The sequence below is a fragment of the Arachis ipaensis genome, chromosome B5 (assembly GCF_059453495.1).
Source record: "Arachis ipaensis isolate K30076 ecotype BB chromosome B5, ASM5945349v1, whole genome shotgun sequence".
Taxonomy (NCBI): domain Eukaryota; kingdom Viridiplantae; phylum Streptophyta; class Magnoliopsida; order Fabales; family Fabaceae; genus Arachis; species Arachis ipaensis.
Genome location: NC_142440.1, coordinates 12,374,981 through 12,446,804, shown reverse-complemented (window position 1 = coordinate 12,446,804; position 71,824 = coordinate 12,374,981). Strand labels below are relative to the sequence as shown.

Here is a 71,824-nt window from a genome sequence, read left to right as displayed (position 1 = left end):
GCCAGAATGCAACATGGAACTGGCGTTGAACGCCAGTTTACGTCATTTATCTTTGAGCAAAGTATGGACTATTATATATTTCTGGAAAGCCCTAAATGTCTACTTTCCAACGCAATTGAGAGCGTGCCATTTGGATTTCTGTAGCTCTAGAAAATCCACTGTGAGTGCAGGGAGGTCAGAATTCAACAGCATCTGCAGTCCTTTTTCAGCCTGAATCAGATTTTTGCTCAGCTCCCTTAATTTCAGCCAAAAATTACCTGAAATCACAGAAAAACACACAAACTCATAGTAAAGTCCAGAAATGTGATTTTTATTTAAAAACTAATAAAAATATAATAAAAAGTGACTAAAACATATTAAAAACTACCTAGAAACAATGCCAAAAAGCGTATAAATTATCCGCTCATCAGTAGCCGATGTTCCGAACTCTTCGTGTGGAGAAGGGGGTGTCACCTGCAAAGACACTCCAATGCTCTAGTCAGTCAAGTGTGTAGGCGAAAGATGTGAGGATGGTATGTGACGTACCTTGGGGGAGGGGTAGGACCCTCCCCATATATACCGTGTCAGAAGCGGATCCCACAAGGACAGAACCCACCTTCCTCAAAGCTTCCTTACACAGCTGTAGTAGAGAGCTGTCCAGGACGCGTGTCCTGGTCGGTAATTGAACGCCTCACACCCGACCGTTCGGGTCGGGTGGTTCGTGGGTCGAGTCAGCCCATGTTATATGTGGGCTAGGTTGTAACAAACATAAAATTAAATTTTAATAAAATATCAACTTACTAATAAAATTAGAATTGAATATAAACTCTATTTTATTCTATCTATTACCATCCCTAACTATTAATGAGTTACATTAAGAATATTCTGTTCCTAACATAAAAAGAAAAAGATCGAGTCATTTATATTGAATTTTAAATGTTGTGAAATGATACTATAAAATAAAAAGTTAAACTTTCGTGTAATTAGATTTCCATGCTTGTAAGGATTTTAAACTAGTGAAAAATTATGTTAATTCTTTTTATTGATATCACAATACGTAGTGAAATTATATAGAGAAAGAGACAAAATCAATTTTCTCAATTTTTTTTTCAATTGAAACTTAAAAGTATAAAATGTAATATTTAATTTTTTTATTTTTTTCATATTTTTTTTATCTTACTTATAAAATATATAATAAAAAATTATATTTTATCCTTTTAAATAAAAAAATAAAAAAATTTAATTCACTGTATTGTTAACTTTTATATATATATATATATATATATATATATATAAAAGAAGTAGTGCCCAAAAGAAAATTAAGTACAAACTATTATGGAAATAGACATTTCTTGTTTATCATTAGCTAAAAGACTCATCATTTCTGCAGGAAATGTATCCCAAAAATAAATATTTTAATCAAAATCTAAACTTTTACAGGCAAAACAATCAGCACACATATTATCTTCTCTATATATGTTAACAAAAAGTATTTTTCAGATTCTATTTTTCCAGTGATTAATATTTTTGATCGAGACATTTGGATGGTTGCTGATATTTTTTTTGCCATTAATAATGCAAATAATAGCTTGAGATCACTTTTCACCACCAGTCTTCTAATTTTCATAATCCAGACGATTTTCAATTCTTTTATTACTCTCCACAACTTAACTTTGAATACTGAGCAGTCACCAATAGAGAAGGAAAAGCCCGCTATCCAACTCCCTCTTCTATCTTTTAATAAGCCTCCACATCCAACTCTCTTCAATCTCCCATTTGCTGACCCATCAATATTTAGAGTTATTCAATTAGGAGAAGGGGGTTCCATCTAATTACAATAACCTCCTTCCAGGGCATTACCAAAAGTCTCTTTCTCTCGGGGAACGCTTCCTTCGTCTCCCTGGCTTTCTTTCAAATTTCTTTGTGAGCTCCTAGTGGTCTTTGATATCCCTTTTCATGAAGCTCTCTATTTTTCCATATCCAGAAGTTTCAGCAGACAAGGATAAAAATATCTTTTCATTTGTGATCTCGATTGGTACCGATTTATTTGGAGAGATTCAGGGTTATCCATTCCTCATGTGTGGTAGCAAAAAATCTCTGTTTCTTCTGGTTTGATGAGGTGCATCCACATTCTGGAGACTATGGGGCAGTTGTGAATGGCATATATGGTGTCTTCTTCCTGGGAATTACAAAGTCGGCATGTTCCATCTCCGCCGAACATCTTGGCCTTTCTCTTGTTGGTGAGTAATCTACCATGCATCATTTGCCACATAAAAGTTTTTACTTTTTATGGCCCTTTCCATTTCTATATTTTTATCTAGATATTTTACTTGGATTTTGACCAATTTTTCAGGGCTTTGTATGTTGCTTTGATAGAAAAATCACCGTCTTTGGAGTGCTTTCAACTAGTTTTATCTTCACCGTACTCAACCGCTAGAGGAGATAAGGCTGTTATGCTCTGTATAATATCCTCAGGTAAGCACATTCTTAGTTTTTCTTTGTCCCAATTTCCTTCTTGGTCTGTCCATTCCAGAACATTGCTCTCCACATCAATGATGTTGTGTGTTACTTTCTTTAGTAGACTGTTGATACCTTCTACCCAGGCATCTTACCAGAAGTTAGTGGATATTCTGTTTCCAATGAGGCATATGGTGTTATCTTTAAAGATTGGCCATATTTTGATGAGTTCCTTCTAAAGAGGTGAATTTGTCTTTCTTGCTATTGGTTGATATGTCTGAATGTTGCCCCTGCAATTTGTTTATGAATACTTTAGAGTAGAGGTTGTTTGGGTTTTCTATTATTTTTCATAATATTTTCATGAGAAATGTGTTATTTATGGGTTGAAGTCTCCTTAGCCCTAGGCCTCCTTCATGTTTCGGAGAGCACAGAGTCTTCCAATTGATGGCATGCATCTTTTTTCGATTTTCATTATTCCCCCAAATGAATCCCCTTTGTAGCTTTTCTATCTCTTGGCACACGCCTTTAGAGACTCTTCCATGTTGCATTTCGAAGCTAACACTAGGACTGACCATCGCTTGAGCTAAAGTGATCCTTCCTATTAGAGATAGGCATTTTGCTTTCCAGCCTTTGAGTTTGTTCTGGACTCTCTCCACCACCGTTCTAAGATTTTCCTTTCCTCTTCTATTGTTATTTATTAGTGTACCTAGATATCTTCCAAGCGCATTGTTCTCCTTAAACTCCGAACATCTTAGAATGTCCTATTTTGATTCTGTCGAGACATTTTTGGAGAAGACTATGGAGGATTTAGCTTGATTGACTTTAATTCCAACTGCTTGGTAGAAATCCTCCAAAATGACCTTAATCTTTGACATTTGGTGAGGCAAAGCTTTCGCAAAAAGAAGTAAGTCGTCTGCGAACATGAGGTGTGAGATTTTCAAACCATTCCTTCCCATTTTGATGGGCTTTCAATTTTGCTTTTGTACCTCTTGTTCTTTGTATTGGGATAGCTTATCCATACATATCACAAAAAGGTAAGAAAAATGAGGTCTCTTTGTCTAACCCCTCTAGAAGGGATAAAACTTTCTATCTTGTTTCCATTCTAAAGAACTTTGTAGCTGACCGATTTGACTCCTTGAATAATAATGTTTGTAAATTTAGTTGGTAGCTTGAGCTCCTGAAGCCTTGTGTTGATAAAATCCTAGTTGATTCTATTGTAAGCCTTTTCAAAATCTATCTTTATGGCCATGTACCCTTTCTTCACTCTCATTTTTTCATTGAGTGCATTAGCTCTTTTGATATCACAATGTTGTCTTGAATGTTTTTGCCTGGGATGAAGCTTGATTGGTGTGGTGAGATCATGTCGTTGAGGAGAGGTTTGAGCATTTGGACAAGGATTTTTGTGAGAATCTTGTATTGAACGTTACATAGGGCTATTGGTCTGAATTGTGATATGAATTTAGGGTGTTGAATCTTAGGAATTAGAGCCAATAGAGTGGAATTTGATTCTCTGATGTGTTCTAGGTTGTTCCAGCAAAACTTTATGTATTCACAAAGTCTTCTTCTTCAAAAGGTTCCAGTTGTTCTTGTAGAATGCCCCTGAAAAACCATCTTTCCCATGAGCTTTCAAGGACCCAATGCTGTGGAGCACTTTTTTTATCTCTGAATACGTGGGTGTATTCTCAAGGAGCATGCAAGCAGTAAGGTCCAAATTAGGTAAAGAAGGGTTATTTAAAGTAATAGGAGAGCTAGTTACCTCTTCTTTATAGAGATTGATGAAGTAGTCCGATATGTGTTTCTCAAGTTGGTCTTCTTCCTCAATCAAATTTTCTTGTTGGTTTCGGAGCTTTAAGATCTTATTCTTTCTTCTTCTGATAAGGGTTTTTTAGAATTTGGTGTTTCTATCTCCTTCAGTAATCCATTGCTTTCTAGATTTTTGTAGCCAATTTTTTTTTCTTTGTCTAGCAACTCATTTAGGTCTTTTTGGAGGGTACTTTCAAGCTGTTCCAGGAAGGGGTTGTTGCCATAGGAAGGGGTTGTTCTAGGATAATTCTTTTTTCTTTAAAAAGGTTTTTGAACACTTCTTTGTTCCACATAATGAGGTCCTTGCTGATATTATTAAGGCTATTTGGGAACGAGTTTTCTTTCTCTTAATGTTGATGGTGCGCGAATTGTGAACTCGCACAACTTAATAGGTAAGTGCACCGAGTCATTCAAGTAATACCCGGTGCGGGAAATCAAATTTCCCACAGCTTAACTGGCAAGTGCGGGTCATCCAAGTAATACCTCAGGTGAGTGAGGGTCGATCCCACAAGGATTGTCGGACTGAGCAAGCAATGGTTGTCAAGTTGGACTTAGTTAGGCGAATCAGAAAAGGGTTTGGTGAGTTGAAATCGCATAGAACAATAAACAAGCAATTAAAGAAAGCAAATAAGAATTAGTGTGAAAACAATATGAGAAAACAGTTAAGGTTTTGGAGATGTTTACTTTTCCAGATTAAAATTCTTACCAACTATTTTAACAATGAATGATTCATTATATGACTAACCATAAATGTCTAAAACCTAATCTCTTAGTGATTTAACCTCCTCTAACCTTCATCATCCACCACTCTCATGATCACTTAATTCCGATTAGAGGATGAAGTTCAGAAAACTAGTTTAGCGCCACGAAAACCTTAATTACCCATGACTAACAAGATTATATGTCACATATCCAAATTAGTTCATGCAATTAGCGATTTAAGAGGAATTTGTTTCAAGTGAGATAATTCTCTCGAGAATCACAAGAACTCATACAGAAAAAGGGTCATACTCTCGTTCCACCCAGTTCATAAGATTAAGAATGAAAACAATCCTTAGAATTGAATCAAAACATTAATTAAAATAGAAGAATAATAATTCTAATCCATAGAAATAAACAGAGCTTCTAACCTTAACCAGGAGATTTAGTTGCTCATGACTTACAGAGAAAATAGGGTTCTGAAAAGTGCAGAAGGAAGAAGATCCTAAACCTAAGTGATCTTTTTTCTTTAAATACTAACCTAATTTGAAACGAAAATAAAATAAAATAATAAATTCTAAAACTAAAAGATATTGTTTGAAAATAAAAAATTACAAAAAAAAAAAAACTAAGGAGTGCTAAATCCACTTGGAAGCCCAAAGAGAATGTGACTTCGGCCTGCTTCTGGCATGAAATGCCCTAGGGGGAGTAAACTCATGCACACCTTGATCCCTTGCTGGCGCTAAATGCCAGCTGGCCGTTTAGCGCCCAAGGGGTTGCTGCATGCTTTCTTCCTTTTTGCTCCAAACTCTGCCAAATTGCTCCGAAATTCACCTGAAATCATAAAAACACTAAAACAACTTAAAGTAGCATCCAAAAAAATTTTTGCACTAAAATCAAGTAAAACTAAGTAAAATCTAACTGAAAATAACTAAAAAATACTAGTAAAAAGGGTATAAGATGGTCACGCATTAATACCTCGGGTGAGTGAGGGTCGATCCCACGAGGATTGATGAACTGAGCAACAATGGTTATCCAAATGGCTTAGTTAGGCGAACAGAAAAGGTTATTTGATGGTGTAATTCACATAAAACAATAAACAAGAGAATAAAGAAAACAATTAAAAGGTTTAGTGTAAAATAGTGAGAGAAAATAGTTAAGGCTTCGGAGATGTTTACTTTTCTGGATTAAAAGTTCTTACCAACTATTTTAACAATGCATGATTCATTCCATGGCAAACTGTAAATGACTAAACCCTAATCTGTTAGTGATTTAGTCTCCTCTAACCTTCATCAACCGCCACTCTTGTGGTCACTTAATTCCGATTAGAGGGTTAAGTTCAAAACCTAATTTATGACCACAAAAACCCTAAGTACCCAAAGCTAATAGGATTATATGTCACATATCTCAATTAGTTCATGTAATTAGCAATTTAAGAGGAATTTGTTTTCAAGCTGTTGTTCAGGTGAGATAACTCTCTCGAGAATCTCAAGAACTCATGTAAAATAAGGGTCATACTCTCGTTCCACCCAGATTCATAAGATTAAGAATGAAAACAATCCTTGAAACTGAATCAATACATTAATTAAAATAGAAAATTAATAATCTTAATCCATAGAAATAAACAGAGCTCCTAACCTTAATCGAGGAGGTTTAGTTGCTCATGACTTGTAGAGAAACTAGGGTTCTAAGAAACGTGCGCGTCCGTCCGAGATTAGATCTAAGATGAATCTTTTCCCTTTTATATCTAACCTAATTTGATTCAAATATTAAAAAAAATAAATCCTAAAACTAAAAGATATTATTTTTAAATAAAAATTACAAAAAGAAAATAAAATATAACTAATAGTAAATGCTAAATCCACTATAAATGCTCCAAGAGTGGGCCTTCAAATTTGAATCAAGCTTGCATGCGCTAAATGCCATATTGAGCGTTTAACGCCCTAGAGGGAGCAGAGACGTGCATGCTGCTGGCGCTAAATGCCAGCAAGAGGAGTACGCTAACTTCTCTGTTTAGCTCCAAACTCTGTCAAACTGCTTCTTTCACTAAAGTCAAGTAAAACTAACTAAAAATAACTGAAAAATGATAGGAAAAATGGTACAAGATGCTCACGCATCACAATGCAAAACTTAGACTATTACTTGTCCTCAAGCAACCAAAACAATATAGGACTGAGAAAGAAAATGCTTAAGACGTGAGTTATCATTTAAGCTCAGGTCTAGTTACTGAGTGGGGCTAATAACACTCTATCTCTGAATAGTTTCGGCATCTCACTATCCTTTGAAGCTCAGAAATATTGGTATTCTTCAAAACTAGAACACGGATGGTATTATAGATTCTCTTCTTTAGGCTCTAATTGATTCTTGAACACATCTTTTTCTTTCTTTTCTTTGGTGCTTTGCACGTTGAGCCTAGTCGTGACTCTAAGTGTTTTGTCCTCAAACTTAACTTGATACAAGAACACCATAAGCACGAGTTCTGAATTTTCTTTTTATTTCTCCCAGATAGTGGTGCTCAGAGCTTTTGGCCTATTCTGTAAGAGCAATTGGCCACGACTTTAAGTGTTTAGTATCAAGGGTTACTTGACACTTTCACACCATAAGTATATAGTTAGGAAAAACCTATCTTTTGAGCTTTAGATCAATTTTGACCCTCCTAACCATTGATGCTCAAAGCCTTGGACCTTTGTCTTTTGATTTTTCTTTTCTTTTCAATTCTTTTTGTTGTTTGTTTTGCTTCAAGAATCAGTCTTTTTCTTAATTCAGAGAATCAATAATACTTTTCTAAGGTCCTATTCCTCAAGAACCAATATTCTCAACTCCAATATTAAATATGCACAGTTTATTCATACATTCAGAAATAAGGATAGTGCCACCACATAAAAAAATAACTAGAAAACTCAATATATAACCCAAAATCTCATGCATTTTGCTACTCTTTTTTCTTTTGATATTTCTTTATAAGTTCAGTGAGCAATACATGAGACATCTTTTAAAAATAAGCATAAAGTACTAAAATAAACAACTAACTAGAAAGCAAGAAAATCCTACTAGTGATCATGCAACTCAGAATAGAAAACAGAAAATAGAATAAAATACTGAAAAATAGAAATAAGATAAAGAAAGGGAGAATGAAACTCAACCACCTCAATCATGGTGGCTGCTGCTCCCTCTAGGGAATCCTTTCCGGCGTTTCAGCTCCTCTATGTCGCGCCTTTGCCTCCTCTGCTCCTCCATCAGCTGGTGGAGGAGAGCAGAATGATCCTTATGCTCTATCCTCAACTGATCAACAGATGATGTCAGCTCCCCTATGGATGTGGTCAACTGGTCCCAATAATCACGGAGAGGAAAATAGACTTCCTGGGGCATCTTCAATAGATCCTGTGGAGGCGGTGGAACTGGCTCCTGCTGTGGTCCACGCCCGACCTCTCTAGCTTGAACATGCTCCATACCCTTCCTAGTGATCGACCTATCAATGTCAATTGGAGTATCTCCATCAATGTGAGCTCTAGCTACTGCACATAGACAGTGGATGAGATGAGGGAAAGCCAGTCTCACTGAGGTGGAGGCCTTGTCAGCTATCCTGTAGAACTCCTGAGGGATTACCTCGTTGCCGAGCATGATACAATGAATTATCACTGCTCGCTTGACTGTAACCTCAGAATGGTTACTCGTAGGGATGATGGAACGTTGCATGAACTCCAACCATCCTTGAGCAACTGGCTTGAGGTCATGCCTACCTAGCTGGTATGGCTGACCTCTAGAATTCCTTCTCCACTGAGCTCCGGGGAGGAAAATGTTAGCAAAAATATGATCCAACCTCTGGTCAGTGTTGACCCTTCGAGTGTATGAATGAGGGTCCTCTCCGGATGGTGGTAACTGTAGTATCACCCTCACACTCTTCGGGCTGAAATCCATGATATGCCATCTGACCATGGTACGCCAGTTCTTCGGCTTTGGGTTCACGTCTCTGGCATGCTTGTACGTCACCCAAGCATTAGCGTAGAACTCTCGCACCATCAATGCTCCAACCTCAGTTACGGGGTTGGCCAGAACTTCCCAACCCCGTCTCAAAATCTGATACTTGATCTCTGGGTACTCATCCCGCTTCAGATCAAAGCGGACCTCAGGAATCACCTTCTTCTTGTGCACTACCTCATAAAAGTGTTCCTCATATGTCTTAGATGAGAACCGGGTGAAGTCCCATAGGTCAGAGATAGGAGCCTTCTCTTTCCTCTTTCTTGAGGAGGATTCTCCGATCTTAGATGCCATGGAGATAGTAAAATGAAGAAAAAACGGAGCGCCCAAAACCAAACCGAAAAGGTTTGCTCGTCCCTGAGCAAAGTAAAAAGGAAAAAAAGGAAAAGTAAATATAAAAATAAAAGAGATAGAAGAGAATGGAGGGAAAGGCTTCGGCCTTGGTTAGGATGGAAGAGGAAAAGGAAAGGGGTGAATGTATAAAGGGAAAGAGTAAGTAAGGAAGGAGAGAGTAGTTTGAGGTATGGTAAAAGTAGAAGAGGAGTAGGGTATGTATAGGTGGGGAAGGGGGATTCGGTTATGGGGTATGGGTGGAGGGGATTGAATTTGAATTTTGGGTTGTTGGGAGGAGAAATTGATGGGATAGATGAGAGTGGATTGGGTGGAGTGGAAGGTGAGTTGAGAGAATCAAGAAAAGTGATGGGTGATGGGATGAATGAATGTGGATGGAAAAATGGGTAGGGAGGAGAGAGAATGGATAAGTTTGAATGATAAAAGTAGGTGGGAGTTGGTGTTTAACCAATGGCCAAAACACCTCCTTCATTCTCAAAACCTGAACGCTAGGCGCTAAACGCCGGTTCTGGCGTTTAGCGCCAGCAAGGGATTAAGTTTTTTTTTTTTTTTTTTTGAAAAGAGGGACGAGCACCCTAGCGTTTGGTGCCCCAAAGGGGGTGCTAAAAGTTGAAGGAAATGCCCATTTTGGGAGTTAAACGACCACATTACTATTCCCCCTTCTGGAGCTAAACGCCCTCCCTGGTGTTTAGCGCCCAAGCTTGTTTTGCTCCAGGGCGTTTTGTTCTTCTGTCTGAGTCTTCCTGTCCCTATTCTAAGCGTTGTACATGATCACAAACATTAGAAAACCTAGAAAAACTCTAAAGATCAATGAAAAATAAAATAAAATAAAATAAAACTAAAATAAATCGAAATAAACTTAAGGATACTTATGGTTGGGTTGCCTCCGAACAAGCACTTCTTTATTATCACTAGCTTGACGGTCAGCTCCTCTAATGAAGAGGATCATAGGGACTCAAATTTTTACCCCTCATTGTGAACTTCTTTTCTGTGCCATCATGGATCAGCTCTACATGCTCTAAGGACAGGATTCTGTTTACTATGTGAGGTATGATTGGACTTCTAGCGAACACCACCTTCATGCCAAGTGAGAAGTCTTTAGTAGGGATTTTCTTGTACCTCCAGCCTTTGGGTACCTTCTTCTTAGGGTCTCCTTCCTTGGTGGATAAAGCACACCCAACACCAAACTTAGGTTTGATGTTAGGGGGAATAGTATTGGTTCCTACCAACGGAAGAGACTTGTGCAATAAGCTCTGCATGCAAGTACCTCTTTTGTCAGAGAGTGGTGGATGTTTAAAAACCTTGAAAACCATCCAATTTTCATGTAACCTCGGCACCAATTTACCTCTCTCAACATCAATTAGGGCTCTTCCAGTGGTTAGGAATGGCCTTCCTAGGATGATGGAGTCATCTGTATCCTTTCCCATGTCAAGTATTACAAAATCTGACGGGAGAAATAGCTCTCCAACCTTGACAAGTACGTTTTCCGCTAGCCCATATACCTTCCTCAAAGACTTGTCAGCCATTTGCAGGGTTATCCTTGTTGTCTGTGCTTCTTGGATTCCCAACTTTTTCATCACAGACAGAGGCATCAGATTTATGCTTGAACCAAGATCACATAGTGCTTTCTTAAAAGTAATATTCTCAATGGTACAGGAAATTAGGAAGCTTCCTGGATCAAGCATCTTCTTGGGTAGCTTCCTATGAATCAATGCATTGTACTCTTTGGTCAAGATCATAGTTTCATTTCCCTTCAAGGCTTTCTTCTCAGAGAGTAGGTTTTTTATGAAGGCCATATAGGGAGGCATCTTCTCCAACACCTCAGCAAAAAGAATATTGATGTGTAATCTTTTAAAGATTTTCAAGAACTGAGTGAACTGTTCATCCTTGGTCTCCTCTTGAAGTTTCTGAGGGTGTGGTACTTCAGGCTCCTACACCAATGGGACGTGTAACAATGTGTTTCCAGCCTCTTCTTGAGCCTTTTCTTTCTTCAGTTCCTCAGCAACATGCACCTCCTTAGGCTCGGCCTCTTTAGCCATGACGAGGGCCTTACACTCTTCTCTTGGAATTATCTCTATATCACCGAGAAGAGTGTTAGGAGGTCTCTCAGGTATCCTCTTACTCAACTAACCCACTTGTACTTCCAAGTTTCGGATTGAAGCTCTTGTCTCTTGCATAAAGCTGTGAGTTATCTTGAAAAGTTCAGCAACTAGTTCGGCCAAGTCAGGAGTGTTTTGGGTCTGAGAGGGAGATTGTTACTATTGAGAGGGCTGGAACTGTCGGTTGTTGAACCTGTTCTGATTAGGGCCACCCTGATTGTTGTTGAAGTTTTGTTGGGGCTTCTGTTACTGCTCCCTCCACCCAAAGTTAGGGTGATTCCTCCATCCCTGATTAAAAGAATTCGAATATGGATCATTGTTGGAATTTTTGAAGGAGTTGCCCATGTAATTAACTTGCTCAGTAGTGGGTTGAGCATAAACATAAGCGTCCCCTTGGTTGTAGCTTCCAATCATGTCATAGGATGCATCTTGAGTGTTAACAGCTGAGACTTTCATCCTAGTCAAGTGTTGAGAGATCATACTAATCTGCTGGGACATGATCCTGTTTTGAGCCAAAATGGCGTCCAGAGTGTCCACCTCCAAGACTCATTTCTTCTGAGTAGTCCTAGAGTTCACATGGTTCTTCTCAGAAGTGTATAGATATTGGTTGTTGACAACCATGTCAATAAGCTCATTAACCTCTTCAGGCATCTTCTTCATGTGCAAGGAACCACCTACAGAGTTGTCCAGTGACATCTTGGCCATCTCAGAGAGGCCATCATAAAAGATCTGTAGCCTGGTCCATTCAGAAAACATGTCAGGAGGACACCTCCTAATCATCTGCTTGTATCTCTCCCAAACTTCATAGAGGAACTCTCCATCTTTTTGCCTGAATGTCTGAACATCCACCCTCAGCTTGGTCAGTTTCTGAGATGGAAAAAATTTGGTCAGAAATCCAGTGACCACTTTGTCCCACGTGTCCAGGCTCTCCTTGGACTGAGAATCAAGCCACTACTTTGCTTTGTCCCTTACAGCAAATGGGAAAAGTATAAGCTTGTAGACCTCAAGATTCACTCCATTCATCTTTATAGTGTCACAGATTTGTAGGAAGTTGGAGATGAATAGATTTGAATCTTCTTGTGGGAGTCTCTGAAACTGGCAATTCTGCTGTACCAGAGTGATCAGCTGCGACTTAAGCTCAAAATTATTGGCACCAATAGAAGGTACAGCTATACTGCGGCCATAAAATTCAGGAGTGGATGCAGTGTATGAGCCAAGCGTCCTCCTTGCATGCTCATTAGCATTCGGGTTTCCACCATTAGCGTCCATAGCTTCCTTCTCAAAATTTTTCCTGAGGTTCTCTTCGGCTTTGTAAGCTTTAGCTTCTTGCAAACGCCGCCTCAAGGTCCTCTCAGGTTCAAAATCAAACTCAAGAAGGGGTTCTTTATCCCTGTTCCTGCTCATAAACAAACAAGAGATAAAAAAAAGTGAGAGTCTTTATATTAAAGTATAGAGAGTTTCCAGTGAGATATCATGTGTAAAAGGCAATAAAAATAAATTAAAGCAAGCAATTAAGCTAAAAATTTTGAAAATAAGAATGAGAAAGTAACCTAAAATTTTCAAAAACTAAAATGAGAAAAACTAAAAGTTTAAAAAATAAAAAAAGAGAAATACTAAAATGACACCAAACTTTAAGTCAAAAGTGAAGTGAAAATAATTAAAACTAAAATAAAAAATTAAAAGAAAAATTAAATAAAAAAATTAAGAAAAATACCTAATTTAAGCAACCAGACAACTAGTAGTTGTCAATTACAAACAATCCCCGGCAACGGCACCAAAAACTTGGTGTGCGAATTGTGAACTCACATAACTTAACCGGTAAGTGCACCGGGTCATCCAAATAATACCTCAGGTGAGTGAGGGTCGATCCCACGAAAATTGATGAACTGAGCAACAATGGTTATCCAATTGGCTTAGTTAGGGGAACATAAAAGGTTGTTTGATGGTGTAATTCGCATAAAATAATAAATAAGGGAATAAAGAAAGCAATTAAAAGGTTTGGTGTAAAACAGTGAGAGAAAATAGTTAATATTTTGAAGATATTTACTTTTTCAGATTAAAAGTTCTTACTAACTATTTTAACAATGCATGATTCATTCCATGGTAAACTGTAAATGACTAAACCCTAATCTCTTAGTGATTTAGTCTCTTTTAACCTTTATCAACCACCACTCTCGTGGCTACTTAATTTCGATTAGAGGGTTAAGTTCAAAACCTAGTTTATGGCCACAAAAACCCTAATTACCCAAAACTAACAGGATTATATTCAACATATCCCAATTAGTTCATGTAAGTAGCAATTCATTGTTTTCAAGCTATTGTTCAGACAAGATAACTCTCTCGAGAATCTCAAGAACTCATGTAGAATAAGGATCATACTCTCGTTTCACCCAAATTCATAAGATTAAGAATGAAAACAATCCTTGAAACTGAATCAACATATTAATTAAAATAGAAAAGCAATAATCTTAATCCATAAAAATAAACAGAACTCCTAACCTTAACCGATGAGGTTTTGTTGCTTATGGTTTACAGAGAAACTAGGATTCTGAAAAACGTGCACGTCCGTCCGAGATTAGATCCAAGATGAATCTTTTTCCTTTTATATCTAACCTAATTTTATTCGGAAATAAAAATAAAATAATAAATCCTAAAACTAAAAGATATTGTTTGTAAATAAAAATTACAAAAAAAATATAAAATATAACTAATAATAAATGCTAAATCAACTAGAAATGCTTCAAAAGTAAATATGACAATCCCACCCGATCCCGCTGATACCCACCCCGCCCCTACCCGTCCCCGGTGAAAATCCAAGCTTCATTCATGTTATTAGCTATGTTTTGGATAAGGGGTCAAAGGGTTCTTCTATTTTGTTGCTGGGGCTAGCATAAACTACCGTCATGAACCAATTCTCTTTGTTAGGTACTTCAACTCTGGTGTGGATATATTCCAACGTGGTAATTTTTATGTTTCGTCATTATTCCAGCAAATCCAGATGCCTCCAGCAAAGCCTTGTGCCTCTTCTATAATAGCGTGATTAAAACCCAGGTTTTTAATGGTGTTATTGGTAGCACCCCTTACATTCCAACTAAGAATTATCATCAGAACTAAAAAGATAAAAGAGAAAAGAAGAGGGGGGGGGGGGGTTTGGCTAGTGCAATTGCATGTCGACAACCTCGTTATCCTTTAGAGCACTGATAGTTGGTGTTTCGAAGTCCACACCTTCTACCAGGTTTGTTATTTCCACATCATGTCTGAATTATTCTTTGGCATATCTGGGTCTGGTGGTTTCTCTTCCTCCATGTTTTGTTGAGTTGCATTTGTTGGTTGGTTTTGTTCTTTGGTAGTTTCCTGGGTTTCATCATCAATGTTGTTCCAATTTTCTCTGTGTGTTTCTTGTATAGTGCTTTTTTGGTTTTTAGTTAGGGCTTTCTTGTGACTACTGTGTGGATCCTTTTGGTGCTCCTTTTGTTTGCTTACTGAATGCTAATTCTGGTTGTTGATCTCTCTGGTATTGATTTTCTTTGGTGTTTGCTGATTGTTTTGCTATTGATTTTTGCCTTTCAGTTTCTGGTTATGTGTCGTCTCATTTGTGGTGGTCTGGTGGTTGTTGCTGTGGTTGTGCTTGTTGTTCCTCATGTTCCTTGTGAGTGTCATCAATCTCTAGGATATTGAATCTTGATGAGTTATCTCTGCTTTTTCCTTTTTCTGCCGTTTTGCTTGTGCCTGCTCCATCTTCTCTAGTTTCTTTTCTAGATCTTCTCTGTTTTTGAACTACCATCCAAGGACCAAAGTTGGCAATTGTGTTTTGCTTTACTTCCTTTTCTTTCACTTTCCTACTGGCTTCTTCCTTTTTCTTATCCGCCACTTGGTTGGGTTGCTCCTTTAGTTCCTGGTTGTTACCATCTGTTTTTTAGCTTCATTCTCCTTTTCTTTTTCAGTGCCACTAGATATTTCTTTTTCTGGAGGCAATACTTTTGTTCATGATCTATTCAGCCACATATAAAACATATTTGGTGTATACTTTCGTATTCGATGTAGTAGAGTTTTCCATTAATCATGTACCTTCCTAGAAGAGCTTTGTTGAGGTCGACCTCTATACATAGTCTAGCAAATTTTCCTCTGCAGAGATGGGAGGTATTGTAGTCACCCCTATTTTTCTGAGTATCTTGTTGTTGTAGAGCTCAATAAGGAGTCCAGGCAATCTAATCTAAGCAGTTATTTTATCCATAGTTGTGCAAGAGGGGTTAAAGTTGGGCTCCCATAGTCTCATCGCTAGGTAGTGAACATAGAATTTGACTAGGAAAAAAATTTGTTTCCTAGGTCTATGACATCGATACTACCAAATCTGCTCCACATAGCTTCTAGCCTCCTCTTCATCATTGCATAGCCTATTTTCCTTCCAAGTAGTTTCCCTTTCAGTTTTTTCATTGATGATGATGTTGAAAAGTCCATCACCCATGTTTTCTACTGTAAGATTTGCCTTTTCAGTGTTGTTTTAACTATCTTTTGTTTTGACCTCTACAGATTCTGGGACCGCTTCAATATCGCTGTACATATCTTCATCGCTGCCATTCAGGGAGTCATCTTCCAATGGGTTCCCTTCCATTTCCATGTTGGGTCCTCGCACCATGCTGGCATATATGTCTTCATTCCCTTACCTGGTTCAGATGTTTCTTCTTGCATCCAATCTTCTACCCAGGGCACTAGTGCACTTGTCCCTGTGAATCCTTGTTCACCTTGTCGCACCTTCTTTACACTGCGTTGGAGGAGGTCACGCTCTTGGTCTGTCGGTTGATGGTCGGCCAGAGAAGACTCCGGCCTCCCTGAAACGGTCATGAGGCTGTTTGTGCTTGGGGGGGGGGGATATGGAGTTGTACGGAGAGCACGCTAACGGCTAGATTTTTTCACTGTATTGCGAACTTTAATGTCAATGATTTAATTCCCAAAATATAAATTGGGTTATCCACTATATTGTGGACTTCAAGATTCGGCAGATTAGTTTGGATCAAAATACTAGAACTATGACTATAGGCTTAGAGGTTAGAAAATTCATTCCAGTTTACCTGAAACAAAGAAAAGTACATTCCCACTCCTTACTAAAATATGTACCCTCGAAAGGAGACAATTATCTAACATTATATAGAAGAAAGACAAAGGGTAACCATATTCCTAAACCCTAATCAAGATGAAAATTTTATCTCAATTCTCAAGTTAGTACTAAGATAATTGGTGTATTAAGTTTATAAAATTGGATATCAATACGTAACCTAATAAACAAACTTGATTACTTGAAAGTTGAAATACATTTCAATTTAGAAAATCGAATTCAACCTCAAAAGCAAAAACTAATTTAGGGCATAAATATTACCAAATAACCAATATATATAATTTTAATGCACTAACATAGTAAATTTTACACAATCCTCTAATTGCATCCATTCTTTTAAATAACTATTCACCAATCAATAACTATTCTTTTAAATGTTTGCTAACATGACTACATGCATGTGTAACTGCATCAAAATTCAATTATATATATTATGGAACACAATTACGGCCTTCATTCTTCATTATCATTCTTTTGCCTCTGCACAAAAGGAAACAACTGGGGCTACAACATACAAAAATCACACACCTGCATATACTTGATGACAAATATGGTAACATAGTGCATACATGTCGGGGTGTTTTCAAAATAAAGATCAGTAATGCATATTGTCAATTGAGAGATATATAGGATTTGTATTGCTTACGAACGAAAAGCACTAAAGTTCGGGGTAATCAGATAATCTATATCCACATCCGAATACCTCTGAGAACCACACTGTTAATGAGTTTTGTTTGCTCATTGAAGAAGTTACAGGTAATGCCAATTTACAGGAGAGAGTTATTATGCATTTAATTTGAAGGAAGGGACCCTGCTTTCTCAAAATACTCCTTCCCCTCAATCGTCCTCTTACTCTTTCAAAAGCATAATCCTCTACCCTAACCTTTGTGGACTTATTGCAAATAAAACTAGTTACTATACTTTGTCATCATGGAACCACCACCTCGTCTCCTTCGGCGATCTCCCGTTTCTGCAGTTCTTTACATAGCGATCATTATCTTCCGGGCGTTGCTGTCAAAGAGATCATGCTAGACTTGTTAAAATCAAAACTATGGCAATTTGGTTATGGATTACCAGCTATTTATAACATTATTTTGGATTCAGAGCAATTATGATAAAGAAATTTTTTTCTCAGATAACTTTTAAAAATGTGCCTGTATCATTTGCATTCCCCCCCCCCCTTTTTTTCTCTCTTCTTTTTCTTGTATATAAGAAAAAATAGCTAATAAAAGCAGCATCTTGGTGACCTAAATTACCAGCATCCTATTCCTAGGAGACCCAGGATGGAAGAATATGGAAAACAGAAGATTCACAGTAACTAAATTCACACCTTTACAGTTGAGCTTGAAAGCATTGAGAGAATGCTGATGCAGATGGAACTAACTGTCATAGCTGGGGACCATGAATCATACAATATATCTGCATGGCATAGGGCATATTAAATGTCAGCAGATCACCAAAAAAGCAGAACTGAGTCTAGAAGAATCTAATCTTCTTCTGTTGAAATGGATGGGATTTCAAAGCTGGTCCCCTTACTTTACAATCAAATGTTGAAATATGAATAAGACTAACCATCAAGTATGGTGAAATAGATCTCATCAAACATCATTCTCAAAAGATAAAAGTAAAACCAAACTAATTTTTACATAATTCACACTTATGATATCAATAGTTTGAAGCAAAGCTCTACACACATCTAGACGGGCATGAATTGACAATGGAGGAAACAATCCATTGGTAACTTCAATTATTACCACTTTCAATGTTATTTGTTACTCTTCACAATGTACATCAAAATCATAGGAACAGAAAAATAAAGGACAGAGAATAGTAGCCTTCTAAGCATTTCAAACTTGTATGGACGCCCGGGCCCTATTAGAATCTTCAGACACAAATATCTAAGGTTATTAACTTCTAAAAAATTGATTTTAATTAGAGTAAAAATTTGCTTCCTCAGCTATCGGTGAAAACTTAAACAAGTAAACAAAGCATCTTTCCGAAGCATTAAGCAAGGAATTATAACTTGAATGCCAAGAAATAAAGGGAAAGTCCGAATCAATTTACAAGCGATGAATTATTTGACGGCAACACAAGTGTCTGAAGGAAAAGCTAACAGAAAAGCAAATAGCAAATAAACATAAACGTAAAACATACCAAAACCCTGCAAGAAAAAGGTAACCCATAACATAAGTAAAACCATTGACCAATGGAAAATGAAAATATAGTGATTACAAAGGCATAGCATACCTAAACAAATATGGCCGTTGCTGTAGATATGAGGGTGCAGTGGAGCAGGATGCAAAAATATGACCTGTTAAACAGTTAACAGCAGAAGTAGGAACATAATAGCATCGGTGAACAAAAGAAGTAGCTAAAAACTTGGTGAAATTTATGCAAGTGAGGGCCAAAAGAACCACCTGTGGAGCTTCCATGGGGTAATTCTCTGGAAAATCAACCTGAAGCTGGTAGGTCTCATTAGCGTAAAGTGTGCCAGGAGCTCCAGAGACTTCAATAACCCACCTTCCGAAAACAAACAAAAACACAAAGCAAAAGGGGCAAAAACAATGTAAAGGAACAATGGTGCATGCATAAAGGACTGATAAATTAACACAAAAACGGTGGAAATTAATAAAGGAAGCAGCTTTGAAAGGGCCATCAGGGGTCAGGAGAGGAAGGGGCCAAAAATTGAAACTTTAGGGTGTAGAAATGGAATTTAAAGGGAGAGAGGGGGGAAGAAATAGAATTGGATACCTTTGAAGATTGTCGGTGACTTTGTGCTTGAAACCAGTTGGGGGATTGACCTGCCACTCGACAAGCTCTTTCTGAAGCCTATTGCAGGCAATCTTACTCAGATTCTGAACCCCAAACCCAAACCCAACCCCCAACGAGATTAGAAAACAGAATTAAGAGCGAGTTAGAGAGAGATAGAGATAAAGGAATCTGAAGGAGAAGAAGAAGAAGAAAGGGGTTAAGAACCTTGCGAGCGGTAGCGGAGGAACTAGTCATGATTTGCGTTAAGATGATGCAAAAGCTGTTTGTGAGAAATTCAATTAAGAAGGAAGCAAAGAGAGAAACAAGAGAGAGAGTGAATAAATAGTGGGATGCGAGCTTTGACGAAGTGGACAATAGTACCGCTGACGACGCTTTGGGACTTTTTTTTTTTTTTTTTATGAGAAAGTACAGGGAGTTAATGGCCTAAGCGTACAATGCGGGTTTAGAAAGTATTAGAGATATGACCATTAGTATTACATTGTTCTATCGGGTTACGTTTTTGGAATGAGTGGTTTTATGACATGGTATTAGAGTTCTAGATCCGAAAGGTCAAGAATTTGATCCTTGATAAACCCCAAAATCAGCTTAAGCTTTTTGGATGAGTGGTTTTATGACATAAGATGTTTATTATCCCTGGATATCCAGATGGTTATTCTGGATAATATGGGTGATATTCATTTTATTCATGAATTAAAAATTTAACCCATTGTACATATTGTACGCTTAGGTCATTGGCTCCTTAATAGTACTTTTTTTTTATTTATTTAACTTCAATATTTTTCTACAATTGTCTTAATACTTTAGATGATAATTGAAAAATATTAAATAATAATTTAATTAAATTATTTAATAATTTTTTATTAATAATTTTACATAAAAATAATTGTATGTAAAATTTTTTATTTTAAATTAATATTTCTCCACACTCTTTTATTGAAATTTTAATTACAACGAGATTTATACTATTATCGATCATATATTCATATTTATATATTTAAATAAATTTTTTAATATAAAATTAATTATTTTACTTATATAATAATATGTCATTGATTATTTTGTATAAAACTAACAGTATATAAAAATATAATTTTAAATAAATAATTAAATTTAAATTATTTATATTTGGACGCTATTATGCAAACCTGATATATATATATATTGTATGCAAGAAAACTATATTTAATTATTACACATATTTCAAAAAAATTATATTTACGTTTATATTGTTCATGTTTTAAACGAGATATGTATATGTTTATATGGTTTACATTGATAATAAATTTACGATATTGAATAATTAAAAAAATATTTATAATATAATTTAAATTAATTTAAAAAATAAAATTAAAAAAAACAATTTATGATTTGAATTATATAATTTAGTTTCTATTTTTAATCTAATTTATTTTTTGTAAATGATTATAATTTACATTTATCGATTTAAATAATGAATCATAAAATTGATTATACATATTTATAATATCGTCAAAAAATTCTTCGAATCATTTTTTTGGGTACATCTTATCAAGTATATACTACCTTAAAGTCATATAGTTAATAATAATATTTTTTATTCATAATGTATCATTTTTTTTTTAAATATCAGATGGTATATAAACAAAGTAAATTTCAACCTTAAGATTACATAAAAATATCTAAAAGGAATCCTTTTTCACTTCACATGTTTAACCGCTTTAGAGGGAAGAGTACACTCTAATATGTAATTCCAATGAAAACATCCAATATTTTATCATAGCATGGTTGTTATTTTATTGTTGTCCTCGTTATTTTTCTATTTTATGATAAATTGTCACACTTTCATCCGATCATAGTTTTAAATATAATTTCATTAATATATATGATATCACAATCTTTTTCATCTTATGCTTTTATAGTTTATAAATAAATAAATAATACAAAAAAGAATTGAGTTATTCTCGTAGTTTCTTGAACACGACGTTAAAAAGTAAAAAGTAAAGTATCGTTTTTGTCCCCAACGTTTAGGGTAAATTCTATTTGTGTCTCTAACGTTTAAATCGTCCTATTTGTATCCTTAACGTTTGTAAAAGTGATTCAATATTATCTTGGCATCAATTACACATCATGAAGGCTTTAGTTTGAGTTTTAAAAATCTCTTCTTAAAGTTAGAATACAAATGTTTGGGATAAAATCGATAATCCATTCCAAAAAATAGCTCATCAAAAGTTGAAACTAATTCCTACAACATTTACATAATTCACTTTTCTAAGGACATAATTGAATCTAAACACAAATAGTGGGTATAATATTAAAATCGAACACATCCAAGTGAGACCTAATTGAGAATGAATACATCCAAGTGAGAATAATTGAAAAATATAATCTAATTTGTTAGTATAATTGATAGTAGGATAATATTGAATTACTTTTATAAACGTTAGAGATACAAATAAGACGATTTAAACGTTAGGGACACAAATAGGACTTACCCCCAAATGTTGGAGACAACAAAGATACTTTACTCAAAAGTAAGAAACTAACAAATGTGATACTCAAGTATCAATTTTATTGATATGAAAGGAGGTTGCGTGTCATTCCGGGATATGGCATGATGGGGTTCCATACCAATATGTGGGGCAGCCTTTTTTCTGGTGTCAGGTACAAGAAGTCGGACCCTGCGACATGCTTGTTTTCCAGCTTTGGACCAACAAATCGGTAGGTCCGATTTGAAGAAGATGAAATTTTGAATGCTATGATATTGGAACTCGGACGGTCCGAGTTGCTAGTAGAGGAAATTTTTTTTTTAATTCGTTAAATGAAATCGGAGGGTACGATTAGGTTATTTAAATAATTTTTTGAATGAAGTATACCTAATTGGAGGGTCCGACTTGTTGGTGACTGTAAACAAAAGTGTCTGAATGCTGGTGAGGACCTACTCGCGTCTTCTTCTTCTTCAACGTTTCTTTCCTCTGGTTTTTGTTTCTCTGTTTCTTCTTTACTTAAGATTATAGTTACAGATCTAGTTCTCAAATTTTTTATTTTGTTTAGGTGATTAAGAATAATGAGTGACAGAGTTTTATTGAAGGTGTATTATTTTGGTCAGATTTTATTACAAACATCTGAAGGAGCAAGATTTGTTTGTGAAAATCCGTTAGATGTTGTGATTCCTTTCACAATCTCATTTGAAGAGCTCAAAGGTGTGATCTGTGAAAAGATTCATTCTGAGATGGTAAGAAGAGTAGCCTGTATTCTATATAGATACCCTGTACAAGTGTTTGGTGGATTCGTCCAGTTTCAAACCAAATATGTAACGGACGAGGCGAGCATGCAAGAGATGTTTTCAATGTATATTGAAAATCAGAGTCAACTCGCGTTCATCGAGTTGTATGTTGAGTTCGAGCAATCTGAGGCCGACTGGAATATTCTACGAGAAGATTACAATAGCGACAGCGAAGAAGAGTTCGAAAGCAACTACGAAGTTGTTGGTCCAGATGGAGATGAAGATCAAGGTGACAGACCTATGGCTCCCGATGTGTCAGATGTGGCAAATGCATTGGCAAACGAAGTGCTATTTGAGGAGCCGTCATTTATGCGAGTTTTGGATTTGGAAGCCATGCATGTTCCGGAGTTTCCGGATTATACCGGTGCTGGTACGTAATTGTCTATATTTATAAAATGTATTAGTATTTTTTAGTAATTTATGTTGATAGTTGGAGCAACTAGCTAAGTAAGGTGTGAAAATATATTGGATTAGTATTTATTTTTGTTTACCTGTTTGTGTATTTAAGTTTAAGAAATTTATTTTTTTAGCAAGTGACTGAATTAGTTGAATATAAATTAGGAATTATATAGAAATTAGTAAATCAGTCAAATAGCAGTTAGGATTTATGTGTTATGTTAGAAAACTTCAGTAAATATATAAATTCGTATTTATTAATAAATTGGTAAATTAGTAAATTAGATTAATATAAATTAGTATTTATTAGTAAAATAGTAAAACAGTGAGGTAGTTAAATAGAAATTAATATCTGTTAGTAAATTAGTGGAAGATAAATTCGCAATCATTGTAAATAAGTCAACTAGTTAAATATAAAAAAATTGGAGTTATGTCATAAATGATGCAGTAACAACTTGTTTACGTTTATTTTCGATGTTACAATATTTGTGTTTTAAATATATTTTGTATGGCTGTTCTTGTGGCAGAAATTCCTTTTGTCGCAGATAGTAAATTTGCCGTTGGGATGGAATTCATTTTCAGGAAAGCTGTTATTAAGGCGATAAAAGAGTATACCATACGAAGAAGCGTAGACTACCGGGTGTATGAGTCTGAGCCGTTGACATTTTATGCTAAGTGTACACAGTATGGGTCAGGGTGTGATTGGCTTATCCGGGTTAGCATGATCAGCCGGAAGTACTGTTGGGTTATAAGGAGGTATAATGACAGTCACACATGTACCAGAGCAACAATTTCTCAGGATCATTCGAAGTTGGATTCGAATACAATTGCAGAAGCAATAAAGCCGTTGGTTGAGGCTGACCCCTCCTTAAAGGTAAAATCGGTTATAGCAGAGGTGCAATCGAAGTTCAACTACACCGTTAGTTATCGGAAAGCATGGTTGGCTAAGCAAAAGGCAGTGAAAAAAATATTTGGAGGCTGGGAAGCATCGTACGAGGCCTTGCCTATATGGTTTGAGGCCATGTGTCATAAGGAGCCATCAGCTGTTGTTCATTTTGAGACTATGCCTGCATATCAAGGTGATGACTTGGTGACTGATATTCGGGTATTGCATCGGGTCTTTTGGAGTTATTACCCCTGTATTAGAGCATTCAGACATTGTAAGCCAGTTGTCCAGGTTGATGGGACACACTTGTATGGAAAGTACAATGGTTGTCTACTAGTGGCAGTTTCACAAGATGGCAACAACAATATCGTCCCAATTGCGTTTGCTATTATGGAGGGAGAGACTTCTGATGCATGGTACTTTTTCCTTAGTAACATTCGTCAGCATGTAGTAACTCGGGATGGTGTGAGACTGATATCCGACCGCCATGAATCCATAAATGCCGCTGTGAAAAGGAGTAACGGTGCTTGGTCACCTCCAAGAGCTTTCCATATGTTTTGCATCAGGCATATAGAATCGAATTTTCTGAGAAAATTCAAGGCCCTGTACTTGTAGAAACTGGTCGTCAATTTAGGTAACGCTCAGCAAAGCTAATTAATTTACTAACAGATTTACCTTCAATAAGTGTGTTTACCTCTTTAATTTTGTTTGTATCTTTTCATCGTACAGGATATTCGAGGACGGTACGGGAGTATGAAGTACGCTATCAGGAGGAACTGGATGGTTACACGTCACCATTCTTAATTTCTACAAAAAACATAACAAATTATTAGTCAACTAATTAACTAATACTAACTAACTACTAGGCGACAAGAAATTTTTAAGTAGAACAAATCATTAACAAAATTTGCCCAGCTAACTCAACAACGCATAGTAGTTGAATCCACACAACATTCATAAATTATTTGACTAATTCAAAGTAAAACAAATATTTACAAGAAATATTTCACTAATCCTTGAAATTTCTAAAAACTAACTATTAATGACATCAACTAATAAATACATTCCTAATCAATTCTCAACAATATGACAACATTAGACATGTTGGTTATTTATTTATTCCCAGTAGATTCCAATTTTTTTAATATATAACATTATAATTTGTATTTTTAATTATCTATTAACTATTACTTATGTAAAGTTAAACACATATATATAAATTCTAAAAAATACTAATAATCATTCTCATTATATTTCTAAATTCATTTTCTAATAACAATTATGAATAATTAATTTCCTAACAATTATCATTATTATTAACGAAATCAAACTAAATATCTGTTAAAAATTAATACTAACCATTCATTTTTTATTCTCACATTCCATTACTGACAACCACAATATTATTTAATTTTCTAACAATTATAACTAGAAAAAATTAAAAAAATACAAAAAAAAAACATTCTACAAAAAATTTTATTAATAATCTGATTTACATTTTATAATTTTTTTCTAAATACTAATTTTCACTTCACTTCCTAACACTAACAAATATATTAAAAACAATAAAACAAATTTAAAAAAAAATGAGTTTGTTTGTCAACATAACATCATTCTAACTACATTTTCAGATTCTATGTAACAATTATAACTAGAAAAAAAATAAAAAAAATAACGTTCTATAAATAATTTTATTAATATACCGGTTTACATTTTATAATTAATTTTCTAAATACTAATTCTCACTTCACTTCCTAACACTAATAAATATATTAAAAATAATTAAACAAACTTAAAAAAAAAAAACTATGTCTGTTTTACATAAATTCTAACTACATTTTCAGATTCTATGTAACAACAATAATAAAAATTCAGACCATAACAATAATAATTTTAAATAATAAATAATAAAAAAAATTCAGGAAAAAATAAAAAAAAATTAAAAAATACTTCTAACCATTCTATGTATATTTCTAAGCTCAGATCCTAACAACAATAAGAACAACTAAATTGTAACAACAATATTTATAATTATAAAAATTTAACAAAATATTAAATAAACTTACATAATCAGAATGGTTGAGATAGTGTCTAATATGAAGCTCAGGGCGATCAACATCTTTGGTTTTATATTTTTTCGGCATTTTCTTTAATTTTTCACCAAACACAACCATTACCAGCAGAAGAATGAAGAAGAAGAATGGAGTTTGGAGGTTGAGAGTGAAGGCTAAAAGTGAGATATCGGATGGTGAGAGTCCTACTCCATGCACTATGTTGGGGGCACCGTTTGGGGAGTGAGGGTTGCACGACGAGTGTCCAGAGAGGCACAAAACGGACCATCCGTGTTGTGAGCTACATGTCGCAGGGTCCAAGTTGTTGGCCAGCTGCATATCGTACGGTACGAGTTCCTTCAACCTTCACCCATGGTCCGATTTTCCTGTAAACTGACACCACCCCTTTGTGCAGCACCCCTCCTTCCCATAACGTGGTTCAACCCCAGCCTTCCATCTATATAGAAATTAAAAAGCGACTTTCGGATTAGTTAAATTAAAAATTAGAAATAAAAACAAAGGTTTTTGGAACCAAATAAAATCCTAATTTGTTTTGAATGCTCTGGTAACCGAAAGTATAAATAGATTTGACACTGATTAATTCATAAATATATATTAGAATATATTCTCATATTTAGCCATAGCCCAATTAAAGGCCCCAGCTACATTGGGTTAATTCTTTTTAATAATAAAAAAAATTGTGTGTAATTCAGTTTAATTGATGTGTTTTTTTATATAGATTTTATTTATTTATTAAAAAAAATCGGACCCTCAGATTTTAAAATTGAGAGTGAGCTTTTCATAGTATATAAATCGAAAGGTCCAATTTGTGATAATTTTTTTTTTTTGTAAAGTAAATCGAAGAGTCTAATTTGCATATTTTAATAAATTTTAAAGTACAAATCTGATTCAGATTTATATACTTAAAATATTTTAAAATAAAAAAAATCAAATATGACTTTTAAATTTGTAAATTTCTTTTAAAAAAATAAAACCCACAAATTTGACCCTTAAATGTGTGATATTCATACAAAAAAAAATACCAAATATTCAAATTAGTAAAAAGCACCCGCTGAACTCCAACACAAAAGATAAACAACGACCATACTGTATATTCTCCTTAGAGTGTGAGCATGTTTCAATGGTCACTCTCAAGTCTCAACTTAAGCATAAACACAAGCCTTATTATATAACTCATCCAACAAGAATGAAATCGAACGTTGCTAAAATAAATAAAAATTAGGATATTGGTGAAGCCACCTAGTTAGTAGTTAATTAGTGTCTTATATTGCAATTTGTATAAAGTTTTTGCCTTTTTGGTAAGTGATTAATACATGACAACTGATGTGGCCTAAGGTAGTGTAGTAAAAAAATTGGGGTAATTTGTTGGTGTTAATAAAATACTAAACCCACTACTATATTTTTATTTTTTTGGAAAGAAATAGCTCAACACACATGTAGAGCAAGAAAGACAAAACAAACCATAACAGTCGTATAACTCCTATGTCATTTTCGGCATTATCATCAACAACATGAGTTATTTATAACACCATTCTGTGGCATATGAAAAGGATTGATCCACGCACTCTCTAATCCCTGTTATCTTGTTGTTAAAAATGACATCATTTCTGCGTAACCATATAGTCCATATCACTGAGAAGAAACCAACTAGCCAATACTTGCGTACCTCTTTTTTCATTGTCACAAATCTCCAACTCTCAAATTGCTCTCTCACAGTACCGGGGATAATCCACTCCTGTCCAAACGCCGAGATCCAAGCACACCACACCTGCCAAGAGTACTCACAGGTAATAAACAGATGTTGTATATTTTCAGCATCTTTCTTACATAACATGCACATAGTATCATTCTATTGTAGGATTTTCAGTCTACTAAGCCGATCCTTTGTATTGACTCGGCCTACCAAAACAAACCAGGAGAACAATTCCACTCGTGGCGGAACTAGGCCTTTCCAAATTTCTTTTGTGAACCTGTAGCTCAAAAGCTCCTCATCCATAGTCTCTTCCTGCAAAACCTGCACAAATGAATTAGTTGAATAAACGCCTTCCTTGTTAAATTTCCACACCATTCTATCTTGCACATCTGCTATCAATCTAACAGATTGCAGGACATGCAGCAACTGGTTCAGTACATTTGTCTCCCATTATTGTAGTTCCTTCTCCATTGGAAGTGCCACACCCACTCTATCCCATCATAGAACCCACAATTCCCAATAACTGATCCTTTTTGGTTTGAAATCAAGAAGAGTCTCGGAAAGTTATCTTTCAGCTTTCCCACTTAGAGCCATGTATCCTCCCAAAATCGGGTGGATCTACCATCTCCTACTTCCATAGCAAGCCCATCAATCATCTTCTGCCTGACATGTTGCTCCTTTATTTGTAATTGACATATATCTCTCCACGATCCCCCTCTTCGGTAATATTTGAGTTGACAACAAGTGATTTGGGTTCAAGCTATTGCAAGAGCATACAATCCTCTTCCATAGGGGACAATCCTCCTTAGAGAACCGCCACCACCATTTAAACAATAATGTCGTATTTCGGACCACCGCATCACCTACCCCCAACCCTCCTAGCTTCTTCGGTGCCTGGATCATCTCCCATTTCACTGGTGCCATACCAGGTCGTCCATCATCCTTTACCAAAAAGAATTTCCTCTACAAAGAGATAATTTTCCGTGCAAACGCATTCGGCATCTTGTACAAACTCAGGTAATAAATAGGCAGGCTGTTGATAACTGACTTGATGAGTACTAGCTTTCCGACCTTGCTAAGAACCTTTGCTTTCCACAAGCTGAGTTTCTCTTCCACCTTATCCATCACCGGCTTCCAAGTTTTTACCAACCGTGGATTTGCTCCTAGGCTAATGCCCAAGTACCGCACCGACAGAGCTGCCTCCTGACAACCTAGTAGCTGACACATCTGGTTGACCCACTCCTGGCTGCAGTTCGCTGATATCAAGTTAGACTTCTCGAAATTGATGCTCAACCCAGACATCATTTCAAAACATCTCAGAAGCCTCTTATAGTTTCTCACAGTCTCCTCCTCCGGCGGACAGAATAAAATAGTGTCATCAGTAAATTGTAAGTGTGATAGCTCTATTTTATCCCTACCGACTAACAGAAGAAATATCCGACTGTTTCTAACCGCCTCCTCAATCATCCTGTTCAGCACATCCACCACCAGTACAAACAAAAATGGCGATAAAAGGTCTCATTGACGTAAACCCCTCTCCATTTTGAATGGTTTCGACGGTGAACCATTAATTAGAATAGATATAGATGCTGATGTAACACACCCCCTCACCCACGCCCTCCATGTTCTTCCGAAGCCCATCTTCTCAAGCACAGTATCAACAAAGCTCCATTTAACTCTGTCATAGGCTTTTTGGAAGTCCAGTTTAATAATCACTGAGGCCTTCTTCTTCAGTTTTAACCATTGCACAGTTTCACATGCTATTAAAGCTCCATCATGTATCTTTCTCCCCTTCACAAAAGCACTTTGTGATTCCCCAACTAAGCCTGGCATAACACTCCTCATTCTTCGTGTCAATATTTTAGAAATAACTTTATAGACACATCCAACCATGCTGATAGGTCTAAGGTCTTTTATCTCTTTTGCCCCAATGAATTTCGGAGCCAAAGCTACCCAAGTAACATTAGCGTCTGCGGGCAATCTTGCAGTCTCAAAAAAGTTCATCACAGCTGCAGTAAACTCCGTGCCAATCTCATCCCAACACTTTTTTATAAAATTTATGTTGTATCCATCACTCGCTAGAGCCTTAGAAGATTCACAGTCCCATACTGCCTCTTTCACTTCCTCTACTGATGGTAGTGCCTCTAAGGTTTCTGCTTCCTCCCTCTCTAGACGGTTAACCAATCCATCCCTAAAGGTCACCCTTGGGGACGTTTCCTGGTGGTACAAACGTTTATAAAATTCCCGGATCACAATCTTGATCCTTGCTTGATTCCTCACTAGCTTCCCATTAATCCGGTTATTCCTTCTCCTCGCCGAAGCAATATTATGGAAGTACCTTGTCTTTCTATCCATCTCAGTGACATATCTAGATCTTGACATTTGCTTCTAGTGCATATCCTGCCTTATATACCACTTCTCACAGCACCTCACTAAAGCCCTTCTCCTTGCCTCTGTTGTACCATCGTACTATCCACTACTAACCATATCATCCACCTTACGTATTTCTTCCTCAAACCTCTTTATCCGCTCAGTCACATCCCCAAAATGCTGCTTATGCCATAAACGTAAAGGTTCTGATAGTGCTTTCATCTTTTCTAGGAATTGCACGTCTCCTAGTTCCCTCCATTCTTCCTTCACCATTCTCAAGAACCCTTCATGCGTGAACCACGAATCCAGGCTACGGAACGGTCTTGGACCATCAAATCTTCTGAAGTCTTGCATGATCAAAGGGCAATGATCCGATAAACCTCTAGGCCCACTTCTTAGACGCATCTCTGGGTACATATCAAGCCACCCTAAAGAAACTAAGCTCCTATCAATACGACTGCACGACTGTCCCCTAAACCATATATACTTACAATCATTAAGTTCCAAGTCAACCAACTCCATATCATTTATCCATGTTCTAAACTCTGTCGCAGACGCTGGTAATGTGGTTGCTCCTTTCCTTTCCTTTCCTTCAAAAGCAAAATTTCATTAAAGTCTCCCAAAAAACAGAACGGCACCTGACACAATCCTGCAATATAACTCAACTCTTCCCACATGGAGATTTTCTCAGCTCTCTCATGCAGTCTGTACACCAAACAGATAGCACAATGAAAGTTATCTTTTACCACAACCCTTTCTAAACACAACCATCTATCCCCTTTATAACAATTATACACTTTAAAGGCCGGTTCATTCCATATTAACAACAGTCCTCCAGAAGACCCAATCGAGCCTACAAACTCCCAACATGCTCTGTCACTTCCCCAGATACGAACAACATCAAATTTAGTCATGACCTCCTTCTTTGTTTCTACCAGACCCAACATTTCCAGCCTAAATTTATTTTTAAAATTCTTTAGCATACTAACTTTTGCAGCACCTCCCAACCCCCTTATATTCGAAGAACTAAAAATCATTTAACCAAAATATTACACACCTATTTACGGTTTTTTGGCCGGCTTCGTTGAGCTTTTTCTTTCTGCTTAGCCTGTCTTCGTTTCATTGCAATTACTTCGTTTTGCTCCTGCAAGATCACCATAATATCATCCTCATCACTGCACTGAGCACCTGATTCTACAGCTAATTTCCAAGCTTCTTTTTTCTCAGCCATCTCTTCTTCCCAAGTCAGCTTCTATTCTTCACTGCCTAGTTTCCTACCACGCTCCGAGTCATTCCCCATCTCTAAACCTGATTCTACGTCATTCTCATGTTCTTCCTCACGTCCTTTACCCTTATTTTGAGCAGATACATCCATCAAGAATTCCCCTTCCTCCAGTCCCAATCCTAACTCTCTTCTTGAATACCGTTTGGCCTTTGGATCATTGCAACTTCTGAGTACTCCATCAGCATTTCCCTGGCCCACGTTTCCTGCAATCCGCATCCTTAGAGCTTCTTCAGTTTCTGCATTCATGGACGCCTACGTCCTCTTCTGTCTTCGTTCACTCGTCTCATTGGCGGCCTTCTCGACAGTGCTCCTCCCTTCATCAGCCTGCTTACATACCGCCTCCCGTGCACTAACCGCCAGGTCGCTTCACAGCCCACAGCCGCCAGCCACACAGATTCGCGAGTCTCCCTCTACGCCACCCATGCGGCCAGGCTCGATGCGCGCAGCCGCTTGCTTCCGCCCTTGCTTGGTCGGCCTTGCGCATAGCTCCCTCGCCTCCGACGCGTTCTGTTAACAGACCCCCTCTCCCATGTTCCGCGTCCCAGCATGTTCCTCACCCAAGGCTGGAGGCGCCATGCTCACCCTAGGCCGATTCAGGGTATCCAGTTCCTGCTGGATCAGCGTTGTGCCTGGGTCAGACCCAGCCTGGTTAGAGCGTCCAGCCGCTGTCTAAGACCCTTGGTCCCTCTCCATCAGCTCACCATCTTGCCTCATAATAATTCTATTGGGCATGTTGACTTCCAGCCCATTTTACTTCCTTGTACAATCATATATTTGGCACTCATATCCTTCATAATTATTTGAGACCGTTTCCTCCGAGTCAATCTCGTTGATTTCATACGATCCCTATGAATCCGCCAAACCTTTTAATGCCGCATGATTACCGTTCCCCTGTGAAGGATTTGAATTTTTGTGATTCCATTCGTTTAAAATGAGACATGAATTTACCACCCTGTCCCTCTCCTGTTCGTCGTTCCTATGGTCAACCTTCGTCTGCACTACCGCCTAATCCCAACCAACCGCCATCGGTTCACACTGCATCTCTTTTCCGTTTGTCATGTGGCTGACTCCTGCCTCCTCCTTTCTTTTTCGAAAGCACTCCTCCTGATACACTTCTCCACCCACTTCTCTTACAAGGACGTCAAATCCACTTGTACCTATTGTAACGTGGATCCATTTGTTAATCATATCAAAAGTGCATGTATCAATAAGGACTCTACCCACACTGAACGAATTACACGATTCCGTCAGTTTATCACATTCCACCACTTTGCCCCATTGCTCTCCTATTCTATGAAAAGTGTTCCTTGACCATGCATGTACTAGGACTCCATAACATTCCAGCTAAACCCTTCTAGACTCGCTTTTCTCAGTCTCATCCCATCTCCAGACCATATAAAATAATTTTAATAATTTGTTCATTCTAAATGGGTAAGCTTCTTTAGCACTAAGCACCGTATCAAACGTTATCATTGCTTTATATGCCCCCAACTCCCTTACCTGTGTTACACCTGGCCAGTCCCTATGGATCTTTTGTTGTAGTGAATTAAAATCAATCGCCGTCTTCGTGCCTCCGACAATACTTCTCTGTAGCCAGACGATATTTTCACTTGCTATTGGCACTTCTAACTTCTTTGTCCATCCATTACTACTTGGATCTTTGACGGGTGTATCTGACAGCTGCCTCTCCACTTTTTCTTCAGCCGCTCCTACCTCCTGTGCCAAGTGCATCGCAGCCTCCAGCATCGCACCCACTACTATATGTTATTAATTTTGTTTACTGTTTATTCAGGAAAATAAATATTAATCATTATCCAGTTGAAAATCAAATAGAGGCATCTATCTAAATATTTTATATTTTGCATTGGCAGCACAAAATATTCTTTTCTTTTATTTATGTTTTTCCATTGCAATTTACAGCAAAGTAGAGTAGTCTATTAGGCTACGTTTGGAAGGAAAATTAAAATTAAGAAATAAAAAGTCAAAAATTAAAGACAAATATTTAACTAAATTTATGTATTGTATTTGGTTTAAGGTGTACAAAATTGAGAGAAGTTCTAATTTATTTTTAAAGAGGGATATAATTAGAATTTGAAAAGTTGAATAAGAGCATTTTCGAAAAGAAATATTAAAGTTTTAGTTCTCACTCCAAAAAATTTCAATTGTCTATGTCCTCACTTTCTAAAAGTACCGGAAGAGACTAAAATTTTGTGTTTCGATTTTAATTTCAATCTTTGACCACCAACATGATATTGAATCCCAATTTTTTAATCTTAAATTTTGCAAACAAACACATCATCCTTACATAACAGACAAAAGTGTGGCGCCAAATTTGGAAGCATTGAAAAGGCAACATTGTAGTCCATAATTTCATATCTTCACCCTTTTAATTTCTTCCAAATTAAACCATTGGTAGGAAGCTGGGGAAATTCATATCAAAAGAGATCTCTATAGATAGTGATGTTCATCATGAGATTTGAATAGGAGGAGTGATCCAATAATGGTAGGTCATGTATAGATTTGTTGATGAGTAACCACAACCACAAGTATTTCACGCATGAACCACACGCTCTCTTATCATTCATTCATCGTCAAAAGTTCAAACTAGACCTCGGCTATGGAGATTGTGAATATATGATAATTCAGTCAAGTTGTCAAGTGAAATAATATCCCAAAACATACAGCTAGCTACACAATCATTAGGATTAGAATAAAAATCACCAAACTTTTTTTTTTCTAAAGTAACAACAAGTAATTGAAATTAAATTATTGGAACTTTTCATTAAATAAATGCAAGTACATTCAGACACACAAGAGTTTCACGAGAAAGCTGAATTTAACTTGAGCGAAACTTAATTTAAGAAAAGTGACAAATCAAAGAAGAAAAGTAAAAGTGGTCTGGTTATTATATACAAAAGCGTTCTTTTTATTCTAACCCACCAATATAAATCCAAAACTATTAGAATCTCAAATTTGTCGGTCTTGAAAATAATATAGTTCAAGACTTTCAGGCTCAAGCTGAGTTGACCTGTTGACCAAAATATACATAAAAAAGAAGAAGAAAAAACTGTGTTGACCTGCTATAGAAATAAAGCTCTCACTTCTAGGGCTAAGTTTCTTATTATTTACCAAATTCAAAACTGAAATATTACTTAAACCAATCAATATAAAATTGTATAGGTTTACTAATGAAAATATAGCATCAATGAATTGCATAAGGCAGGGTGAGTTTTGAATAAAGTAGAAAGTAGCCTCTATTTCTTCTTATCTGTTCCCTGGAGCAAAAAACTGACCAAACAACAAATCAATGAAGTGGTAATAAGAAAACTGGGACACCAGTGACACCACCCCATTTTTTCAATGAAAAAGAACTAACACTAGTAATTTATTTATTTTACTTTCTCACTATCTATCATATGTGGATTGAGCACTAATAATAAAAAGTTAGTAATGACTTTAACATTTTGAATTTGGCTTATTTCTAAGGCAATTAAGGGTAGAAGATAAGCATATATTCTAGGCGTGTTTAGTGGAAAGCTCGTATCTACATTTGTTCATAGGGAAATTAAAGGCGAAACACCGCATGAAAGTCTCAATGTTGAAAACTAAGTAATTAATGGTCTGCCCTATGTTATGGACTTGTGGCTTCTAGAACATGCTGTTGGAGGAGAAAAGATAGTAATGCAATAGAAAAGAAAATTTTCTTTATAAAAAAAACTTAATTAGATGATAGGTTGGAATAAAAGGTATATACTCATCTTTGTTCTCACCTTTATTTAATTATCTTTTCTTTGACCGAACACACTAACAAATCTCAAGCTTAACCAAAAGGTCTCTAATTCTCTATATAAAGTAATGCATGAAGCAATGAATCTAGTCTTAAACCCTAAATCTCAAAACACTCTAAAACTAAAAGTGATTCCCTTCGCATTAACTTGCTCCCGTTCTTTTTCCATGAGATTTATAGCAAAGTGCTTTTCTTGCTCTTAATAAATTCTTCTATACCTCACCTTAGAATGAAAGGTTCCACATTTATACTAGGAGGAAAGACTTTGCACAAAATATTCCCGAAACAGCCAATTAAGGACTCACAATTGACCTAAAAAAAAAAAATTCAATTATTTAATCATTATGCTAATCCTAGTTTCATGTTCTATCAAATTCATGGACCATAAATTTATTTAGTATAGTAGTATTATTTATTATTTACAGTGCAGCAGTGTTGTTGAGTCAAATATGAGGAGACAGCTCCACTGTACTTGCATCATCTCAATTTAAAGAAGTCAAATATGAAAACAAGATTAAGTTACACATGTAAGACTCATGAAATGGAAGAACAAGGAAGAACTTTATATGGGTTGAGTATGTGATTGGGGTCCAACAATTTCTTGATTGAAGTCATCACTTTCACCTGTCCAATAGTTAAGACAAGACATTCAATGCACAGTTAAGTTTACATTCTCAAATAGAAAACACAAGTAGATGCAATACAATACATACAGTTTCTGGTGACTTGCTGTAGAAAATCTTGTTAGCTTTCATTAGTCCAAGGCCATGCTCAGCACTGATACTACCATGATGCTTAGATGTCCATTCATATACAAAAGGCTCAATTTGTGATAAAATCTGCAAAGTTTTAATATTTTGATTATTCATCTAAATTGAAGACAAGGACTTCATAACCAAATAGTTCATTTGTGTTTGATCTTGCTACCTTATCATCATACTGAGGGGTAGAGACATTTAAATGCAAATTACCATCTCCAAGGTGACCATATCCAACTACATTTGCATCATTACCTACAATTCGGATTATTTTAAGACGGTAATAACAGCTGATAACATACTCTGTTTGTGTAAAATCTTTAATTATAAATACGGATTCTTAGGAAAAAAATCTAGGAAAATAAAAATAAACATGCTTGTGTAATCCATTTACTCTGCTGATTTATACTCTCTTACCTAATCTTGAGCGCATTTCTTCAACAAGATTATACATCTTTTCAACAGGTATCGATAAATCATACTTGTAAACTGCTCCTGCTCGCATCAGTGCCTCTGGTATTCCCTGGGATGTTAAACTGAAATTTCATCTACCGACGACAAACCCTTGCTAAATAAGCATAAGAAAGTAGTTCTTTTGACCAAAATTTAATTTCCATTTTTTCCCCTTAAATAATAATAGTAATAATAAAAGCAAATGATTTAGTTTCCACAGCATTATAGCCAATAATAGTAAAAGAAGCAACTAAGGGGCCATGCTGGAAAGCATCCACATGGGCTAAGAATCAACTGGTGAAATCAGAATAAACACTAGCAACTTAGCCAATGAAAAACAAAGGAATAAAGACAAGCAATTTAGAAGGAAGCCCATACCATTTAAAAGAGTAAAAGTGTAAAAGCATCTGGAAAGTTTGAACTGAAATATGCTCTAACAATATGAAGGAGCCAATAGATGGTTTTTGTAGGAATGCAAGTGGATAAGTGGACAGGCACATATATAATCTCACAATAGTGACTCTATTATATGAAATCGGTATACAAATTCGAAACGCAAGTTGTATAGCTGACCTAAAAAATACAATTCAAAAGAGGTAAAAGCACTGCCACAAAAGTTTGTAAAACAAGCTCATAGAATAACATCAATAAGAAGAAAAGCTATGCACGACTATACAATTTATCATTAATTTTGAACAGCATAATCTATTCCACCAAAATGGAAAATCATGGAGTGAGAAATGACCTCACGCAGAAGCCAAAAAGATGATGCTTGGTTTATGTCCTGTGCAAGAGCACCATCAGATATCAATTCATTTTCCATGGAGCCAAGTAGGAATGCTTCAAGCTTCTGTCTGGAAATATAAAAAATTCAAATTCAAAATAAAACTGAAACATACATCAAACGTGGATGATTAAAACATAGACTACACACTTAGAATTTACATCTAAACCAAACAGACATATTAAGTAATAAAATAAATAAAATAAAATAAAATGTTAAGAAACATGGCGAAACACATTCAGAGGTTAATGGATAGAACTCTTTATTAGGATAACACAAGGATGTTAAGCTGACAATAGGACATTTAAAATATATCTCCTTTGGTTAGTCACTCAATTAACCCTGCATTTCACTATATATATATATATATATATATATATATAGAGAGAGAGAGAGAGAGAGAGAGAGAGAGATAGAATTCATTAGGTTGATCAGCAGAAGCCTGAGATGAGAAGGAAGAAAAATTCAGCATTAAAAAGATACACTAACATTGCAAATTGAATGAATTCCGTTGAGGAATGGATTACCTACATTACAATTTTTAAAGAGGCTTTTTATAGATGAAAATTCAGAACAAAGGATGCCAATATAATTTATTCTACTAATATAAGCAAAACTAATCAAAATAATTGGGTGAGAAATTCACTTGTCTGAGGATTCATCACTGCCAGTTGTCTCAATTAGCACATAAAAGTTATGCAGTGACGTAGGTAATGGATTGCGAGCACCTTCCAAATGATTTAAAACCTGTTAGAAACCAAATCAAATCAGCACGACTAGGATCCAACAAACAGAGGCAATCACTAAGTCCTAATAATTTTCTCAGAAGTAGGACAGCTATAATGCATTTATTAATAGCAAATTAGCAATCAACATAGACAGTCACAAATCTATAAAGATTACCAAATTCATAGCATTGCTATCTAAGAATTCGAATGCTGACAAAATCTCCCCAAGTTTCCTCCTTGCTTCCTGTAGCAGTTTCTGAAATGCAAAAAGAACCAGAAATAATCTGGTCAGATGTATGCCTGTTTCAAACTCACACAAAAGGGAAGCATATATAATATATATATATAAAATCAACTGAAAGAGTCTACTAGTCACCAAAATTCATACAAACATCAGATAATAGTTAGCAGTATATATGAGTTAAAAAAAATGAATACAATAGGTAAACTTATTCAAGAATTTCACCTAATTGGTAACATTAAGCTTATACAGAACAGTTTGTCAATGGAGACCTACTTTTCTCTTGCCTATATCAAGGCACACAAAACAAAGCAATTCATGATTTCAGATTCAGGACCCTTCATCTTCATTATAAAATTCTATCTTACAAAAGAAGAAATTCATTAAGAACATGAGAAGAAAATTATAATGAATTTCGACAAGCTTCCTCAATGAAAAAGGTAAAAAAGATAAAGAATAATGAACAAAAATCAGAGCCTCACAATTCCTGAATATAAAATTGCCAATTTCAAAAAAGGGCAATCAATTAAGGTAACCGCATGGGATAACATAATCTATGAATGCAAAAACAAGAACAAAACAATGATAAGTTAAAAAATTCAGTAAGAAAAATAAATTTAAAAATAAGAACATTGATCATGCCTGGCAACTGCTATAATCCTTGCAAGCAAGAAAAGCCACATTTACTGAAGATAATTTTGGTGGGGTAAGTATCGAAACCTTAGTAACAATTCCCAAGGAACCTTCACTTCCTACATCATTTGTAAGTTAAGTTACAAATACATCTATCATTAGGTTCCAGACTTGCATAATTGTTAACTAGATACCTATAAATAGATGTTTCAAATCATATCCAGTATTATCTTTGCGCAATGTCTTAAGCATGTCAAGTACAGTACCGTCTGCTAGAACAGCTTCAATACCTGCTAGGCAGTAAAAATCATTGGTGGTTTCACCTTTCAACTGAACTCCATTTATTCATCCAGATTTATACATTGACTTTGGAAGTATAAAACTCAAATAACATGCAACGATGAACATTTTTGAATAGTGGAGTTTAACAGGTTACAAGTATTCCTTTTACCAAGTACATTTCCATGAAGGGATCCATATCGAAGAAGACGCAACCCGCCAGCATTAGTTGAAACATTTCCACCTATCTGGCAACTCCCTTTTGCACCTAAGTCTAGTGGCATAATAAATCTGAATGAAAAGTGTACACCACTTAAATACAGAAAGCATATGTCAAGGTTATAAGCTAATAACTCAAATAGGCAGAGAGGGGAATCAATCATCTAAACTTTCAAGACCTAGGCTGTGACACTGCATTTGCACAACATTGAGATTGGAGAACTCCACTAATAGCATAATTTTGTCAAGCAAACACCCAAAACTAAATTTAGAAATATTAATGTAAAATATTGAATCAAGATAACATATTTGGTTAAATTCTTCATGAAAGAGGAGCCAACATAAGTGTCTAAATAATATTAATAAAAAAAAAAAAACAAAGACTGCTATGAAATTAATATATAAGTTACAAATGACAGTGACTTTATGCATGAAAACTATTACCCTTCATTGTCCAGGAATGATATTATATTTTCCAATATGCACCCTGCTTCACATACCAATATACCGCTAACCTGAAACATGCATTGGCAAAAACCTCAGGTTAAGTATTCAAATCCGTAACTTGGGTTTTCAAAATCTTTTCACAAGAAATAACTTTGCAGCAATCTATCTGCAGCATTCATTATGGAGTTTTCTGAACACGTAATAAGCTATCCCAATATAAAACCATAAACTGAAGTTTCATCTTGGTAGGAAGCGAATAGATATAAGAAAGACAGCCTGATTTTCTTTTTTAATGCTGAAATGCCCGCAAAACTAGTGAGAAAAAGGCACATTGATAAACATATACAAACAGAAGAAGGGAACTCATAGCCTATATGTCTCCCAAGAAATAAATGGTCTACCTTGTCGAAGGATATGATTTTACTCATAGCACTAAGACTGACAACAACCTGCAGCAATAGATTATAGGAAAAAGTTGTCAGTGTACTAAGTACGATGAGCCCCATCATTCTTTCAAGGGAAAAAAGAATAACATGCTTAATGAACTCCATCATACTTCATCAAAAACAGGTACACTTCCACCTACAAGACCAGTGTTACCACCTTGGGGAACGACAGCCAGACATCTGAAGTTACAGTATTTAAGAATCTCAGAAACCTGCAGAAGCAAATACACATAGCCATGACAATTTGGATATGCTTCAATGAACCAAAGTAATTGTTGATTCTATTAAAAGAAGAACCTGGTCAGTGGTGCGTGGCTGTAGAAGGAGCTTACTGGAGCCTTTGTATTTACGCATCCAATCAGTGTTTGCAGTGATGAGCTTTTCATCATCCTGAATGACATTCTTGGCACCCAATATCCCCTCAAAGTATCTAACATCTTCATCATTCAACTTTGAGAATTTGGGGTTCCTCTGAACCAACACAGAAGCTGAACCATAACATCTACTCTGAATATTAACACCCCATTGCCTAGTTTTCAGGGAACTTGCTAACGGGCTGAAAAAGGACACAATTTTATGCTCCCCGTGAACATTGTTGCGCTGTAGCTGCTTCCAGCATGCATCAATTCCTGTCCCCGAGTAAAAACAGAGCACCGTTAAAAAAACAAAAGCGATTGAAAACGGGAGAATTATATATGAATGAGAAATGTGACCAGAAGGAGAAGAGGAGAGTGGTGGGTGTGGGTGGCCTTGACGATTGATTAAGGTAACAAGGCGAAGTGTGGCTCTGCAGTTCCGATTTACCATCTTGGAACTTCAGCTTCTGTTGCAGATCGTTGTTATCAGCTAAACACGATTCATATCATGTGTATCAGTCTATGTAGGTGTACCGTGTACGTAATATTTTTAAACAATGATTGAAAAATAAATAAAAATCAATTTTTAAATTATTACTAGTATATGAATCCGTGGTCAGCACGAAAAAAATTATAAAAATAAAAAAAAATTATATCTTTGGATATTTTAAAAAAAACACAAAATAATTATTATGTTAAGAAATTTATAAAATTATTATCAAAATCAAAATTTAACTTAAAAATAGTAAATAATAATTATTTTACACTTTTTTAAAGTAAAATAATTATACATTGATATAGAATTTAAAATAAAATCAAAATGTTTATATTAGAATTCTATTTTTTTAAATACTTTTCTATAAACAATATTGATGGTTGAATTTGCAGACATTCCTACGTGATTCATAAGTAAAACTTTTAAACTTCTCTTACTCTTAACTCTTGAAAGTGCCACATATAGTTGGCTATGTGTAAAAACTAGTTTGGGCAAGTACAATCTAACATGAAATAAAGTTTGTCTCTGAGACTTATTAATTGTCATGGCAAACGATACTATTATGGAAGACTGTCTTTGTTGGAATCTAACTGGGACGGTTTCATTTGTTGGTACCATATTTATTCTTGAAGTCAAAGCAATATGACCAACATTGTTATCCGTTAAGACTTCACATTCTATGACATGATTTCCAAGCTTCCTAATTTGTAGCCTTGTACCATTACAAAGACCACTGGATTGGTCAATATTCCTCAGTAACATCACCGGATCACCAACCTTGAGTATTAATTTATGTGGAGGCAAAGTAGAGTAATTTATGCTATTCAGTAATTTAGGATCATAGAGATCTAGTTGACTCTCCATATTCCTTTTATCCATACAAATCGAATCCGAACTAAGATATAATTTTTTTCCTCCAGGAATGATAGTCATCAGATGGTTGTTGACCTCTTCAATGATGTCCAGCATGAGAGCCAGTATAGTTCTTGCTTTGAAAAAATCCTTTGAGGACATGTTATCTAAAATATTTGGATAAGAAAAATGAACCAACTCATCAAATGCCTGGTCCGAAGAAGGAGTAACAATATCTCCTTGACGACATATCTCAGATTCACCATCCATATTGTCACATGTTAGACCATCACAAACTTTCAATAACCACTCACCAAATTGCTCTGTCTCATCTTGATCTGAAGCAATCGTCCCTACAGAGAGTCTCATGTTTTTTGTTAGTTTGAGCACCTGACAAAACTTCCAAAGGTAAGACGAATTCACGGTTGAATGAACGATATCTTATCTTGATTCTCGTGAAATGATAGGAAGAATTTGTCTAAAGTCTCCACCTAGTACAACCACTTTTCCTACAAAGGGCAAATCTTTGTTATATGTTGGAGAAAACCTCATGATATCACCTAAGCATTTATCAAGCGCTTCATAACAGTACCTACTAACCATTGGAGCCTCATCCCAAATTATAAGTTTGGCTTTCAACAGCATCATTGCTTGAAGAGAACCAGGTTTGATGTTACATAAAGAATCCTCAGTTATATTCAGCGGTATTTTGAACCTTGAGTGTGCCATTCTTCCATTGGGAAGAAGTAAAGATGCAATACCACTTGAAGCAATGTTTAACACAATATCACCCCTTGAGCGAATCTCAGCAGACATAAGGTTCCAGAGAAATGTTTTTTCAGTACCCCCATAACCATACACAAAGAAAAAACCCCTTCATCATAATACACAACTGTAACAATTTTATCGAATGCATATTTCTGCTCAGGTGTTGCGATGGCTAACATGTTTGAGGCATTTTTCTTTAAATCATCCCTGTTAAAGTTTAGCTCTTCCCTGATAACCCTTTCGGTTAACAATGAACTATCAACTTCAATTGCTAAAGGCATAGGAGGATAGTATTTCAAGGTTTTACCATAAGAATGTAAGATCTTGTCTATATCCATTAAGCACAACTGATTAATCTCATCCTCTGACATGGTTAACTCTGCATATTATACGATACTGTAAAAATTCAATCAAACTAAAAATGATCAATAATGAAGAACTTTTATAATTACAATTATAAAAACCCACCCCTCATGTTCATCACGGTTCTCTTTCGATACAAAATATCATCTAAAAGTTCATGCCAACATCTATTCCAGACATGTTCTGGTCTTGAGATATTGTTGGATGTTAATAGAATAACAAATAACCTTCTAACATATGATCCTGAGGCCCACGAGCTTGCTTCCTTAATTGCATCCATGAATTCTCTGTCATCTTGCAAGAGTCCAAGGACGAAGCATGCATCTCTATACGTAGCATAAAGCCATAAATTGTTCCTCCTACTGTTCTTATATCTCAAAAATTCATACATCCTCTTTGAGTATTCAAAAGAAGTCGTTGGTAATATTCTTCGGTATTTACTGCAAAAAAATTGGTTAAAATCCCACTTTTAAATAGCTAAATGGATTAGGCTATGCGATTTCAATTATTATGTAGCTACACATCCGCATAAGATTAATTTTTCTAAAAAATATAGAACAATTCTAAAATTGTGTAATCTACAGATTATAACTGCTAAAAGTTATTTGAACATTTGTTTTCTAGTGTAGATAAATCGAATAAAATAGACGTGGGGTACATGCTGTTAAGATTTTAAATTTAAATCGTCAAATAAATAAGATCGAAATTGAATATAAACTCGTCATTACCTGCAGGTACATGAGTCAACCTTCCAATTGTGAAGCCTTGCTTTCGAGGAAACCACTTTGAAGCATCGTCCTTCCAAACAAACTTGGTTGGAAACTCAGCATAAGTCAGACCTCGAGCATAGGGATATGACATGTTCGCCGCCATCCATCCCAAAAACATAGACTTGAGATATTGCTCTTTCGACGATATCATTCACATTAGAAATTTCACTATAAACCACAGGTTGCTCATCCTCCAAATGGAATGGAAGTCTAATCACAAATGATTTTTTCTCTTGGATTTCGTATCCAAATAAACCAGACTGCCTCATATGCCGAAATGTACCTACAATCGTAGTAATTCCTAATTTTGTCAACAACTTGTGTGGCTTCTGACGGATCACCAGCGTTGTATAGGGTAGTTGTTACGCGGTCATTGCTCTTATGTACATACTTAAACAGATACTTAATAGAACTTGTTTGGCATGTGTATTCCACATTTATGTGACACCCGAACTTGAGCAACAATTCTGGATTATAAGCAACAATGAACCTATTGTCTAGTACACATTCCCTTCTCTTCACTGTTCGACCGTTATTAGTACGCCTATATTTGGAAAATTCGGCTTCATCAATGAGTGTTCGCTATCTAAACTCTTTGGGATAAAACTTTAAACAGGATCCATTCTTCATGCAAGGTGAATTCTTGTTGTACGGACCTCATAGACAATGTACCGTGTAATTTTGAACAGCTCCATGTAGATTTGGCCTTTCATTTTCATCAAGAATCTTAGCTGTTATATGTTTATCTATGTCATTTGGTGTTTGTGGCTTGAACTTGATACTCATGAATAAAAGAATATGTGCATGCGGAATCCCTCTCTTTTGAAACTCTATAGTGTAAATATTTGAAAATTGAAAAAGACAAATGAGAAAAACATTACAACATAAGATTTTAATAAGGTGTTGTATAAACACAGACTTACATCCCAAAATTTTGCTAAAGATTTTTTCCTCTTTTAGGTCATCAATCAAACCATCAAGTTTGATCTTGAAAACTCGACACAATATATCAAGGCGGTCTTCTACTTTCAATCCAATGGGAGTGACTTCTCTTTTTATCTCATCCCATTCAGGGTTATAGGTCATAGTGATAAAATAGTTAGGATATCCTGCATATCTACAAATTACAAATGCATCTTTACAATTATTCATCATGTACCTAGGTCCACCGGTAAAAGTATTGGGAAGAATGATTCTTTTGCCAAGCCTTGCAGCATCTACATCCCCGTTTATAAGACTTTCATGCAGACATTTGTATTTATCAACCCTCAACTGTGGTTGTTTATACCTAAAGAATTTTAACCTCTCTGATTTTACTATTGTGTAGGCATCTACTAGAAACTGTTGGAATAATCTCTTTGATATCAGAATTAACAGAGATTCACCCGTCCTTTTTTGTATGTAGTTGAAAAGCAAAGAATTGTTACAAAGTGATTGTTTTGTTTTTCTTTGTAGGCCTAGCGGAGATAGAATCTGATGTTGCAATACCCAAACAAAATCCATTCTCCCCATACAGAAACAACAATGGATATTGCAAGGCTAAATAAGATGGGTGAAAAATATTAATCTGTTGGAGCTTTTTAGTTTGACTCTCTATAATAATATCTCTATCTTTGCTTAGTTGTTTGACATCACCAACAATCAATGCAGCCACTTCAGATGCAGATGGTAAGTTGTATGTCCTGTCATCTGTAGTCCTTTTACTAATCAACTTAAGCTTTATATTTGTGCAATTTTTCTGTTGGTACCTATCTCTTGCATAGCAAAAACTCTTTACCAAACTATTATATTTTTCTAGCATGTTTCTTAATATTGCCACAATTTTCTTATCCTGCTCATTTATAGCTTCATTGGAACTGCACAAAATAAAAACAATAAATTTTATGTTATTTTCTCTCACAGATAAAAAATAACTAAAATATTTGACTGGTTGCATGAAAATTATCGAAGTGTGTCTATCTGAATATCAATCTCATTTTCTGTGTCATAAATATATAGTTGGGCAAATGTTGGTTGCAGATTATTCGGAGGAAGTAAGCTACCAATACTATGGTAGTTTTGACCCCCCCCCCAGACTTAAAAATTGGAGGAGCAGTCCCATTGTTCACCCCACGGTCAATTTTTTTGGCTATTGATGTAAAACAAAACATTGAATTAAATGCCTTTATATTTTTTAGAAAATGAATACTTCTTTGATCTCCACCAGTATGAAGTTAAATGAGCTCATCAGGAGGCACAGAAAGTAGAGGAAGCTCGATCTTTCCTTCCATACAACATAATGAAAACTTTGGTTGGAGCGACTGTTTGAATTCAGCAAGCCTTTCTTCAGACCACATCTATGCTTTACAGTGTTGACATTGATAAATAGGATTTTCTATATCCCACACATCTGCCGAATGAACTCTCTTTAGATACTCAGTTGTCATACCGATGCAATTTAGTCCAGGATGTACACAAAGATGCAAATAAACATATAGATAAAATTTTTACATACCGTCTAAAGTTTTTGAGGATGGTATAAAATTATCTTCTATATTCACATCCGACATTGAATATCATAACCATTCAAATGGTTTCAACAGCAGAAACCACATACATTTAACTCTTTCACAATCTCAGTACAGGTCCGTCCGAATAGAGCTGCAGTCTCCTTATCGAACACAATAAAAGTTATTGTAGCAGTACCATAAAAAACTAATAAATTCAACTTATGTGCTTTTTTTATTCAAAAACATCAATTAACACTTGGTCTGTCACCCTTTAGTTACAATAAAATCATAAAAATTATATTCAACACAATTTAAATGCTCAAACACAATCTTTTTAGGCTTATCAATTTTCTAGATTTTAGTCTAGTAGAGGAGACTTTGGTATAAAATTGTTGTAGGTATATGAATTTTTTCTATGCACTCTATCTCATTTTGCCATTTTTTTATATGGATAGACAATATTTTCATCGATCAAAGTAGTTTTTGTTTTTAATAAATTGTTCTCTTATTGTCTACTAATTGTTGGTATTAAGCTAGATATTACTAAATAAATTAAAAAGAGACATAATCAATTACATAACTTTATTGCTTTTTATGAAAGAATTGCACAAATAAGTCCAATTATAGTTGTACCTATCAACCACATTATTCACGTTCTTATTACAGCCATCGTTGAAGTATGTATCCGCATTAGCTTATTCCTTCACGCTGCAAACACAAGATTTATACCACCAACTTAGAACGGGTTCTAACATTAAAAATAGTGGCCAGAACAACATAGAATCCAACCTACATAGGAACAGTTTGAAAGTCCAAAAAACAATGAACCAAACATAAAAAAGTAGTTTTCTATAAGGCACTCACATCCACAGCCGCACGTAACTCCTTTATTGTCTTCCTCTCAGTGGAATATAAAACCTCATCTTCATTAATATACACCGGTTTGCCAGAAAGCACAGACAGATACTGCGAGATCTCTTTATAGTACACGCTACTTATCAATCACAACGCCATAAAAATACAGTCAATATACACAACCATAAATAATTCACAATATTGGTACAATATCTTTTTTGAAGCATCACAATCTCAGGAACATCTGGATTTATCAAGAGCCTGGTACCATACATAATGTTCTGTAAAATATTGGTACCTATATACAATAATTATTGCTTAAATGAGTTGTACAATTATACATGACAGAAAAATTATCGAATGAAAAGTAACCAAAAGTGTCCTTAGATTTAAAAAACCAACTATAATCTACTATAAACCTAATTAATTAGTAAAAATTTTTTATTTTAGCAATGAGCTATACAAAAAATATTTATTGTAAATATAAAATAATAAAAAATATTATATAATAACAAAAATATAACTTGAAATTATATATTAATTAATTAATTGTTGAGTAATTTAATATAGAATTTACAATAAAAAAAAATAAAAAATTGGTGATACAATTTATCCACGTGTATATAATAATATTTTTTATCATTTCAAATTTTAATTTCTAGAACGCCAGCCATTTGCCGGAATTGTTATTACTATTTTCTATAATTTCACTTATAATTCCACATGATCAAAAGTTTTAAACACAAAACACAGTACTTATAATTTTGCTTCCACGACATCTAGTATCACACTCTAAAATTTAAAAATAAAAAAATTACTATTATATATAACATCATACCATAAAATTTTAAAACTAAAAATACCTATTGAATCGCATCCCAATAATTAGTAGAAATAGCTACAATAAAATATAACCATTCGATAGTGGTAAAATCCTCACATACCTAAAAATTTCTTACTCTTGCAAATTGAAAAATAACTACCGGTAACTGTTGCTCATCCGCTGCCACAAGACCCTTGATCTGATCCACTATCTCTCCAAGAACAGCAATATTAAGTTTTAAACTGCAAAGAAAATGTAAATTATTTAGAAAATAAAAAATTGCTTATATAAACATATTAAGTGTTGAGTAAGGGCATCGAAAAAATACACTCCTCATTCTCAATTTGAATGACCAACATGTCAATAAGTTTGCCATCCTTCACATATTTTCTTTCACCCTCTACACCGGTCATAACTCCAGCAACGTTTAAAATAAATATCAAACAGAAGATTGTGCACAAATCACCCGTCTTAGTGATATTTTGTCATAAAAACAAAAGAAAAATCAACTTATGTACTTGTCATAAATCATACACTTACCAAACAAAAAAGGATGTTGAGGAGAGTATCCCATAATTTTTCTAAAAGGAACCAACTTAATACTATATAACGGCATTGCATCATAAAAAGAGGATAAGATAGTAGTTCTTTTTTAAAAAAATAATCGAAAATGATGTGATGTTGTGCGGTACAACCCACAGTTATTGCTATCTCCAAAGTATGTAAAAATATACATAGCCCCCTCCGATATCAATGATTCGAATACAGATATCAGATCCTTATCTACAGAAATATGCATAGTTGTTTCCTATTTTTTTTACAAAATAAAATATTTTATTATTTACTTTCTACACACAGTACCATTGTCCAACTAAATAAACGAACAAAATTTATATAAAATATTTCTTTCAACAAAAATAACTGAATAAATAAAAAATATGATTTAATTCCAAAATATTAAATATTAAGTATTAACTAACAGATTTATATTCACCCAAAAGGAAGAATATACATATAATAGATTCAAATATTTAATACTTTAATGTATAATATCATTATATTTTACACAAAAATTTAATTATATATTAACACAATAATTAAAATAAGATCTGAATCCATGACTTCCTTGCAGCAGTTCACCTCCATAAGTTACAGATAGGAAGCATCCCGGTGCGATAGCGATCTGAACGACAATAATATCAGTGAAAGTCTCCTCTTGCCGGTCCGCTATCTAACCTCTCTGGTCACATTAGCATCTCTCATCTTCATAGACCTCCTCACCGGCACAATTCCATCATCATCCCGTCGCCGTATAAGCAACCAGTCTTCTCATCTTTGCCGTTCTGAAGTTGCCAGTGCCAAGATACCGTTCTCCATTACTGGCGTATATGCTTGCTTGCTGAGAGAGAGAGAAGACCCAAAAAGACTAAAAGAGGACTTTAGGTGCGAGTTGAAATTAATTGTATGAGATCCGGGTAGGTTTTCTATCTGTCCAGTTTGGAATCGGGATTAGTCTCCATAGGCCCATGTTTTGTTAAGATGCAATGGAGGCAAGCAAGCCAACATGGTGTAGGCCCTACTTTTTTATTCCTTTTTATTATAATTCACAAGTTCTATGCTTTGTTTGATTGTTGTATAAATTATAAATTTACATTAGGCCACCTAGAAAATTAATTTATTTTACTTATGTTTTAGAATGAGTTTAATTAATAATTTGTTATATAAAATTATTTTATATTTTAATAAATCAAATCTAATGAATTAGTTAATAATACATAGAATAATTTCGTTTAGAATGAAAATTTTTTTGCCTTATATTACTTTTGCTTACAGAAATATAAAACTTAAAATTTAACAATCTATGGAATATAAAAAGCTAAGAAAATAAGGTGATTTATAACTTATCTTTAATTTATCTATAATATAATTAAATTTAATGAATTCAATTAGAATAAACAACAAATTATTTATTTTATTTCAAACTTTATAAATGAATAAACCAATTAACTAATATAAAAAATTACAATTAATATAATAAAATTAATCAAGTATTATATACTATAATAAATTACATTGATATTTAAATATCTAATCAAATTAATTAGTTGATATAATTAAGTTATATCAAAACACTTAAAAATACACCGTTCTTAATTAAATACTATCTATACTATATAAACCACATTTAAATCCATTTTTCCGTGCGCATATAATTTAAAGTAATTTACAATTTATTTGATTGAATATTATAATATAAAATAATTTATAAATTAACATTAATTCATATATAATATATAATTAAATTTAATAAATTTAATTAGAATAAACAATAAATTATTTATTTTATTTTAGACTTTATAAATAAAAAAACCAATTCACTAATATAACGAATTACAATTAATGTAGTATAATTAATTAAGTAATATAAATTATATTAAATTATATAGATATTTAAATATTTAATCAAATCAATTGAGTAAATAGTCAAATTGGTCCCCGAAAGATAACCCATTCTTCAAACGAGTCCCCGTAAGAAAAAGATAATAAAATTTGTCCGCGAAAAATTTAAAATTGGTAAAGTTAGTCCTTCCGTCAGTTGGATGATGACGTGGAGGGCTAATGCCACGTGTCACAATATGATTGGTTGACATGTCAGATCGGTGACACGTGGCACATGTCAGTGACACGTGGCATGCCACGTGGCACTTGATATGTAAAAAAGTTATTTATAATCAAAATAGTCCTTGAAAGTTCAGACGTAAGTCATTTTCATCCCTAAAAGTTTAAAAATTAATCAAATTAGTCCTTATATAATTTTTTTTATTTTTTCTTGATAATATTAAATTTAAAATATTTTTTTGATACTACTAATTTTAATAGAAATGTAATTGACAATAAAAAAATTAGTAATTGTATCTTTTTTCCTTAAAAATTTGTTCAATAAAATTATATCTCTCCTTTAATTCTTGTCAAAATCTCTCTATTCTTTTCTATTATAAAACCTTTTTCTTACATTATTACATTTTGTTGGAATATATATATATATATATATATATAACCTAAACTGTATTGAATAAATTGTATTGAATGAGTTAAAATAATTAAATCGAAAAATACTCTCCGAAGCATGCCACATCAACTCCATCATTAAGTGCAGAAATCCGATTTTTATATAATAGAGTATATTCAAGACTTTTATTTTTAACAATAAGGGATACGAAACGACAAGAAAATGTTGCGTTGTGAGGGATAGCGTTATGGTGGTAATCCACAAAGCGGAGCAGTAGAAGTAGCAGGGAAGAGACCTTATCCACCATATACCGGTGGCGGCAGCCTGCAGCGGCGGAGAGAACTCAATGGCGTCGTTACTTACATTTTCATCCATAATGAACCAACCTTTTAAGTTTCATCGTCCTCGTTTTACTCTCACAATCTTCAACTTCCACCGCCATTCTTCTTTCACTACCTCATCACCACGCCCACTCCCACTTTCTACTTTCAAGCTCACCGTCGCAAGCTCTTCGAGAAGCTTCTCTCGTTCCACCAAATTAGAGGGTCCCATTCCCTCACTCCCTCACTTCCTACCTCAAGCTACCCTTACCTCTTCCCAACCTCAATCCCTGTGAGTTACTTCTCTTCGAAATTCAATCTTTTTCTTTTTCAGTTCTCTGGGTATTTGTTTTGCCTTTTACTTCTGTCGAATTGAATTTGAATATTAATAGTAGGACGCATATATCTCTGTCACGACAACTATAAGCATAGTGTAAAAAAAAAGAGGAATTTTTGTTTTTGTATCCCCAATTGTAGAATTACAGGTTTAAATAAGAATAGGGATTAGGAATGGAAATAGTTTGCTTATTTTTTGTGTTTTTCCGAATAGTGTTGTACCAGACAACGAAGCTGCTTCGAAAGGTCGTATATACCATGAGACCTATGGATGTCAGATGAATGTTAATGATATGGAGATTGTCCTCTCCATCATGAACAATGCCGGCTATGGCGAAATAGTGAGTGTTCCTGAGAGTGCTGAAATAATATTCATTAATACTTGTGCCATTAGAGATAATGCTGAGCAGAAAGTGTGGCAGAGGCTTAACTATTTTTGGTTTCTTAAGAGGCATTGGAAGAGCAATGTTGCCACCGGAAGGTCGCAGTCCTTGCGCCCTCCGAAAGTGGTTGTTTTGGGATGTATGGCCGAGAGGTTGAAGGAAAAGATACTTGATGCAGACAAAATGGTTGATGTGGTCTGCGGTCCTGATGCTTATAGGGATTTGCCGCGGTTGCTGGAGGAGGTTGACTATGGCCAGAAGGGGATCAATACTCTTCTTTCCCTTGAGGAGACGTATGCCGATATTAATCCAGTTCGGATATCCAAGAACTCGATTAGTGCTTTTGTCTCTGTGATGAGGGGTTGCAACAATATGTGTTCATTCTGTATTGTGCCATTCACAAGAGGCAGAGAGCGATCACGCCCTGTGGATTCCATTGTGAAAGAGGTGGCAGAGCTCTGGAAAGAAGGCGTGAAAGAAGTAACACTTCTAGGGCAGAATGTGAACAGCTATAATGATGCATCCGGCATTGAGAAAGAGGTTGAACCAGGCTCCAACTGGAAATTTAGTGATGGGTTTTCCAGCATTTCTAAGGTGAAAACAATGGGTTTAAGATTTTCTGATCTGTTGGACCGACTCTCCTTGGAATTTCCTGAGATGCGATTCAGATTCACTTCTCCACACCCTAAAGATTTTCCGGATGAATTGCTTTATCTTATGCGAGAAAGACATAATATATGCAAACTGATACATTTACCAGCACAAACTGGAAGTAGTACAGTTCTTGAGAGGATGAGACGAGGATATACCCGAGAAGTTTATTTGGAGCTTGTACATAAAATTCGCAGCATTATTCCAGATGTGGCCTTGAGCAGTGATTTCATCTGTGGTAATATGCCTTTCAAGTTGCTCCCTTTCTATTCGTTAGTTTTTGGCTTTCTATAAAATTTCTGCATGAGAGATCAAGTTTTGCGTTTGTCACTTTTTTCTTTAATTTCATAATCATGTTGTATCTAATGCTGACCTTCTATTCTTGAGGCATCTAGATTTTTAGTTTTCATAAAGGAACGGAATACACAAATTCAACAGTTATGAATCCATCCAGCATATTTAGGAGGTGTAAAATTTTGTCAGCTGAAACCCTTGAGAACACTTTTTCGTTAACTTTCTACAACGAGTAATTGATAGAGAAGAGATTCTTGTTCCTTAAGAAAGGTCTATGGAAGTGGTGAATAAAATCTGCATTACCAAACATCAGCATCAACAATTAAGCCTTCTGTTTTTTTTGTTAGATGGAGTCTGCTACATAGATAAAGTGATGCCATCATGTGCTATCATATATATAATCCTCTTAATTGGCAACAGCATCATCATTGTCAAATATTTTGTTTCCTAATATATGATGGAACAGATGTATTTTGTTGAAAGTACAAAAGTCAAAAGGTAGATAAGCACGTTGCTAATTTAGCTACTTGTGTATGACTGTATGGTATTGCTACCCAAAACTTTAGGCTTTAGGGTTTTCTTTGCCACACCAATATTTAACTGCAGATTGATTCAATTCTTTCTATGTTTGGAATTCGAACAGGATTCTGTGGGGAAACAGAGGAGGAACATTTAGACACATTGAGTCTCGTAAAAGCTGTTGGTTATGATATGGCATTCATGTTTGCTTACAGCATGAGGGAGAAAACTCATGCCCACCGAAATTATGTCGATGATGTTCCTGAGGAAACAAAGCAGAGGAGGCTAACTGAACTCATTGAGGTTTTTCGTGAGAGCACGGGCAAGTGCTTTGACTCTCAGGTTGGAACCGTGCAGCTTGTGTTGGTTGAAGGACCTAACAAGAGAGCTCCGGATACCGAGCTTATGGGCAAGAGCGACAAGGGCCACAGGGTTTTGTTTGTCAATGTGCCAATACCAGACAGGGAAGATGTCAAGACACGGCGAAATCCTGTGGTTGGCGATTATGTTGAGGTGCGCATATCAAGATCTACAAGAGCATCACTCTTTGGTGAAGCGCTTGCTATCACCAAGTTGAGTTCATTTTACAATAATCTGGAAAAAGAAGCTGTTGCCTGCAGTGTATAGAGCCTTTCAGCATGAACAGCTTGACATGGAAATCTTTGCATAAATCCATCATAATTTTTTCCTTTACCTTGTTTTCATTTATTACACAACACATTTTATGTTAGAGAAAGATACAGCAAGGGAGTGGATTGTGCATTGCCAGTCTCTTTAAATTGTATTCTTTTTAAATCATCTCTTTGTAGCATATATTGCATATTTAGCTGTCTGTTTAAAACTTCCAAATAATGGTTGAGTTTATTTCTTGTAGCTTTCCTTTAAAACCATGATTTATGATTCGGCAACTGTCTGTCCCATTTTGGCAATCGATGGAAGAGTTCCGGTGACGATCACTTTTTGGCAACCGGGGGTGGAAAAAAATTTTGTTGTATATAAATAAAGGGTAAAAATGTAAAATTATCAATTTAAATTAAATTATTTTTTCGTTAAATTTCATTCATTTCTTATTGTATATTAAAATAGTAATCAAATTAATAATTTGTATAGAATATATATTAAAATATTAATTTTATTTTAAAATTAAAGGTAAATACCTTTCTGGTTCGTGACTTTTTTTCTGTGAGATATATCGTACCCTAATCATCCTTAAACTTTAATCCGCCCCCACCCATTAATAAAACGGTCCCGTTACGTTACCAACAACATATCTGCCAACCTCTATCAACTCTTATTTATAACTGTGTTTCATGGAAGTGTCTTCATAGATGTGTCTAATAAAAATGTCTTTTTTATGGTTGTGTTTAATAGAAGTGTCTTTATAGATATATTTTCTGGATATGTCTCTTTATATATGTATTTAAAATATAATAATTAATTATTGTTGACAATAAATTAACAGATAATATGTTGGTACCCTATACTTTTCCTTAATAAAATTAGACAAATTGACCCTTATAACCAGTTGACAATCTTACATGTCAGGTAAAATATGATGTGTCAATGTCAAGTGACACAGGTGTCAACTCCAAATGAATAACCACTCCCTCTTCTTCCTCCTCTCCCTCTCCCTCTTCTTTTTCCTCTTCTTCAGACTCATTATCATTACTATCTACTTCCACAATCTTAAAACTCTTCACGTATCAACCTTAACAAAATTATAAAGCTAGTAATCCATATATCATTAATAAGATTTGGGACAACTGGAAGACCTCAGCGAAGAGCTTGAATGCCTCACCAGATGCCACATGGGAACTCTTGTAACGCTTGCAAAGGACGAGGCATGGATAAATGACTCTGGACATAGTACCAATTAGGAAAGGGGGAGTTGTTAGCGGCGGCGCGAAGGACAGCGAAGATCTTGGTGACGTCGAGAAGATTGATGGTGATCGAGATGATAGTGACTAGCAAAGAGAAAGGAGAAGAATAGGAGGAAGAAAAAGGGAGGAGGAGGAGAAGAGAAGAGGATATTTTTTATTTATATTTTTTTTGTGACTCTTATTTTTTGCAGGGGAAAGATTTTTAGTCCTTGTAACTATTTGGAGTTGACACCTGGTACATACCCAACCTGCTGCCAGGGGTCAATTTGTCTAATTTTATTAATAGGTGGGAGCCAGGTTGAGGTTTAAGAATGAGTAAGGTGCGAAATCACGAAAAAAAAGTCAGAGACTGAACAAAATATTTACCTAAAATTAAATAAAATAACACATATATTTATATATAAATATATAATAACTAATTTGGTGGCTGATTTTTTACGTAACATAATATTTTTATTAATTTTTAATTTAATTTGTTTTAAACTAAATCAATTGAGTTTCAAATTCATCCTAAACCCTAAATATTAAAATTTATTAATTTTTAATTCAATTTGTTTTAAACTAAATCAATCAGTTTCAAATTCATCCTAAACCCTAAATATTAAAAAAGTAATATAGGAAAGAATGGAGTGTATATATGTTGACAAGTGAGTGAGGGTTGAGGAAGCATGTGGAAGGAACATGGTTTTTGGCCCACCACGAACCTAAATAGGCATCATCATGGGGTTTGAAGTCTAAGCAAAAAATTAAGGTCTATTACAAGATGTATGCCCGTATGTTTATAAATTGTTGATTGATTTATTATTTGATATGAAATATGGAGGAGAAAATAGGATATGTATAATGATTGGTGTAGGCTAAAGTGAGAGTAGTTGAAAGGGATCTGAAGCAGTTTTGAAGCATTGAAAGCCTTCATAAAAGCAAGGCAAGCTATGCATTATTGAACAGTGCACAGTGGTCCTGTCTCGTAAAGAAAGCCAAGGCCTTCAAAGACAGACGAGAGAGCAGTATAGTGTGTGTAGATAACTGTGTAGCAACAGAAGAAGGATGAAGACAAGACGTTCCAATTGAAGGGCCATCAACATTCATCAATGCACCGCACCCCTTCCCCTCTTCCCTCACGTGCCACACACCCAAAACGTTCTATTGTAGAACATGTAATTTTAATCACAAATGTGAAATACTACTAACATTCAGAATTCAGATTGATCGTCTCCCATGTCAATATTTCAGAGTAACGTAACACTTTCTACGTGTCACAATGGGACAGGTCCCTTTAGCAAGTTTTTCAACTCTTTGGAAAGTCCACCTACGGTCGTAATTACCATTCTTTTGTGTTAATGAGTTTCGTAGCCGCCCCCAATCCCCATTCAAGTTGTACACGGCCGACACCTTCTCATTATCATAAACCAACATTCATGCACATTTTCAACCGTCTTATTTTATCTTTATAGCAAAACAACAAGCTTATCTCAACCTATTTCATTCTTCTAGTTTAATTTCATAACTGTACTTTAGGGTTTATCGTTATTATTAAAAATCAAATTGCTTTTGTTATTCGGCAAGGGATAATTTGGAAGAAATATATTACTATTTTATTGGTTATCAACTTGGTCAATGTATATTGGATAGCTGTCAAGTTGAGGTCCAAAGATTATTTCTTGGTATGTACTACACTTAGAGCAGTACGTATAGCCTAGGATGATTATGGTATTCTATTGAGTTTATTATACGTCACAAGATTGAACCAAATTAACCAAGTAATTAACTAAGTCATGACTTAAAGCTCCATACTTAAAAGTGAAGAGAAACAAAAATATGGGAAGGACAAGCGTGGGTGGGCTTCGAGATTTGGGTTTCTTACATTTCTAAATAGAGTGAAGACAAAATAATAATGGAGCATGGCGAATTAGGTGAACCCAATACTGGTCATCTCATCTCATATTAAATGCCAAACAAATATTATTTATATGTATATTTTTATAAAACATATATTAAACATGAGAGGAATAAAAAGGAAAATAAAATAAAAAATTTATTTTTTAATTAAATGATTATAATTTAGTTTCTGAAAAGATCAAGAGTCGATTTTTATTCTAAGTAGTTAAGAGAAAAATAAAATTTGGTGACTACTATTGGTATAAAAGTATCTTTAAATAAAGATATTATTTGATTAATATTATATAATTTAACATATTTAATTAAAATTATCTAATGTAATATATGCTAATATTTTAGTTAATATTTTTACATAAAAGCATTTTCTTGTGAAGATTCACCCTAAAACTTATACATTTTTTTTTTGAGAAAAATTAAAGTAAGCTATTAAATAATTATATCAAAAAAATAAACTTTGAAATGTACAAGAGTCTTTTGTAATTCTCGAAAAAAAAAAAGAGTTTAGATTATTTTAATTTGAAGTGTATATTTTTATAAAAAAATCTAAAAAGCCATTATTTTTATTAAAATTTAGCTAGCATTTAATTAATAAAAAAATAGCGTATAATTTTATACTATTAAATATAATTTTATATCATTAAAAATATTAATAATAATTAATTAATAATTACAGATTACAAAATTTGTTGATACCTAGCACCACTGTATTTTTATTGGGACTAAAATAGTTGGGTTACTCTCTTTCACTTGTTTAGTAAGCTTTGTTTCTAGATATATAGTATTTAGATATAGATGATAGATATCCAATCCATCTCCTTCGTGTCTATCGTCTCTCGTTTACATGATATATATATGAGTCTCTTCACTCCAAAACAAGAAAAAGGTTTCTCCCTTAATCACCTCACTTTCTGTTTCCCTCCCTACCTATTCATTTTCCTTTCTTTCATCTAACACCTGCATGAACCCAAAACCGCCACGAGTCACTGCTTATGACTTGGTGGTTGGTATATATAACCAACAAGACATGGCATGGATTATTGTGACGGGGGTAATAATCAGCTTCATCACGAGTCTTTGTTGGTGGCTTCTCCGTGAAAATAACAAGAAGAAGAAGAAGAAGAAGGTGAGAAGGGGGAAGGTTCCAGAAGGGCGGTGGGGTTGGCCTATAATCGGAGAGACCCTTGATTTCATTGCCTCTGGCTACACTTCTCAACCGCAACCTCTCACCTTCTTGGAAAAGCGCAAGTCCATGTAAGTACTCATTCTTTGCATGCGCATCATCATCATCATTATTATTTCCATTCTCATCATGCTTCTTTTTCATTAGGGCAATAATAATGACATGCATGCTCCGCCAATATTATATACTATTAATTAATGCACATACAAGTGTGATTATTATTCCCACCACAAAAAACTTTAGTCAATTCTCAATTTTCGATGGAGAAAAGCAAAGTATTTATTGTATGTGAAATTGTGATGAGTCATAGTCATATTTTATTTGGAATAATATAATATGTATTCAGGATAACTAAAAAATTGAAAACCGCTAAAAGATTTCGTTATCCATCATACCAATATCTTTCTCCTCTATATGTGAAGGCCCAGTTTATTTTTGAAAATGATATGACTATGGTCCTTTCCATTCACCATTCCCATGTGTTGCTCACAATAATTTTGTCTTCCTGGTCCACACTCATGTACTATATCTAGTTATCTACTATAATAATAATAACGCACATACACTAGCTACTAACACTAATTATAGCTTAACTAGAAAAATTAAGCAGATTCAGTTTTTTTTTTCTTTAATTAATAACTTGTGGAGTTTATTTAATTCTAGTTTTTATTATAATTTGCGTGGCGAGGGAGAAAGACAAAGGTGAGTTCAGTTGTAGAGTTGTACGTTTTACCCTATGAAAAGTACTGAAAAGACGAAACGAGAGAATTAATGAGTGTACTATAGCTTTACAACGATGAAGGATGGATCCTTTCAAGTTTCAATAATTAAGGTTTTTCTTGCTATAAAGAAAAAGAAGCTAGCTAGCTAGCTTTAGGTATAGCCTATAATTGAGGCATCACTAGTTCCAAAATGGGACCGATGCAAAGTTAGGTCAAGGAATTAATGAAGCAAGCTAATTAATTAAAACATTTAAATATTTTTAATTAAGATAGAAAGGAAATTGAAATGTTTGTAGGTATGGGAATGTGTTCAAGACGAGCATATTGGGAAGCAGTGTGATAGTGTCGACGGAGGTGGAGGTGAACAAGGTGGTTCTGATGAACCAAGGGAACATGTTCGTCCCTGCTTATCCCAAATCAATAAGGGAACTCATGGGGGAACACTCCATACTCAACATGAACGGCACCCTCCACAGGAAGATGCATGCACTCATCGGAGGCTTCCTCCGATCCCCGCAGCTCAAGGCTCGAATCACCACTGACATTGAACGCGCTGTCAAACAATGCTTGGCCACTTGGACCTCGCACCAATCAATATACGTTCAAGATCAAGTCAAAATGGTATACTATATCTATATATACATACATAAATCAATTAATTAATTACTCTTTTTGATGAGTGTATGTATGTATGTATATGTCAGATTACGTTTAGTGTATTGGTTAAAGTTTTGATGAGCGTTGGTGCTGGTGAAGAGCTCAAGTTGTTGAAGAAAGAATTTGAAGAGTTCATCAAAGGGTTAATTTGCTTGCCCCTCAAGTTTCCAGGAACAAGGCTATACAAATCCTTGAAGGTTTATTATTAATTATTTAATTTACTTGGAATTGGTTTAGTTTGAATGATGAGATGCATGCATGCATGCAGGCGAAAGAAAGAATGGTGAAGATTGTGAAGAGGATAATAGAGGAGAGGAAAAAGAAGAAGAAGGAAAAATGTAGTAATGAAGAGGAGAAGGATGTGGTGGACGTGGTGTTAGGGAATGAGTGGAATCCGGAGCTGACGTTGGAAATGATGAGCTCGAACATAATAGAGATGATGATACCTGGTGAAGAGACCCTTCCTACTGCCATGACCATCGCTCTCTTCTTCCTTTCTAACTCCCCTCTTGCTCTTTCCAAACTCCGAGTAAGCCTCACTTTTTTACTCTAATTAAAGTTTGGTTTATATGTCTGATTTGGATTTGTTTTGTTATTACTAGGAGGAGAACATGCAACTGAAGAGGCAGAAGAGTAGTAGTCCTAACTCTTCAGATGAATATGCATGGACTGATTACATGTCACTGCAATTTACTCAGAATGTGAGTGTCTAACTCTATCTGCAATTTACATGTAGTTTAATCTTACTATTTTGCTTTCTATAAGGTCATAAGTGAAACTCTTAGAATGGCCAATATTGTCAACGGCATTTGGAGAAAAGCAGTCAAAGACGTAGAAATTAAAGGTGAGTTGTTTCGTTGTGCATGTATAACAAACTTACTTATCTATACTAATTAATTCTCTTTGGCTATATAATTCATCAGGGTACTTAATTCCTAAGGGATGGTGTGTTATGGCATCACTTACCTCTGTTCACTTAGACTCCAACAACTATGAAAACCCCTTTAAGTTTGATCCATGGAGATGGGAGGTAACAACTATATATGAAAACGTATCTATCATGATTATTTCATATATAATTCATAATCACATAAAACTTGCAGAAAATTGGAGCTGCGGCTAGTAACAACTGTTTTACCCCATTTGGCGGTGGACAGAGATTATGCCCTGGGTTAGAACTCTCTAGGCTAGAGCTTTCTATTTTCCTTCACCATCTTGTCACTACTTACAGGTAAATAGTATATGAACTTTTCTTTTTTTAAAGGAAAATAATGATTTTGCGATTTCATTCTGTAATCTTTTCTTTCAAGCAGATGGGTAGCTGAGACAGATGAAATAATATACTTTCCAACCGTCAAGATGAAAAGAAAGCTGCCAATTAGTGTAGAACCCATTAATGCATGATTGAATTAGATTATAAATAAATCCCAGTAGTGTACAGAGGGATATTTATTTTAACATGGGGAATAAAATAAGAATTGAAGGAAGACAATGGGAAATGTTTTTATGTATTCACTTCTTCTTGTACATCAAGTCCATAGACATCTCTTTATAATGGAATGGAATGGAATTTCAATGTTTATCCAATAAGAAAAGAATTTGTGTTCGTTCTGGGTAGAAGACATAATGAATACAAATAATATATCTTATAACAAAAAGGGACATTTCAAGAACTGAAATGTTTAGTAATGAAAAAGTATTAGCCACATTTTTTTAATTTGTTTTGTTTAACATTCATTAATTGTTGCTAGAATTAATAAATGTTAAATAAGATAAATTTGGACTGTTTTAGCTGATTTTTTATTATTTCTTTGCGCATTATTGAGAAAACGATTTATCATTTATGCATGCATGTATTCTTTGATTTATTTTGCTAGCTTTACAGGCATTTATTTAGTTCTAGTGTCGCATCATCTTGCGGGGGAGAGAGCTGCCTTTGGGCCCTCCTTCTATCTTGGTACTAGTACTGAATGCAAGCAAGTGGGATGATTAAATAGCTATAATCATACCTTGTCTTCTATCAATTAAAATTTTCTCTACTTGGTTGTTCTTTGAAATTTTCATTGTACTTTAAATTCATCTTTTAGATTTTAATTAACCAAATTTAGACTTTTAAATTTCGATTTGTGACTAGTATTTAGTCTCTGAATTTATCTCCATCAATGAGTTGAGTTGGCACATTAAGTTGATCGAGCGACGGTAATCGCAACAGAGGTTGCTTAGAATGGCAACACGAAGAGAAAGTAATAGTCGAGTGATTTGCGCAAGAATGATTTCTCCTGTAAAAACTAAAAAGATGTAGTTTAATTCGTGAATTTACACAACCATAAAATGATATCATTTCATATCATGGCAAGTTGGCAACCTAATGTGTCAATTTAGCTCATTGTTAATGAAGTAAACTCTGAACTAATGCGAGTTACCAATCGAAATTTAAGAATCCAAATTGAGTTAATTGAAAATTTATGAGTTAATCTAAGACATGATACAAATTTCAGAAGTGATTTTGAGTGTTAACTCATATCTGCTGTGGGTTTTGCGTTGCTTTCGGCCCCATGCCGTGAAATTAGCTCGAGCTCTGCTACAGGCTACTAAAACTTTTCAATATTCAATACCATAAAAAAAAAAAATCTTCAATATTAGCGCAAAGTGAAGATGCTCCGCTTATGCATGCAGCTTAAACTATTTTATACCTATGGGAATTAGGGACTATTATCGCCGAGAAAGAAAATAGGACAAACTATCGCCATAAAATGTGTATTACTTAATTAAATTCATAACTACTATTTATATATTAAAATCAACTATCTTATTTGTGTATAAATATATATTTTATATTTTAATATATATTATATATTAGTGATTATTTTTTTTTACGGTAATTTTCAGCGGTAAATCAAGAATTAATCCACTACAATACTAAACTTCATTTAAGGATTTATTACTCGCCAATGAATTACTGCTATGAGTGACATACAGGTTAGCCCACATTGTCCCGTCTAGTGAGACAATCCCAAATGTATACCCCACCCCGTCTAATGGTAGATTGACGGCAAAGCCTACTTATTTTTGTTTTTATTTTTAAATCATTAAATATTAAAAAATATATAATTTCACAAATATTTTAATAAACTTATAAATTTTAAAGTATAGTTATCAGAACCGAACCGATAATCAACCCGGTCATATGACCGGGTCATCGGGTTATTGGTTCAATCGGTGGGTCACTAATTCACCTGGTTAACCCGGTCATAACTAAAAAAATATAAAATTATATTAATAAAATTGAAATAATGTCTTAAAACTTAAAATGCGAGTCTTACAAACATTAATAATCAAATATCAAGTCTTAAACATAACTAATAATCTAAAGAGAGTTAATAAACTAGTTTTTAGTACAAAATATGTTCTCAATTTAAATCAACTAGAGCAAGTTAAAGATAACACAATCATTAAATCAAGTCCAAGGGGTGAGCTCAAAGTCGGCATCAACATCTTCATAGGGCAAATTAGGAGCTTGATCAACATTTTCCTCATTTTGATTTGTATCCATATCTTCCATAGCATTGTTACTTGGTCCATCATTATCTTGGTCATCTTCCAAATTTAATTGATCTACATTTGTGTATTTTTGACAAATCAATATCAAGAATAATTCATAATAGCAACTGACGATTAAAATATTCAAGCAATTGAAGAATTTACCTAGATCATCCAAAGTTGGTTGAATGGACATATTTGCCAAATTATTTCGTAGAGCATCAACCTCTTCAGGAGTTAAAAACGGCGGTGAATCTTCCAATATCCAATTCGAATGCTCATCAAATGTATCAAGACAAATTGGATCATAGCTTTGCTTTCTCATTAGATTCCTATGTTATCAAGTTATGTAATTACTAAACTAAAGATTAAATTTTAATGAACAATACTTTTTAAAATTAGATAAATAATTATAGAAGATACCTTTGTTGTAGCCTCAAGTTATAATGAACGAAAACAAGATCATTAAGCTTTTGGTGTTCTAACCGATTCCTCTTCTTTGTGTGGATGTGTTCAAAAATACTCCAATTTCGCTCACAACCAGAAGAACTACAAGTTTGACTTAAAACACGAATGGCTAACTTTTGTAAATTTGGTGCTCCAGTTCCATAAGATTCTCACCATTGGTCTTAAAATCAAAAGAGGCAATGCATTACAAATAGCTTTTCTAAATAAATTAACGAATAAAGAAAGATAAAACCAAATAAAATATTTATCTGGCATCACTGTGCTTCGTTCACGCAGTGCAGATTGTCTTCCAAAATCATCTTCAGTATTAGAATATATTCTCTTCTCACTTGTCAACTTAGTATTCAATTCTGGATCATCATATGAATATTTCTCAATTACATCTAGTAGGCCAGAAGTGGTTTGCATATGTTTTTCAAATTCAGCAGCATTGAATCGAAAAGCAGGGTTTAACCAATAGCCAGCAGCATGAAGATTTCTTTTAAGTTGTGAATCCCAACGAGTATCCAAAATCTTCAAGTAAGGCTCCACAATCTTCTTTCTTCGTCGAAACCTCTTCACCATCTCTTCTCTAGCCATATTAAAAGCTTGATAAAGAAAACCCATTGCAGCTTTATCTTCACTATCCACAATACGAAGCACACGAACTATCCACCGGGTCAATTACAAGTCCAGTTCAACATATGGCTCGGCCCAGACAAGTGACCGGGTGACTGGGTTTCCAGTCGAACCGGCCGGGTCGAGCCGGGTCTGATAACTATGTTTTAAAGACAAAAAAATTATCATTTTCAAATTTATAAACACTAAAATTTTTATAATTTTAAATATCTAATAAACATAACTATTAACCAAGATTTTTGAAGTAAAATCATAGAATGGCGGTCTTGCTGGGTAACCCCCGCGCTGTCAAAACCCGCCAAAACTCTGGGTTAGGCGATGCAAGTTAAACTGGCAGTCTTAAATTTATAGTTCAGTCCGCCTCTTTTGGCGAGTTACGATCCGGCAGATTTTGGCCCATTTGCCACCCCTAGTTGCTGCATACACAAAACGGAATTTGAATCCCAAAATTTACTTAAGTGAACTGGTGAATTAACCCCGATATTAGTGACTAATTTTAAATTTTAATATACGTCTGAGAATTAAATTTAGGGGTATGAACAGCAAAATTTGCATGTTATCTCTCACTTTGTTAGGAACTTTCACATGCTTCATCATAAACACACAGAAGCTTATAAAGAAGAAACTATTAGTATTTGTTAAGCTTTACAATAAATTATGCAAGGCCTACAATAAACATAGCGAATCGTTATAAACAAAATAACTCTGCATGAATTTGTTACCCAGTTTCAGGCTTTCACTAATGCAAAAATTCAAAGGTTTTAATATCATCAAGACCTTCACATTGATTTCAATATGAATCTCTTTTTCTTTTCTTTATATATGTAAGGCCTGCATTCCATGGAGCAGTTGCTAACCAGGGGGCACTAGCCATCATCTTCATCAAATCTATCTTCATTAGAGTTCTTGCGACAGTCATGAAAATATATGCCAGCTCCATTGAACAATGAGAGCAAATGCAGCAATTCCTCAATAGAAAGTTTGGAAGGCCGTTTGTCTTCATACCCTCCCGTTTTAAGCACCCCAATAATCTTTTCCTTAAAAGACCTCCGAGACCCCCCTTCATCCTCATCATCCTCATCATCTTCTTCTTCTTCAGCAAAACCAGACACATTGGACAGTTTGGACAAGCTTAAAAGTTTGGACTTTTGCTTAAAGGTGGCCCCAAGTGTCTTGTTCTTCCTGCTAAAACAAGTCCTGGTGAAGGCCCTCCACTCATGCATATCCACATCTGGAACCTGATCTTTGGGGCGGATTATGACAACAGAGGAATCAACTTTGGGGCATGGCAGAAAGTCCCTCTTGCTAACATCCATGACAAACTCCACGTCAGCCACAAGCTTCACGTTCACCGCCAATCGGTTGAACTCAGAATCACCGGGATTAGCCAGTAACCTTCCAGCAAACTCCTTCTGAAGCAGAAGAGTTGCACTCCTAAATGGGCTTGCCCCATACACCAGTTTCATCAGAAGAGGTGACGAAATCCCATAAGGAATGTTCGCCACCACGAGATCAAAGTGTGGGAATCGTATTCGCAACGCATCTTTTTGTATAACCTGAAACCCCCAAGGAGAAAAATAAAAACTTTCGTTGAGGCATTTCATCGAACACGTGGATGACTAAAAGAAGTAACGTTAGAAAACTTTTACAGTTAGGTAGTTAGTTAGTTACGTTGAGCTTGTGGCGGAGGCCGTGTTGTAGGACGCGCTTCTCGAGTACATGTACCATGCGATCGTCGATCTCGACGGCGACGACCCTGTGGGCGGCTTCTAGAAGCTTGAGGGTGAGGTTGCCGGTGCCGGGTCCTATCTCGAGGACAGTGTCAGTGGGATTGATAGCGGACCTCCGAACGATGGTGTCGAGAATTCGAGGGTTGACGAGAATGTGTTGACCTCTGCTCTTGTAGAAACGAAAGCTCTCTTCTTTTTCACTATTGCCACCGCCACCATTGTTGACATCGTGGTGGTGGAGTTGCCGCGGTGACAGTTTTTGTAGACTATAGGGGATTAACCCAAGGACGCGCCTTGGGGCTCCAAGCATGGTCAGGTACCATTGCTTGCTTCTTCGCGACGTTGGACATAGATCTTCTCTTGATTGGGCCGTATTGAAGTCCAAACAATCTTATTCAAGCCCATATAGTTTTCCTCTTTGTATCTGGGCCCAAACAAATACCTTTCTCCTTTTTCTTTATCCAAATGCAAAAATAGTTTGTTCTCTTATGTTCTTGGAGATGTAATAGGATTATTATTGTCAAATGTATATTTGTAATCATTCAATAAACTAATAAGTCAGCGTACCATATTTGATAGCATCAGCAAGTAGTGAGAGTGAATTGGATAAAAGGCATACGTACTCATTATTATGTATAAATATTGTGGGACACAAGCAGGGTTGAGTAGTTGAAGATGATGGCAAATTAGATTGGAGCCATATACTTTGTCAGTTTGTCTATTCATGAATGGGGGGACAACTGGGGGCTAAAGTAAAACGAAAGAACTTGAGAACAAAGCATGGAGCAAATCAATTATTGTTACAAAGCTTACGGGGAATTCCTAATTCATAATTTATGGCAAGTATGCCAGCCACGCTCTTCTCAGTCCCTTTGAATGCATGCTTTAATTTACTTTTCGTTGACCATTCCTTCCCAATACAAAATAATTGTTCCTTGCTCCTTGCTTTGCTTTGCTTTTGGGTTTACTTCCCATGCCAATGATTTATACATAGCTTCATTTACGTTGTCCTTCCTATGACACACTATATATAACAACATAATTTTGGCGGTTGCTATTTACCTTTACCTGCCCCGTGTTCTAAAGGAGTGACATACGAAGTTGGAATGGATTTGATTCAAATGTTGTCTCCTTACAAGATTAGTTTCCAGAGTATTATTATAATCGTCCACTACTAAAATTATTATGACATAAAGATAACAATAATAATATATATATATATATATATAAAGAACATTAGGCCAACCTAATAACTACTTATATTAACATTATCGAAGCAAAAAGGATTAGCTTAATTCTAGATCGAAGAATTAAGAGAAAAAGAAAAGATATTGCAAAAACAAGCTTTTTGTGGCGCCATGTATAGAGAGGAATTCATTTAGTTCCCGCCAAAACCAAAATGGAGAATAAAGTCCGATTGGTCTAATTATTGAAAAAGCGAACGCAATATCAATACGATATGTGGACCAAATTCTAGGTTGAGCAACTTTACGCCATATAAAAATTAGAACCCATTACTCCATTAGCTTTGTCAAATAGTAGTGGCTGCCTAACCCTAACCCCATAGTATTATATATACTGCCATTACATATATTATATTCTAAAGGGTCCTGAAATAACTAAACAGAAAAGAATAGTGCACTATACTTACCGTTTTGAATAAATATATCTTACAGTCGAAGGAATCTCCATGGAGGCCAGCAGGCTCATTCAAAATGTTAAATAATGAAACCCTTTTTTTTTCTTCCCAAGTATATATTCAGCATGTTTGGTCGTGGGGGTTTACAATACAACCACACCTTTTAAACAACATCTACTAATTAATGAATAGATTAAGTTATGGTGGTTAAAAAAAGTTAGTTGTGATTAAATTCCGTATTTCAAGAAGTAGTTAGAGTTCGTTATTAGCTGCTGTCATATTCGATAGCTACCTGAAGTGTACTTGTGTATACAAAGTCTTCATAAAAACCAACTATATATTATTCCATTTAATATGCATACGAGAATAATTTCTTCTCTATCTTTCTCTTTAAATTTTAATTAGTTGAGTAAATTTTCCTTTAATGACAAAAATTTGAGAGTGAGGAATAAAATACAGAAGAAAATAAAGAAAAAACAAAGCCATGGGTGTTTTTGACACTTCACTAAAGTTTGGCTAAAATATAGCTATTTACCTAATTTTGTTTTGTATTTCAGTTATCAACTATGTGAGATATACATCAAAATAAGTTACTAATATAAAATATATATTAAAATATAAAATATATATTAAAAATAAATTAAATAATAATTATATTTATACACAAATATAAAATAACTGATTTTAATAGTTAAATTTTATATACAAATAATATTTTTGTGTAGTTATTTTTCTGTACTTTAATTTGTTTGAGAGCCTTTCACTGCATTCTGTTATAGAGCTTCAAGCTCTCATTAGTTTCAATCCACAACTCTTACATTATTAAGTTATGCTTCCTAGTTGATTTCACGTAGCAAAAATACTGTTTATTTCAAGAGTCAAATTCTGTTAGTAATATAAAATCTTAATTAGTTAATAGAAAAGAAATTCACTGAAATAACAATAGATCCAAATGAGTCATGCCAAATTCACTCAGAGTAGGTGCGGCTTACAATAATTCATGCTACCTATAAATTCATAAAAGTAAAAATATCATTCAGAACATACATAATCACATCACACAGCAACGAATACAACACTTGTTTCGTCGCACTGCTAGCCACCTTCGCCGCCATTTGTCGCTTTAATGCCTTATGCATGGAGAATGAGTTAGAAAAATGTTTTTATTATACTGAATAAAAATATAATATTGTAATTTCTCATAGGAAAACAAGCTTTACTTGAATTTACTCTTTGTATCAGGGTATACTTTAAAATACTTAAGTCCATTATCTTTAATATTAATTCACGTGTATAAATTTTAATAAATATAAAATTATATTGATTTAGGTATATAAATTTTGATAAATATAAGTGTAAATTATATATTTTATATATGTAAATTTTTATAAATATAAAGTATTGATTCTAAATAATAATATTTGCTGATTCTATAGTATTGTTAATTAAATACAAATATAATTTTTATGATAATAGTCAATATATCAAAAATAAATTATGATATTAAGCAAGTAAAGGTACAAGGTAGTAGAGGACAAGGATATGAGCTATGAGGCAATAGGCATTAATTGAGATAATAATGTGTGTATATAATCCCACAAAGCACAAAGATCCTCGTGATTTTGTGTGAACCAGGGCCATTTCTCTTCCACCTTCCTGCGCGTGATCCCAAAGCTCAACGGACCGACGTTAACGGCGACAGGATCCCAGGAGCCACAAGCCCACTACCCTAACGGTGTTAATAACCCGCTTTGGTTCATGCGTGGCACGTGCTGGGGCTCTACTTTCTTAGTGGTGGGCCCCACAAATGCATGAATCCGTTATGACGTGGACCACTAACATCCATCCCTTAGCCACTCACGTCTTGTATTCCTCTTTTCTTTCTTCAACCACTTAGAATCAATTTTCCGAGTGGTTAGTGGTTATTCATACCAATTACGAGTTAAATCTCAATTTGGCCTTAAAATTTGGCCGAATACTCAAAATGATTTTCATAATTTTGTTGGCTTCAATTAGAATCTTTAAATTTATAATTGTGGCTCCAGTTTGCTCCTGCGATCATCTCCGTCACTAGAATGCTGATCTAGCGCAATTTCATGACATGATAGACACTACTTAAACAATGGTGTATTAATTTTGCGCGCAAATTCTTTGAAAATCACGTAGTGTAAGGGTTTTCTCGATTTTTGGCAACTTATGATCGTCGTAGTGGAAAGAAAGAGAGTTTTAACCCACAAAAAACTGAAACGACGTGGTTTCCAAAAGGTTTGGGTGCGAAACCAATGCGCCGTCGTTTAAGTAGTGTTCACCGTGTCATACAATTGCATTAAATCAATATTCTGGTGACAAAGATGATCGCAGAGGCAAGTTGGAGCCACAATTACAAATTTAAAGTTCTAATTGAGGCCAACGAAATTATGGGGATCATTCTGAGTATCGAGCTAAATTTCAGAGGCTAAATTAAAATTTAACTCTACCAATTACCAAAAGATCTTTTAATATGTATTATATTGAACAATTTTAAATAAAGTTTTTTTATGGAAAAAATATATTTTCTTTTTCAACATGCTTTATCGACAAGAAGAAATGACCCATATATATCATTTTGATGTATAGCAAAAATAAGATATATTCTTTTTTAGGATATTGTATATTTTCCATTATTGCAAATTGAAAGTGTACAATATTTGGTATATATAATAAGCAACTCTCTGTAAGGTTATTTATTTATTAAAAAAATCTAAGAAACTAACTATATCATGAACTAATTTAAGTTAATTTTTTGTATTTTTAGCATTAATATTTAAAAATTAAGAATAGTAAAAATTATTTTTTTTTATTTTATAATAGACCTCCTATTTTAAAATTAATTACATTGATTCTAGTTGTAGAGAATATAGACACTAGTGAAGTTACATAGGACATGCTATCACTATAAATATAGAATTTTTAGTGTAAACAAAGGATCACTCTGCAATAATTTTAGATCAATATTATTCATCTCAGAAATTAATCTATGCTCTCTCTTTCTTTCAATTGCTTTCAATTTTTTCACTTTTTCATAATTTTCACATGGTATCCAGAGCATTGGTTTGATCCATGGCTTTACTTGTGAATTCAGCAAATCAAAAAAAATTTCTTGCTCCTATCTTGGATAAGCTTGAAGAAACAAAATATGATAGCAACAAGCACTCTTCACAATCAAAGGACAGAATCTGAAAGATCACATCATTAAAGGGAAGGTGCCAGCTAAATTTGAATATGAAGAAATAAAAACTGCTGGCAAGGTTTCTTCAATATATTCAGAATGGATGCAACAAGACTATAATCTGTGTTCTTGGTTCTTAGCATCTGTCGATTCTTTCTTCAAGAATCGAATTGTTCATTGTAAATCAGCATTGGAGATTTGGCAGAAACTTTAAGACTTCTACAAAATCAACTAAAACAAAGATCAAGCAATTGAAGAATCAATTGAAGATCACCAAGAAAAAGAACCTTAGCATATCTGAGTATTTGTCAAAAATCAAAGAAAATTGCAGACTCGTTAATAGCAATTGGTTTTCAGCTTAGCCATGAAAATTACATTGAGACTATTTGTGAAGGCTTGCCAGAAGAGTTTTCTAGCTGCATCAACCTCATCCAAACTAAACCTGAATTGTTTAACTTGGGAGAGGTTGCAAATCTCCTTGTATCTCATGAAGATACCATTAAAAAATTCAAACAGAATTCTTTAACAATGGTTCAAGCAAATCTTGCTCAAACAAATTTTCCAAATCCAAGAAACTCTAATAGTCCCTATGGAGGTAGAAGGGGTGCTAGAGGTGGCAGATTCTCTCGTAAAGGTAGAAGCTCTTGGCAACTCAATAATAGGCAGCTTTGTCAGGTTTGTAGTAGAATTGAACACACCACCCTTCAATGCTTCTTTCGATTTGATCATAATTATCAGGGAGTTTCTACTACAAATTCGTCAAACTCCTCCCCATCAATCAATCAACCACCTCCTCCACCAGCTTCATTTCATCAATCACAATTATTTCTTGCATCTTCTTTTCAAAATTCAGATATGTCTTGGTATCTTGATTCTGGTGCCTCTCACCACCTCACTAATGACGCATCCAGTTTGATTTCACCCTCAGATTACACAGGACCCGATCAATTATACATAGCTAATGGTTCAGGTTTGCCTATCTCTAAATCTGGTTATTCATATATTCAG

The 71,824-nt window shown here is 34.8% G+C and overlaps 6 protein-coding genes and 1 long non-coding RNA gene across 7 annotated transcripts; 3 read left to right on the top strand and 4 right to left on the bottom strand.

Moving 5' to 3' along the window:
- The first annotated feature begins 14,023 nt into the window (after window positions 1-14,023).
- LOC107642926 (uncharacterized) lies at window positions 14,024-16,657 on the top strand. Its single transcript, XR_015883632.1, has 2 exons — window positions 14,024-14,601; window positions 15,897-16,657. It is a non-coding gene; the product is annotated as an uncharacterized LOC107642926 (long non-coding RNA).
- A 424-nt stretch (window positions 16,658-17,081) lies between these two features.
- UBC17 (ubiquitin-conjugating enzyme 17) lies at window positions 17,082-19,615 on the bottom strand. The gene is made up of 6 exons (XM_016346434.3): window positions 19,456-19,615; window positions 19,231-19,334; window positions 18,897-18,999; window positions 18,727-18,790; window positions 17,810-17,898; window positions 17,082-17,490 (listed from the first exon to the last, which is right to left on the bottom strand). The coding sequence occupies exons 1-6, from the start codon at window positions 19,483-19,485 to the stop codon at window positions 17,395-17,397; spliced, it is 486 nt and encodes a 161-aa protein (XP_016201920.3). The 5' UTR covers window positions 19,486-19,615; the 3' UTR covers window positions 17,082-17,394.
- A 15,692-nt stretch (window positions 19,616-35,307) lies between these two features.
- Window positions 35,308-40,927, bottom strand: D2HGDH (FAD-linked oxidases family protein). Its single transcript, XM_016346433.3, has 15 exons — window positions 40,704-40,927; window positions 40,288-40,619; window positions 40,101-40,202; window positions 39,946-39,993; window positions 39,542-39,612; window positions 39,051-39,169; window positions 38,794-38,889; window positions 38,609-38,718; window positions 37,901-37,981; window positions 37,644-37,744; window positions 36,959-37,067; window positions 36,178-36,283; window positions 35,930-36,015; window positions 35,716-35,841; window positions 35,308-35,626 (listed from the first exon to the last, which is right to left on the bottom strand). Exons 1-15 carry the CDS (start codon window positions 40,795-40,797, stop codon window positions 35,537-35,539), a joined length of 1,671 nt encoding a protein of 556 aa, XP_016201919.1. The 5' UTR covers window positions 40,798-40,927; the 3' UTR covers window positions 35,308-35,536.
- Window positions 40,928-41,175: 248 nt separating this feature from the next.
- LOC107640156 (uncharacterized) lies at window positions 41,176-42,063 on the bottom strand. Its single transcript, XM_016343706.1, has one exon. The coding sequence runs from the start codon at window positions 42,061-42,063 to the stop codon at window positions 41,176-41,178; it is 888 nt and encodes a 295-aa protein (XP_016199192.1).
- An 8,882-nt stretch (window positions 42,064-50,945) lies between these two features.
- LOC107642923 (Methylthiotransferase) lies at window positions 50,946-54,183 on the top strand. The gene is made up of 3 exons (XM_016346431.3): window positions 50,946-51,384; window positions 51,643-52,700; window positions 53,400-54,183. The coding sequence occupies exons 1-3, from the start codon at window positions 51,119-51,121 to the stop codon at window positions 53,900-53,902; spliced, it is 1,827 nt and encodes a 608-aa protein (XP_016201917.1). The 5' UTR covers window positions 50,946-51,118; the 3' UTR covers window positions 53,903-54,183.
- A 3,655-nt stretch (window positions 54,184-57,838) lies between these two features.
- On the top strand, window positions 57,839-61,208 carry ROT3 (Cytochrome P450 superfamily protein). Its single transcript, XM_016346430.3, has 9 exons — window positions 57,839-58,305; window positions 59,253-59,577; window positions 59,661-59,810; window positions 59,882-60,142; window positions 60,216-60,314; window positions 60,379-60,457; window positions 60,537-60,643; window positions 60,717-60,844; window positions 60,927-61,208. Exons 1-9 carry the CDS (start codon window positions 58,013-58,015, stop codon window positions 61,015-61,017), a joined length of 1,533 nt encoding a protein of 510 aa, XP_016201916.2. The 5' UTR covers window positions 57,839-58,012; the 3' UTR covers window positions 61,018-61,208.
- Window positions 61,209-64,844: 3,636 nt separating this feature from the next.
- On the bottom strand, window positions 64,845-66,287 carry DIM1B (Ribosomal RNA adenine dimethylase family protein). The gene is made up of 2 exons (XM_016345170.3): window positions 65,911-66,287; window positions 64,845-65,795 (listed from the first exon to the last, which is right to left on the bottom strand). Exons 1-2 carry the CDS (start codon window positions 66,277-66,279, stop codon window positions 65,106-65,108), a joined length of 1,059 nt encoding a protein of 352 aa, XP_016200656.1. The 5' UTR covers window positions 66,280-66,287; the 3' UTR covers window positions 64,845-65,105.
- Window positions 66,288-71,824: the final 5,537 nt, after the last annotated feature.

Bases quoted from the DNA above. Each gene is read 5' to 3' on its own strand.
- DIM1B (XM_016345170.3), bottom strand. From the start codon at position 66,279: ATGCTTGGAGCCCCAAGGCGCGTCCTTGGGTTAATCCCCTATAGTCTA. The intron at 65,796-65,910 runs GTAACTAACTAA...TGGGGGTTTCAG, and splicing joins GCCTCCGCCACAAGCTCAAC to GTTATACAAAAAGATGCGTT.
- LOC107642923 (XM_016346431.3), top strand. From the start codon at position 51,119: ATGGCGTCGTTACTTACATTTTCATCCATAATGAACCAACCTTTTAAG. The intron at 51,385-51,642 runs GTGAGTTACTTC...TTTTCCGAATAG, and splicing joins TCTTCCCAACCTCAATCCCT to TGTTGTACCAGACAACGAAG. The intron at 52,701-53,399 runs GTAATATGCCTT...GAATTCGAACAG, and splicing joins GAGCAGTGATTTCATCTGTG to GATTCTGTGGGGAAACAGAG.
- D2HGDH (XM_016346433.3), bottom strand. From the start codon at position 40,797: ATGGTAAATCGGAACTGCAGAGCCACACTTCGCCTTGTTACCTTAATC. The intron at 40,203-40,287 runs GTTCTTCTTTTA...TTGCTTCTGCAG, and splicing joins AGCCACGCACCACTGACCAG to GTTTCTGAGATTCTTAAATA. The intron at 39,170-39,541 runs GTAATAGTTTTC...CTTTTCATTCAG, and splicing joins TCATTCCTGGACAATGAAGG to ATTTATTATGCCACTAGACT.
- UBC17 (XM_016346434.3), bottom strand. From the start codon at position 19,485: ATGACTAGTTCCTCCGCTACCGCTCGCAAG. The intron at 19,000-19,230 runs GTATCCAATTCT...TGTTTTCGGAAG, and splicing joins GTCACCGACAATCTTCAAAG to GTGGGTTATTGAAGTCTCTG. The intron at 17,491-17,809 runs GTGTGAATTTAG...TCTCTTTGACAG, and splicing joins TTTCAAGCTCAACTGTAAAG to CAACGCCCGGAAGATAATGA.
- LOC107640156 (XM_016343706.1), bottom strand. From the start codon at position 42,063: ATGAGACTCTCTGTAGGGACGATTGCTTCAGATCAAGATGAGACAGAG.
- ROT3 (XM_016346430.3), top strand. From the start codon at position 58,013: ATGAACCCAAAACCGCCACGAGTCACTGCTTATGACTTGGTGGTTGGT. The intron at 60,458-60,536 runs GTGAGTTGTTTC...ATAATTCATCAG, and splicing joins CAAAGACGTAGAAATTAAAG to GGTACTTAATTCCTAAGGGA. The intron at 60,644-60,716 runs GTAACAACTATA...TAAAACTTGCAG, and splicing joins TTGATCCATGGAGATGGGAG to AAAATTGGAGCTGCGGCTAG.